Here is a 72,089-nt window from a genome sequence, read left to right on the forward strand (position 1 = left end):
GTTGATTGATTTGTGGATTCTAATTCGTCCAGATCAATTAATGTTTCCAAATCCTCGATAGCTACTGCCGTTTTACCTGATGAACTTGATTTGGGTTTTTCTTTAGGTGGATTCAAGATGAAGAATTTCTTCAATCGAATCTTCCTCATGTATTTAAAGAAATCTATTCTAGTTTCCATATAGTCATAGCCTGAATATTATAATGATAATATATATATATATATTCAATGAAAAAACTTTGTTAAAGGGATGTTATGATTAAGTTGCACTAATAAAAACCTATGAAATGCAATGAACAAACTTTGTTAAAGGGAAGTTATGGTTACAAGTAAAACAGAAAATCCTCACAAATTCGCCAGTGATGGTAAGCTAAGCAACCATAACTCGCGCCACCACCGTGCACTGGTAAGACTAACACCGAGGACATCAAAGATGGCATCACAAATGATATTGATGGCATCACTGATGACATTACATATCTGGGCCACTTTCTTTTATTTCACTGACATATCTAGACCAGGTGGTTTTGTTCACTATCAGTCAGAATATTAAAATTCAAAAGGTGCTATATATCTAGACATTAACCTTGTCATATGTTCTTAATGTAATTGCCTTAGGGTTTGGTCTCAGCTCATGGTACACATATATCGGGCAATAATCAGGCCTCAAAAACACAATTCATTTGTATACATGACGATAAAATGTAATGTTATTAATATTTTCTGGTGATGCCAGTTCTTTCTTCCTTACTTTAGTTTCCCTGTATGTGCCTCTGATTTGTATGCATGGTGGGTCTTCAGATGTTTTCATATGTTGTGTTTGTACTAGCACAAGTGTGTAGTAAGTCTTGAATTGTTAGCTAGTTATTACATGTTTAACATTACTCAAAACTCTGATAAGGTAGCATTCATTGTTTTACTATCCAAAATTACAAGATTATAAATATTGTACCTCAATGGTGCATGGTGCAGCCATTGACTATGTTTATGTATGATTAGGTTCCTGTATTAACAACAACACTCCATAACAATGTTGTTTAGATGAGTGCATTCTTTAATAGATGAAATAGTTCATGATAGGTCTCCCGATCACCCCTGACATCTTGTTACCAACATTATAAACACAACCCCTTGTAGGGACTTTTCATCAAAATTAATTTCACATGTGATGTCATCATTGATGACATCAATGACATTTGTGATGTCATCTATGATGTCATGGGCGTTAGTCTTAGCAGTGCACGGTGGTGGTGTGAGTTATGGTTGCTTAGCTTACCATAACTGGAGAATTTCTGAGGTATTTTGGTTTTTCGGTTTTACTTGTAACCATAACGTCCCTTTAACAAAGTGTTTTCATTAAATTCCATATGCTACCTTGCAAGCCATAAAAGGCTGCTGATCCATATCTTTCCAAGAAAACAGTACTCTGTATAAACTGCAACACACTACTCTGCAGGGGAAACACTGCCCCTACCGTAGCTTTAGCGCACACCCAACATCTTCCCCTGTCCACTGCCCCTGAATGTCTGTGATTGGTGCCCCTTCCCTCATTTCCCTTCCCCATGTAACTTCCTGGCCTCTCCTGCAAAAAAAAAATACAAAATCAAAAAACACCTAAAAATGGTTCCTTTTTAAACCACCTTTCACAGTTAAAAAATAGAAATAAAAATAATAAGCTTATAGACTCCATCTACTTTGCATTTTTCAATAAAGTAGTTAAACTCAATACGATTCTCCAACATTTCCATTAGCATTTTGTACTATGCTAATGGAAATAATGGACAATTGTATAATAGAGAAAAAGAAAAAAGCACAGAAACAATTTTCTGTCCCAAATACGTTTCTCTAGCATACAATAAGGACCATAATCAATGGATTTGCATGACTTTCCACAATCCCCTTTCCAGGTCATGTATCATTAAAAGACCCATATGGCATGTGCAGACCATTGCACAGGACAGCCCTTCTACCTTTTTTACTGTTATGTTTGTAACACTCCAACATTGCCTGCTTTCAAACAATCACACATCAATTCAGCAATCACTTTTAAAAACTCTACATATAACCCTATCAACATATTAAACTTCCACACACCAACTGCCACTTAACAATGCTGCTATAAATGCACATATGCATTGTCCAGTAAGACAAGTGCATGAATGGAAACGAGAGTACGGATTGTCAAGTGCTGACAGGATCCCGGAAGTAAAGTTCCAAGGAATGCCAAGGTGGGTGGGCACTGGCTAACTGCTGGGGCAGAGGAGCCCCAACGGTGGGGTACATAACTGCCAGGTGGTAGACCCGCAAGGGCGATGCTGAAGGGGGGAGAGGTGTACTAGTGTCAACTAGATATAGGGCCTGGAACCTATGAGGTTTGTGAGGGACCAGGCCACCAGTCTCAGTACCAGGGTTGTCAGTTAGCAGAGAAGAGATTAAGTGAAGCAGGAATGCAAAAGCACATTTTTCAGAAGTTTCCAAAACCTAAGGAAGTCCAGCTCAAGTCTCAGAGGAACAAGAAGGCTTTTCCAAAGAGAGGCACTGGCTAAAGAGAGAGGCTTGCCTCCCGCACACTGTTTCAAAAAGCACTTGAGAAGCAGAGAATTGGAGTTCGAGGAGCAGATGGTTTTAGCAGGGGGGTGTTTAGGGGGACAAAGTTGGAGATACCGTAAATTGGAGATAGCGTAGTCCCAAGTCCCAGAAAGCCTTGTCAATAATACAGAGAATCTTTATTATCATCCTTGCAGCCACCAGGAGCCAATCTGTGCATTTTAGGGTGCAGCGATACGATCCCTGGGCTTCAGGCCAAGGATAAGTCTTGCAGCCCTATTCTGGATTAGCGGAAGGGGGTGTAAACAACAAAGGGGGAGCTTGAGGAAGTGGCTGTTGCAGTAACCCAGCCTACAGAGAACCAAGGCTCTAGAAACGTTGGACTTCTAGGGGAAGGCGAGAAACAGCATAATGGCTGTAAGGAGGTCAAGCTGAAAGTGGGCCTTTTTACAAGCTCCAAAATAGGAGAGAGAGCACTTAAAGATGACCCCAAGGTTTTTGGCCTCACAGGATTGTGGAGTAGACGGCCCATAGAAAGCGGCTAGAGGGTAGGAGGAAAACAGGGCTCAGGTGTCGCAATAAGTAGGATCTCCTTCTTACTGGCATTGAGACAGAGATTATTAGCCACACACAAGGCCTGGATGGTGATCAAACAATCAGGGATAAAAAAAACAAAAAGAGAAGAAATTAGTTGAGGAAAGTTTCAAGGAAAGCTTTGTGTCATTAACATAACACTGGAAATGAGAAAAGAAGAAGGACATCAGGTGAGCCAGATGGAAGAGATAGATATTGAATACCCGCAATGATAAGATAGAACCCTGGAGTATGTTGCACCTATAGACTGAGGTGGTGCAGTAGAAATGGTGCAGTTGCAGCTGGGAAGGGTGGTTAGTAAGGAAAACCGGTCAGCCAGTCCAGTGCAGTGCCCGGTCCATAAACGTATCATGTAACCGTTTAATGAGGATAGAACGGTTGACCATGTCAAGGGCGGAGGAGAGATCAAGGAGCACTATCCTCAATTGTACTACGATGATAAATACCATATACACTTCAATTATAGTATTCCATCATATTACACATATGGAATACTCCCCCTATTGTACCTATAATAACTATACACATATTAAAATACTGTATGTGGCAAGTGGCCAGATTCTTGGGGGCATGCCCTATGGCCATGCCGCCAAGGTTATGGCCACTGGCCACAACCACCACAATAGTATTAAACAATATAACAAGTATGTACAATACACCCTGAAATAACAAGACTCACCCTTACCCCCGCCCCAGTACCAATCCCAATAACTTCCGCAGACAGAATAATTAACAGCAGACACGCAGCACCTGCACAGCTTTTCTTCACCTATAAAAAAAATTCCTTATCACATTTTTCTACTCCCTCAGCCTTTCCAGGCCCTCTTTCAGGCACCAGATAACCCAAAATCTTGTTTACAGTTTGTTTTCTACTTTGCTGTCCACGGACAACGGCCGTTGTCCGCAGATCCAATATGATGAACGTATAAAAAAATATGATGCACCTCACATTTTTGAACATTCAATCAGCGTGCATCTTTGATGTCCGCGGACACCAAGCCACCCTCTGATTAGTCCAGAGATGTCCGTGGACTGCGAATGAAGAAATAAGTCTGTGCACCGGACCCAGATAACATGAATGTGTGTTGATCTACATTTTGGCCATATGTTTAAATAACTACTGGATGGATTTATACCAAATTTACAGAAGCACGCTTTCAGAACCAAGCCGCCGCTCCTGGCGCCAATTTTATGAAACTCTGTCCAGCTGTTTGGGCTGTAGACGCAAACAAAAATAGATTTCCATTGCGTCTATGAGGATTTCCACACACTTTGAGACCCCCCTTATAACTTTGCCCTTCCACCCCTGTCAGAACCTCACAAAATCATATACTTTTTGGGGAAAGTTTGGTGACGATTCGTTGAGGGGGGAAAAGTTATAAGCTGCCCGAAAAAAGGGCTCTTCCTATGAGTTGAACAATTTAACCATAACTGCACAGCAACTACGCAGGCCATGTAGTATGTATATATATATATATATATATATATATATATATATATATATATATATACACCTTTGTATAGGATTTTTATGCTGCTATATTGCTATTTGCACATTACCCATTGGGGTTAGCTATTGCGATTTTGCACATGCACTTTATGCATCTCTATATGCGGTGTATGCAATAAACAGCCCATAATGCATTAAAGCACTTGCACTTTCATCACATAGACTATCAACAATATGATGTATGATAATTTCTAGTATATGTCACAAGCTATATTGACATATAGCTTTTTGCAATTCATTCACAAATTGCATGAATAATATTAGCAAACTAGCCAGGATTGCGACTAGTGAACACTATGTAATACATTGGTATATTGTCTGCGTGTTTTTTGACATTAGAAAAACGTGTTTTAGACTAATAAATAAACACGTTACACGCAGTACTACACATACATATATACCTAATTTGATACACACTTAAAATCACACATTCGCCCGAAAAAACAATACATTAAAAAACGTAACATGCGCAATAGGAGGACACTTCTTGAAGTTTATGTGTGGTTTACATGTTGAGAAAAGCGATATATCGCCAGCCAATTGGATTTGCCTAACAAATGTATTGCATGCAATTCAATGTTTTTAACGTAACCCACTGTGGGTTTAAACACTTTCAAACATGGCGGATTTCGTGTGAAAAAATGGCTACCATTGTTCTGGACTATCTATCCTTGTATACCATAGAGAATATACGGGTTTAAATGGACTTCTTTTGTTTCTGCACCCTCATCGTGATCAAGCGGCTAGCTTTGCCGCGAAATGCCTCGTTGTCCGCATTTTTCTCTTGTCCATGACATTTCATTAAAGAACATTTTGGACGTTTGGATGACTGCTGGTCTCTTTGCTACTCTGGCTCCAGTGTGGAATCACCACATGGGTTCATTTTCTGGAGTGCACTCCGACAGCCTTATACTGTGGTACAAGGCTATTTTACATATATATATATATATTCAGTGAAAAAACTTTGTTAAAGGGACGTTATGGTTCCAAGTAAAACCGGAAAACCCTTGAAATTCGCCAGTTATGGTAAGCTAAGCAACCATAACTCGCGCCACCACCGTGCACTGCTAAGACTAACACCCAGGACATCAAAGATGACATCACAAATGTCATTGATGACATCACTGATGGCATCACATGTCTGGCTCACTATTTTTTCTTTTGCTGACATATCTAGGCCACATGGTTTTCTTCAGTAACAGTCAGAAACTAAGAATTTTATTTTATTTGTAGACATATCCTTCTAGTAGGTTCTTACAGTAATTCCCTTAGAGTACAGTCACATCATATGAAACATATACATATGGGAAAACACAAGCTTGAAAGACAGCAATCCTTTTTGTGCATAAAGATAATCACTCGACTTATGAGCACTTTCTGATAGTTCTGTTGTTTTTTTTATGGCTGTACTTTCCCTGTATATGGTCATATCTGTATACATTGTACTCACACTACTTTCCTTAGGGTCCAATCACATCAAGTGATACATATACATAGGGTAAATAGCAGCTTTGAAACAGAGCAATCATTTATTTGCATGAAACTAATCAGTTAAGTTATGAATTATTTCTGCTACTACTTGTGCTTTTTTGCTAACTTCACTTTCCCTGTATATACCCATATTGGTATGTGTTCTTGTGTCTTTGTGTTTTGTATATAGTAATGCAATTATGTAATACATGGGTTTTATTAGCTACTTATTACATATTTCACAGTACACAAATATCTATTAAGAAAACAATTATTTCATTATTCAACATATTAACATTACAAATATCATACCTTCATCTTGTACGCTGCACACTATGTTATGTTTCTGTATGAGTAGCTTAGTATACTAGATAGAACCCCATAATAGGATGCTATTTATATCAATGCATCATTCAATGCACTTATTAGGGTATATTTCTTGCAATGATTCTTGACTCTTTTTTTGCAACATAATAAGAATCCCTTTTACACATATTTCATGAGAAGTACATACACATGTGATGTCATCAATGACATTTGTGATGTCATCTTTGAGGTGCTGGGTGTTAGTCTTAGCAGTGCACGGTGGTGGCGCGAGTTATGGTTGCTTAGCTTACCATAACTGGCGAATTTCAAGGGTTTTTCGGTTTTACTTGGAACCATAACGTCCCTTTAACAAAGTTTTTTCACAGAATTTCATAGGTTTTTAGTAGCGCAACTTAACCATAACGTCCCTTTAACACAGTTTTTTTCACTGAATTTCATAGGTTTTTAGTAGCGCAACTTAACCATAACGTCCCTTTAACAAAGTTTTTTCACTGAATTTCATAGTTTTTTAGTAGCACAACTTAACAATAATGACTTTGACTTTATTTACATGTCATATGGAACTGACTAGATCTCTTCTTATGAACATGATGTCCGCAAACTTATTTAATGTTCGCGGACATGTTCGGAGAACAGTACCACTACCTAAAAACTGTGGGGGGGGGTATGTTTGATTGTTATATCATAATATAGGAACATTTAACAAATTCAAAAAGCAGCACACAAACACATTATATATAGTAATACATGAGAAATGTAACCCATATATGTAACACACTAACCATTCATTTAAATACAATATGTTCTGAAATGGAATATACCACAAGAAGATAAATTGGCTTCCAACATAATTACCTCACAGACACAACAGAACTGAGAACAAGACCAGACTCACTGAATACATAGGACTTATCTTACCAGAAATAGTAAGTGTACTTCATTTTACTCATATATTTATAAACTTTCTGTATTAGATTAAAAAATATGTTATCTTTTTTTTTTCTCACAGAAATGTCTAGTACTCTGGAATGGCTAGAGGACAATTTCCCACATGAAGAAATGTCACAAGATAGTGAAACTAATGGTAAACACTTTATAATATAAACCATTTATTTATTATTTTTTTATATACATTTAACATATATATTATTTTTTTGTACAGAGCATACCAAAATAGAAAAAACTTCAGAAAACCCTGTTATGGATAACAGTCTTCACAATATAGAAGAAAAAATGGATGTATTGTTGGCTAATTTTAAGAATTTAAAAACTTTTGTAGAAAATCATTTCAAACCAAAAACCTCATACCATTGCCCCACATGTACTTGTCCCTCCTCACCATATGCCAGTCAATTATCCCCAAACCCTCTCCATAATCCAAAATGTTTTGATGAGATTTCCATCCCTTCTTCACCTAATACCAATCATGTTGAAACCCCAAATTCTCCTGTTTTTGTTTCTGTTTCTGCCTCATCTTCTCTGTCATAAATTATTAATATATGTTAAATAAAGTTTAATTTTTATATTGTATTGTGAATAGTTTCCGTTTTTTTTTTAAAAAAAAAAAACGGAAAAAATAAAAGTGTCCGCGGACAGTGCGAGTGTTCTGAAATGTTCGTACATAAACGAAAATGGAGGTGTCCTGAAGAACACCACACCTGTTGGTACTGTTCGCTAGCAAGTTGAAACTGTTCTAAGAACACACGTGGTGTCCTGAAATGTTCGTAAAGAAACAAAAATTAAAGTGTTCTAAAGAACACTATATCTGTCCGTAATGTTCGCTATCAACTTAAAATTGTCCTAAGAACACAATTGGTGTCCTGAAATGTTCGTAAATAAACGAAAATGATGTGTCCTGAACAACAGTACAACTGTTCGTAGTGTTCGCTAGCAACATGAAACTGTACTAAGAACACACGAGGTGTCCTGAATTGTTCGTAAACAAACAAAAATTAAAGTGTCCTAAAGAACACTATACCTGTCCGGTACTGTTCGCTAGCAAGTTCAAACTGTTCTAAGAACGCTATTGGTGTCCTGAAATGTTCGTACGTAAACGAAAATGGAGGTGTCCTGAAGAACACTATACCTCTTCGTAGTGTTCGCTACCCAATTGAAACTGTTCTAAGAACACAATTGGTGTCCTGAAATGTTCGTACATAAACTAAATTACACGTGTCCTGAAGAACACTATATCTGTCCTTACTGTTCGCTACCAAGTTTAAACTGTTCTAAGAACACACGTGGTGTCCTGAAATGTTCGTTTCACGTGTGACGCACTTTTAATTACTTCAGAACCCGAACAGTGTCCGTAGGACATCAATGCGCATGCGCTAACCAATCTCTGTGCACTTGGTGTCCTGCGGACAGGCGCTTCCTTCGCGGACTAGTTCGCGAATGGATCATATGACCGCGCCCACGCTCATCGTGTGTCCTGAAATGCGGACACTGTTTGTGTCCCCGAACAATTTAAAAGTACATTTTCAGTTAATCCATAATATTTTTCAATAAAATCTCACCATGGCACAAGTCCCACATAGCAATCTTGAGTTTCTATATACCTTTTGAAACTTTCCGATCCTTTTTTTGTGTTCGATCTGTCCGCGGACAGTGCGCATGTCCGCGAACCGCGCACAAGCACCCCTATAAAAGACCACGCCCAAGAGCTTATTCCCATTGTGTTTCTGGCTATTCTTCAGAACACAGTGATTTTTGCTGCCACCTGCAGACTACACCATCATCGAGATGGCATCCTTGGCTGCTGAACTGCCACTTGGTGCTGCACCTGCTTCAGCACCACCCCCACCCCCTCCACCACCACCACCTCCCCAAGGGCCTGAAGAGGGGAACAGGAGTGAGGATGCGGAGGAGGAAGAAGAGGATGATGAGAATGAGGTAGAGGAAAACCCTACTACCCGCACTAGGCGTGAGTCTTGGGTGTGGCGGTTATTTACCATTCATGGTAATGTTCCTAAGGCTCGTGCGAACCGTGTTACCTGCAATGAGTGCAAAATGATACTCAGTCGCGGGAAGCACGGTAAGTACAGCTTTGGGACCACTACTATGAAGCGACACCTGAGGTCATTTCACTCTGGGGCTATTCGCAGGGTTGTACCTTGCGAAGAACGTAGCAGGTTGATTTCCTCTACTTCATCCTCTGTTTCTGATCCTGTCACCACAAGGACCACCTCTGTGGGACAGAGTCTTCCTCAAGCTGCCTCACAGGCCATACAGAATGCTGATGACCCTTACCTTTCGAGGGTCACAGTTGTATGTATGTACTGTGACACAGTACTCTGCAGGGGGGAGCGACTTCGGAGTGCTTTTGAGACTATCGTCTCAGAGCACGAGAAGACCTGCTCACTACCCAAATAAAACCCACTCTACATCTTCCTCTCTCAGCTCGCCCTTTCTTATCCCTGTGGTTGGTGTCCCCCCCTTTACCCTCCTTTACCCTCCTCTCCTAGTGTGTCGTGTCTGAAAAACCAAAAAAAAAACAAAATTACAAAAATCAAAAAAAAATAAGGCTCTTTTCAGAGCCGCCTTTCCCAGTTAAAAAATAGAAGTGAAAATAAATGAAGCAGGGCTCTTTGTATTTTTTAGAAGTCCGCGGACAGTTCGCGGACATTAAAAAAATTGGGTTTCTACTCCATCACAAACATTGTAATTTTCTCTGGAAAGAAGTGGTGGCTCTGAAAAGAGCCTTTGGGTGGTGTTTGTAAGTCAAAAATTGTAAATGCTTAACATCTACTTCAAAATCGTTGTTGTAATTCCAAAAAAGGTCGCAATGCATTTTGTACATTTCTCCGAAAAATCTGATTGCCAGCATAAGTAAGATGGACTCCATCTCTGCGAAAAATGTATGTACTACAAAACATAATATTTTCATTGTGAAAAGAAGACATGCCAAAATATCTTAGAAAGGCACAAACAGCCTTATTAACATTGCGCCTTGCTTTTTCCATTTGTGGACCAAATGAAGAAGAACGAAGCCACATTTGTCTCTGCGCAATCCGTGAAAATATCACTTGAGAATTAGGAAACATGTCGATAACCTTCCTAAGTCCTTCTTTCATAGCAAATTGCAAAAAAATTCCAGTCACATGTCCTAAACTGTTCCCTCCACAATGAATTACAATTATGTCTGGATGTTGCTCTGTCTCCAAAGTAGCACAGAGAGGTAGCAAGTCCAACCACTTCATTCCACGTACTCCATGCCAGTGTACTTCCAAATGTGGGAATCCAAGATCTACAGCTACTCCACAGCTTTCTGCATGCACCTTCAACCAATGTATCCACAAATCTCCTAAAATCCAAACAATCTGTTTTCTGAAACACACAGCCATAGCTATCTTTTGTTCTCTCAGCAAAAAGAGTATCTGAGAAAATCTCTCCTGGCACAACACACCCACCAAACTTTCCTGACCAATCCCTTTCAGTGCTTATTCTCATTTGCATGACTTCTGAACCCAAAAATCCCCGGATGTAACTCTCGATGTCCGCGAACTACCGCCATGTCCGCGGACATATCGTAACATGAACAGCCCTTCTACCATTTCCACTACACTCTCTCTGCCATTCCCTCATTGGATGTACCTCAAAAATCACATGACCATGCACCAATCACTTTCAAGACCTCTACATCTAACTGCATCATCATAGATCAGCACTGCAAATGTACTCTGAATCTCTCTGAGTACAAGTGTCATATCATTGGCAAGCACCATCTACCAGAAATAATGTAGAAGTCTTCAAGATTTCTACTTGCAGCTCCATGCATATCCATATGCATGAACACAAACTTCATGTATGCATATTTTCTGTATAGTAGATGAACACATTTTCAAACAGACTTTTACCTTGTAAAATCTGTAAAATTAATTTACTGTACTTTTTTCAATTTCCTAAAATCAACTATCACTTATAAACCTTTATACTATTTACTTTCTTTATAGACACATACTCAAATCATGTTAAACTAACATTTTTTAAATGAAATATATAGACTACATATATTCAAACAAAATTGCATGCAAACACAATCTATATTTAAACCTTTATAAAAATACTTATACAATTTCATATTTTTTGTTTTTATTTATTTATTTACTTAATTACTTTAAAATTAGACATGCCATTGAGGCGCTATTATCTAGAACAGTTTACTTACAGAAATAGTGGTATTCACTAATATATTATAAATTTCACAAGACATAGTAAAGATATTTTTTTTTGCTACAGTTAGTCATTCAATACAATTTGTTCATTAAGAACATATCATAGGTACTGAACTGATGCAATGTATCTTATGTAAATAAATTAGTTTAATGGTTTTACAGAAGGCACTGAGGATTTCAATTAAAAAAATCAATATCTAAATTAATAACAGTGCTATATACAAACAAAGTTACTAATTTGAACCTTTTACAATTGCAGAGAAGACCAGTTTCCTGAAAAGAAGCAGCCGAATTCGAAGAAGAAAGAAAAACTAAGAAGTTACCTATTAATTTTAAAAAAAAAGTAAGTAAAATATCACCATAATATTTGTATTATTAATCAAATATACTATAACATTAATACGAGCTATTTTGGTTTCTAAAAATAGAGATTTTGTACCATTTTGTCCAAAAATTTCAAACAGCGATTTACATCCAGAATGGCCCACAAATTTCTATTTTTGGACACACAAATTACCCAACTGAACCACTACAATTTTCATATTATAAAACAAACAACTGTTTTAATTGTATACATTAGATTTACTATTTGTACTTTTCCACACCACCAGCTTACTTTTTTTTTGTCATCTGAACCCCAGTTTAGTAACACATAAATTCAAGAATACCTATCCCTACTAGTTTTAGTTCCCAATGCACAATCGCACACCATTACATACATCTTTATCATCTTACTCAAACACTCATGCACACAGCACACATACATTCCAGAACACCCCAACCCATATCTTCTTAATTTTTTTCAACAGACCCTAAAGAATGCCTACCAAAAGTCAAGTCCGTAGAAAGCAACGCAAAAGTAGAGCAAATGAAAATAAAGGTGTCCAACATAAGCATCCATCTCTAGCAGAATTTGTAAAAAAAAGTTGAAACAAAACAGCTAATACAATCATTTAGTGAAACACAAGAAGTTTCAAGTGCAACAACTTCGCTTCCTCTATCAAAATGTAAAACAAACCAAAAAACAATTAACAGAAAATCAGCTATCAGTACAGATAAAACTACTTCTTCAAATTTTAATATAGTGCAAAGTAAGCATACCAAGAAAAGTATTTTAGCCAAAATATACCGTCACAAAGTCCTTCAAAATCTTATAAAAACAGGAGAGAAATCAGGTTCAAAGCTTAAAACCTATCGTAGGAAATTAATCTTAGAAGCATTGATGGACAGTGCAATTCTTCTCAAAAAAAATATATTTATTTTACTGTTAAACAAAATGAAACCACTAACAAAACTAATAACTAAATTACAAAAAAGACTTCTCAATAAGCGAAATGTCAACAGAAAGAACTTCTTAAGTATCTGCAGGGGTGAATGGAATCACACTACGAGCACAGAACCATATTTTAATGAATAAGCGTACAAACAAAAGCAAACAAATACAATTGCCATAAATAGCAGTGGTCGAGGTTATGAAAAAGTGAATAATACCATAATGGAACAAGAAGTACTCCTTACAAAAATATACCCTGAAAACTTAGAATTACCCCTCCATTCAACTGAATCAGAACGTCTAGTGTACAAATGGCCATGCACGTCAATGTGTAACATTCCCAAACAATGTTTCAAATCTTTACGCCAATTCCTCAATAAATATGTAAAAAGCAAAGACAAAATCAAAATTAAATTACTGCAAAATATAGATACCTGTCGAGTGCGCAAGTACACAGGACTACAAGGACATTCATTGGCCTGCATTACAGGACCTACTTGTAAAACCACTTTCCATGATATCAAAAGGATATCAACACATCATTCAACTATAAGAAATCTAGTCTATAAACTGTACTATGCTAAAAGTCCTGCTTTAGCACTGGCAAAGTTAAATAACATCCTTCTACATGGTACAGCAAAAGACCTACTTGAAGAAATTCACTATATCCAGAAAAAATATTTTGGAAGTGAAAGCCATTTACAGAATGAAATAGCTTTAAACCAAATAAGCAACAATTCTACACATGGCAACCTTTTGCTAAACACATACAAAAAAGAAATACTAAAATTTAAAAGTACATCAGTTGAAGTACCAAACCATGTATGTGTATGTTGCCGTAGAATATTTTATAAAAGAAACACAAAAACTGTGGACCTATCATACAAAATAGAAGACAATGAAGATTCTAAATGGTTTGAATTAGCTCTCTACCTTGTAGCAGAAAACAAATATGAAATAACTGAGCCCTTAATACTTTGCAGTTATTGCACTACAAAACTTGACAACAACCAAACTCCTTCACGTTCTATCACAAATAATTTGGAAGTATACCCAGTACCAAAACCTCTACAACAACTTAATTTATATGAGAGCATCATAATTCAAACAGTACACCCATTTCAAGCAATGATACGCCTTCAACCAAAAACAGCAAAATTACCTCCCTCTGAATTGGTAAAAGGCATTCGTGGAAAAGTAGTTTATTTACCATTTAATCTAAAAGAAAATGTGCATACTCTAGGAGTGCAACGTCCAATGCAGCAATCTTTAATTATATTAGTAAATGGAGTACCTACAAAAGACAAAAAAATATGGAAACAGCTGGTAGATTTATATAAAGGTAGACAAGCCTTCCAATATCTTAAAGAGAATAATGAATATTACAAAGAAATTAATATTGAAGAAAACTTGAAAGATACAAATGAAATAATACAAGAAACACAAGAAACTGGTCAATTTGAGCTACTAGATCCTGCTACAATATCAAATACTTTAGACCATTATACAATTCATCCTTTGCACTGTAATGACACCGTACAAGATGTACTGGAAACTTACCAAATGCGTCAAACAAAAGGATCGCCAATCAGTATATGGAAAAAAGTATAGAAGCACGTGCTTTTCCTCTACTCTTTCCTACTGGCAAAGGAGGAAGGTATGATGATAGACCTATTCAAATATCAGCTTCAGAATACCGCTCATTACGGATGTATTATGAAGATCCCAGATTTAGACAAAATGTGGAATACATATTCCACCTACTCTTTGAAAGTGAACTAGCAACTTTATGTTACGGAGTTGCACACATATTAAAATCAGGATCACACTTTCAAAATATGACAGCTACACAATTATTAGAGAAAGTGAAACAAAAGGATGAGGTTTTACAATCAAATATTACAAATCTATTAGCAAATATGTGTGGTACTAAAGAGTACTGGTTTCGACGTCATGGAGATGTACGTTGTATGATCAGAAACCTTGGCCCACCCACTTGGTTTGTTACATTAAGTTGAGCAGAATATGCATGTGAAGATTTACATGATTTCCTACGCATATCAAATAAAAACAAAACAAACATAGATATTCTAACACCTGGAGAACTTCATTGCTATGCTACATTTTATTTGTAATAAAACTGTTCCTCCCCTTGGAGAAGTGCAACACTTCTTTTGGAGAAAAGAATACCAAGCCAGAGGAGCACCACATATCCACATGCTTTTATGGATTAAAGATGCTCCTAAATTTGGTCAAGACAGTGATGCCACTGTTTTACAGTTTATTGAAAAATATGTCACTTGTGAAATTCCATCAGAAGCCACAAATAGTGATCTTCATGCACAAATTTTACAATTTCAAAGACACAAATGTGGAAAATATTGTCGTCGCAAATACAAAAAACAAAGGCAAATACTACACCAAATGCCGATTTGGTTTCCCTAGACCAGTTACAAATACAGGTCAAGTAAACAACCTCATGTCTTCAGTTAGACATAGTGTTAAAGGTAAGTCACCTAAAAATACATATTACATAAAAAGAAAAGAAGAAGAAAAATATATCAATGATTATAATGCAATCATTGCCCACTTATGGAATGCAAACATAGATGTGCAGTACATTGCAGACAATTCTACTGCAGTTGCACGATATGTCACAGCATACTTAACTAAAGCAGACCAAGACCTCTGGAATGACCTGTCATCAGATAAAACAGTATCTCAGAAATTATACAGCTTGGGCATAAAAATGCTCACCCATAGAGAATGTGGATCTTATGAAGCAGCTGATCGTTTAACTGGTACTTCATTGTATGGTAAATCTGAAAATATAGTATGGCTAAGTCTTGGTCCAGCTAAATCTAGAAAAAGAGTTCTAAAATCATATGAAGATATAGAAACAATAGCCAAACAGGATCCCAACAGCCAAGACATTTTTAAAAAACAATTTATTGGACACATACTACCCAAACAGAAGTAATACTTTGGAAAACGTGTCTATACCAAATAGCCCAAAACTACACATACAAAAATAATATGAAACCTGATGAAAAAAAAGGTAAATATAGATTGACAGACTGTGAACGCAGCTTAGTTAAACTCACTAAACAAAATTTAATTAATCATATCAAATTGTCATTGAAGACTCCTCAACATAAAGAAGTATATTACATGTCCCTGCTACAACTCTTCAAACCATGGAGAAAAGAAGAGCAATTACTAGATAACTATACACTATAACTGATGTAAACTTTACACAGTACAAAACAATGTTGCACAATGAACAGCAACATGAAGAAGAACTCCAAGCCCAACTAGATAAGGATACTCCTGACAGTAGTCAACCTTCTGTAACAGGAAGCCAAAAACCACTGGGAGAACCACTAATAACAAATGAGGCAGAATTAGCTATGATAGAAGTAGAAAACACCATGGGGCCGATTCATGGAACAAACGTGCGCCAAAAATCTTCGTGCAAGCAGGCACAAGCAGGCGCAAGCGCAAAAAAGCAGGCGCATGCGCACGCGTGCGATTTGTGGAAGTCCCTGGGCGTGTTTACCTCGGGATGTGCGCCAAACCCGTGCATGGCGCACAAGTCACTGCAACATCCCGAAAGGCGTGCGCGATGCGCACAGTGAAAGCGCACAACCTCGGCGCATACACCAGAAAGTGGGCGGGACACGGGGCGTAACGCACGGAATGGGGAACAACGCACGAAAATAAGGGCGTAACTGGGGATGTACTGCAGGGAAGCAGACGGAACGCCCACACGCACTCGAACCACACGTATTCATGGAATCGAATAGGGCAAAGCCACGCACAGCCAAAGACACACACAAGCTGAAACACGTCCGCTACACGAAGGCAGGCGGTAGAGTCCCAGCGCATCACAAAAGTGGCAACATACAGCAATTGGGCCTGTGCGAGCGGGGCACGTGTATTGCGGGGGTGCGCGGGAAGTGACACACGCGATCGAGCGGGGTACGTGTATTTCGGGGGTGCGCGGGAAGTTACACATGCGATCGAGCGGGGTACGTGTATTTCGGGGGTGCGCGGGAAGTTACACACGCGATCGAGCGGGGTACGTGTACATCGGGGGTGCGCGGGAAGTTACACACGCGATCGAGCGGGGTACATGTACTTCGGGGGCGCGCGGGAAGCTACACACGCGATTGAGCGGGGTACGTGTATTTCGGAGGTGCGCGGGAAGTTACACACGCTATTGAGTGGGGTATGTGTATTTCGGGGGTGCGCGGGAAGTTACACACGTGATTGAGCGAGGTACGTGTATTTGGGGGTGCGCGGGAAGTTACACACGCGATTGAGCGGGGTACGTGTATTTCGGGGGTGCGCAGGAAGTTACACACGCGATTGAGCGGGGTACGTGTATTTCGGGGGTGCGCGGGAAGTTACACACGCGATTGAGCGGGGTATGTGTATTTCGGGGGTACGTGTATTTCGGGGGTGCGCAGGAAGTTACACACGCGATCACATCAGGGTACGTGTATTTCGGAGGTGCACGGGAAGTTACACACGCAATCTCATCAGGGTACGTGTATTTCAGGGTGCGGGGGAAGTATCACACGCAACGTCAGCAGGGTACGTGTATTCCAGTGGTGCGCAGGAAGTTCCACACGCAATTCCATCAGGGTACGTGTATTACAGGGGTGCGCGGGAAGTTCCACACGCATTCTCATCAGGGTACGTGTATTACAGGGGTGCGCGGGGAGCACCACATGTGAATTGCACTTGTGGGTCCTCCCAGGTGTTCCCTCTACACCCTCCACGGCCCCTGCAGGTGGCTCACACCACAGGGGCCTACCCTGCATATGTCCTGCAGGTACCCCATCCACCATGGCCATGCCCCCCAGCCAACCCACATGTCAACTTGCACCACTGCCCACCAACGCATGTCCCCCTGCACCCCCAGCCACCAGGGGCAACCTCCACCAGGCCCCCACCCATGTCTCCCACCACCCCAGCAGTGCAGGGGCACCTTCCACCAGGCCCCCACCCATGTCTCCCACCACCCCCACCCCCCAGCAGTGCAGGGGCACCCTCCACCAGGCCCCCACCCATGTCTCCCACCACCCCCACCCCCCAGCCACCAGGGGCAGCCTCCACCAGGCCCCCACCCATGTCTCCCACCACCCCCACCCCCCCAGCACTGTGGGGCACCTGCCAACAGGCCCCCACCCATGTCCAACTCATGTTCCCCACCACCCCCACCCCCCAGCACTGTGGGGTACCTGCCAGCAGGCCCCCCACCCATGTCTCCCAGCACCCCCACCCCCAGCAGTGCAGGGGCACCCACCACCAGGCCCCCACCCATGTCTCCCAGCACCCCCACCCCCCGGCCACCAGGGGCAGCCTCCAACAGGCCCCCTCCCATGTCTCCCACCACCCAAACCCCCCAGCAGTGCAGGGGCACCCACCACCAGGCCCCCACCCATGTCTCCCAGCACCCCCACCCCCCAGCCACCAGGGGCAGCCTCCACCAGGCCCCCACCCATGTCTCCCACCACCCCCACCCCCCCAGCAGTGCAGGGGCAGCCTCCACCAGGCCCCCACCCATGTCTCCCAGCACCCCCACCCCCCAGCCACCAGGGGCAGCCTCCACCAGACCCCCACCCATGTCTCCCACCACCCCCACCCCCCCAGCAGTGCAGGGGCAGCCTCCACCAGGCCCCCACCCATGTCTCCCACCACCCCCACCCCCCAGCCACCAGGGGCACCCTCCACCAGGCCCCCACCCATGTCTCCCACCACCCCCACCCCCCCAGCAGTGCAGGGGCAGCCTCCACCAGGCCCCCACCCATGTCTCCCACAACCCACACCCCCGAGCCACCAGGGGCACCCTCCACCAGGCCCCCACCCATGTCTCCCACCACCCCCACCCCCAGCAGTGCAGGGGCAGCCTCCACCAGGCCCCCACCCATGTCTCCCAGCACCCCCACCCCCCAGCACTGTGGGGCACCTGCCAGCAGGCCCCCACCCATGTCCAACTCATGTTCCCCACCACCCCCACCCCCCAGCACTGTGGGGCACCTGCCAGCAGGCCCCCACCCATGTCTCCCAGCACCCCCACCCCCCAGCAGTGCAGGGGCACCCACCACCGGGCCCCCACCCATGTCTCCCAGCACCCCCGTCCCCCAGCCACCAGGGGCAGCCTCCACCAGGCCCCCACCCATGTCTCCCACCACCCCCACCCCCCAGCCACCAGGGGCACCCTTCACTAGGCCCCCACCCATGTCTCCCACCACCCCCACCCCCCACAAGTGCAGGGGCAGCCTCCACCAGGCCCCAACCCATGTCTCCCACCACCCACACCCCCCAGCCACCAGGGGCGCCCTCCACCAGGCCCCCACCCATGTCTCCCACCACCCCCACCCCCCAGCACTGTGGGGCACCTGCCAGCAGGCCCCCACCCATGTCCAACTCATGTTCCCCACCACCCGCACCCCCCAGCAGTGTGGGGCACCTGCCAGCAGGCACCCACCCATGTCTTCCAGAACCCCCACCCCACAGCCACCAGAGGCAGCCTCCACCAGGCCCCCACCCATGTCTCCCAGCACCCCCACCCCCCAGCCACCAGGGGCAGCCTCCACCAGGCCCCCACCCATGACTCCCACCACCCCACCCCCCAGCAGTGCAGGGGCAGTCTCCACCAGGCCCCCACCCATGTCTCCCAGCACTCCCACCCCCAGCCACCAGGGGCAGCCTCCACCAGGCCCCCACCCATGTCCCCCACCACCCCCACCCCCCCAGCAGTGCAGGGGCAGCCTCCACCAGACCCCCACCCATGTCTCCCACCACCCCCACCCCCAGCCACCAGGGGCACCTCTACCAGGCCCCCATCCATGTCTCCCACCACCCCCACCCCCCCAGCAGTGCAGGGGCAGCCTCCACCAGGCCCCCACCCATGTCTCCCACCACCCCACACCCCCCACCCACCAGGGGCACCCTCCACCAGGCCCCCACCCATTTCTCCCACCACCCCCACCCCCCAGCAGTGCAGGGGTAGCCTCCACCAGGCCCCCACCCATGTCTCCCACCACCCCCACCCCCCAGCACTGTGGGGCACCTGCCAGCAGGCCCCCACCCATGTCCAACTCATGTTCCCCACCACCCAGACCCCCCAGCACTGTGGGGCACCTGCCAGCAGGCCCCCACCCATGTCTCCCAGCACCCCCACCCCCCAGCAGTGCAGGGGCACCCACCACCAGGCCCCCACCCATGTCTCCCAGCACCCCCACCCCTCAGCCACCAGGGGCAGCCTCCACCAGGCCCCCACCCATGTCTCCCACCACCCCCACCCCCAGCCACCAGGGGCACCCTCCACCAGGCCTCCACCCATGTCTCCCACCACCCCCACCCCCCCAGCAGTGCAGGGGCAGCCTCCACCAGGCCCCCACCCATGTCTTCCACCACCCACACCCCCCAGCCACCAGGGGCACCCTCCACCAGGCCCCCACCCATGTCTCCCACCCCCCACCCCTCAGCAGTGCAGGGGCAGCCTCCACCAGGCCCTCACCCATGTCTCCCACCACCCCCACCCCCCAGCACTGTGGGGCACCTGCCAGCAGGCCCCCACACATGTCCAACTCATGTTCCCCACCACCCCCACCCCTCAGCACTGTGGGGCACCTGCCAGCAGGCCCCCACCCATGTCTCCCAGCACCCCCACCCCTCAGCAGTGCAGGGGCACCCACCACCAGGCCCCCACCCATGTCTCCCAGCACCCCCACCCCCAGCCACCAGGGGCAGCCTCCACCAGGCCCCCACCCATGTCTCCCAGCACCCCCAGCCACAAGGGGCAGCCTCCACCAGGCCCCCACCCATGTCTCCCACCACCCCCACCGCCCCCAGCAGTGCAGGGGCAGCCTCCACCAGGCTCCCACCCATGTCTCCCAGCACCCGCACCCCCCAGCCACCAGGGGCAGCCTCCACCAGGCCCCCACCCATGTCTCCCACCACCCCCACCCCCCAGCAGTGCAGGGGCAGCCTCCACCAGGCCCCCACCCATGTCTCCCAGGACCCCCAGCCACCAGGGGCAGCCTCCACCAGCCCCCCACCCATGTCTCCCACCACCCCCACCCCCACAGCAGTGCAGGGGCAGCCTCCACCAGGCCCCCACCCATGTCTCCCAGCACCCCCACCCCCCAGCCACCAGGGGCACCCTCCACCAGGCCCCCACCCATGTCTCCCACCCCCCCACCCCCCCACCCCCCTAGCAGTGCAGGGGCAGCCTCCACCAGGCCCCCGCTCATGTCTCCCACCACCCACACCCCCCAGCCACCAGGGGCACCCTCCACCAGGCCCCCACCCATGTCTCCCACCACCCCACCCCCCCAGCAGTGCAGGGCAGCCTCCACCAGGCCCAAACCCATGTCTCCCACCACCCCCCAGCACTGTGGGGCACCTGCCAGCAGGCCCACACCCATGTCCAACTCATGTTCCCCACCACCCCCACCCCCCAGCACTGTGGGGCACCTGCTAGCAGGCCCACACCCATGTCCAACTCATGTTCCCCACCACCCCCACCCCCCAGCACTGTGGGGCACCTGCCAGCAGGCCCACACCCATGTCCAACTCATGTTCCCCACCACCCCCACCCCCCAGCACTGTGGGGCACCTGCCAGCAGGCCCCCACCCATGTCCAACTCATGTTCCCCACCACCCCCACCCCCCAACACTGTGGGGCACCTGCCAGCAGGCCCCCACCCAACATGTCATCACAATCTAGATCCCTGGTCCCTATAGTCAGCCTCCAAATGCAAAACACCCACCCGAGTATTGCATCCACCCACACATAATTTGCAATTACATCACAGAACACCAATGGCAAGTTCCGAAACAAACACATTTCCCTCACATACACCCAATGGGTGTCAGTGAATCTCAAAACCCATATCATGAAATGCATGAAACCAATGAGATACCACACATTGAAGTTCACCAAAAAAAATATGTATTAAAGGAAACATAAATAGAATCAAAAATGAAGAAACAAAAATGTGAATGTACAAAAATTAAAAGAAGCATGTCCGTGAAAAAAAGCAAAACCAAAAATAAAATTCCAAAGTAATGGTGTCCAAAGTCAATGTCCACAAAACAAAATCCAATGGGAAATAAAAAAGAAAGCCATTGCTCCATGGTTAAAATGTGAAAATACAATCCAACAGTGAACTATGTACATGGGAACAAGCCAGGGTCCATTATCCCAACAAAAGAAAGGAAACCTATCTAACTACACTAACTAATAAAATAAACTATATACAAAAATGTGGCCAATGTCCGAAAGGTCCAAATAAAATAAAAACAAAAATGAAACCTAACACTACCTACATAACTATGTACAAGGGCAGCGGGCTAGTTTCACGGCTCACTTGTGGATGTCCCGGGCCAGGGCATCATCGAACTCCTGCTCAATGTCCCGGAGGCGGTCCTCCTCCATGGCCCGAGGGTCCGCAGAGCCGTCGACGTGTCCACCTCCAAACCCCTGCGGATTGCCTCGAGGCACTCGGCCCGCCTCAGGGCCCTCCGCATGGAGTTCTCCGCCCTGACCATTGTGAGCCATGCCTCTTCCGCCCGCTGCTGCTCCGCATCTATGGCGTGGCCCAACCGCTGCCACACGGAAGACACTCTCTGTCCTGGGTCCTCCTGCCCTCCAGCCGATGCCTGCCCCTCCGATTTTGAAGGCCCCGAGCCTTCATGGCTCCCACCACGTTGCTGCTGCTGCTGTGCCTCTGCCCGTGCACTGCCTCCTGCTGCCTGCACATCCTCCGCCGGCTGGGGTGCAGTCGTAGATGTGGCCACCCCTGCTGGACGTCTGACTCCCGACTGTGGCAGGGATGCCTCCTCCACCAGCCTGGCCGCACCGTCAGAGGCAGCTCCACAGGGCACCCAGGTGACTGATGGGTGGGAAGATGGCACGGAGGACGACTGGCGTGTAGGGGGTCCAGTTGAGGAGGGGGTTGTAGCAAGCCCCATCAGACGGAGGAATCCGGCCTGGGTGACCTGTCCCAGCAGGCTGACATGGTCAACGAGCCATTCGAGATGACGTGCAGTCTCCTCATGAGAAGACTGCAGGTCACGTCGCATGGCCCGTTGACGCAACGCCACACCAGTCAGGACAGGCTCAACCCGATAGCCACGTCCGCAGGCAGAGGAAGGCCAGTTGACGTGAGCTCATCCCCTGCCTGAAAACGGGTCTGGACGTAGGCATCCCTGCTGGTGCAAGATGATGCAGGGACAGGATCAGGGACATGATTGCACACAGGCACCTCCGTGGCAGCCTGTGCTGCCTCCTGTCCCTGGTCCTGCACTGCACCACTAGCACCAGTGGGATCCCCACCTCCAGACCCTGTCTCTGGTGCTTGCATGGCCCCCTCCTCCACCAAACCCCCCACCAACCTGGATGACTCCGTGCCATTTTCCCCTGTTGGGCCTTGTGGGGTCCCAGCTGCCCCTTCTGCTGCCGAGGAGTCCAACTCCAACCTCCGCCTCTTGGACCTCCCCCCGGCAGCTGCAGCCTGGGACGCGGCACCGGACTCCTCACTCCCCGACGAGATGACAACATGGGAGGGGAGCCGGGCCTTGCGTCTCCGGCTGGCGGTGGGATCCCTGCCGCTGTGCTCCACAGCACCTTCTCCGCCCTCTTCATCAGTTGACGCTGCAGACAGGGAAAAACAAAACACAGGCATCAGGGCACTGTACAATGGACACATACACACATGACAGTTGTACATGAGTGGCAATGGCAAACCTCAGACATGTCATCACAATCCCCAACACACATGTCATTTCAACTCGCACACATGAGCCATACCACAGCCATATCGCAACTGCCAGCACCATCCATACACATACAACAGCATGAGCAGCCAAAGGTGAGCCAGACATCACATGCAACACAGGAAGTGCACCACACATGTACACACACCATCACACTTGCATGCATGTGTACACCTCTGCCAAGTACACCTCTGCCAAGTGTCTCAGTGTTCAGACGGGCATCCATGTCACATCTGCCAATCAGGCTTCCACATACCGCTGTCACATGCATCCATGTTGCATCACTGTTGCACCCTTGTCAAATACACACACATGCACATGTACACAGTGCTGATACATGCAGCCGAAAACAACATACATGCGTGACATCACGGACATGTCTACTTACATACACATTCATCCAAACATGTGTGCCCACACAACTGCATTTGGCATGCAAGCCTACACACACAAGCACCATCCATGTCTCACACATTCCAGCCCTCGCATGTGTTAGACCCACGGCCTTGTACACCCCCACCCATACTCGACCCCATACAAACAGATGTGCAACCTGCACACTACTGAAAAATCACCACACGCACTGCTCACAATCAGGATGCATGTACACTTACCGCTCGACTCCAGACGGGTCTGCCTCTCAAGGACCTGGACGTGGAGCGCTGGGGATATGCGTTCCAGGACCCTCATCTGTTCTTCCGACAAGTGACCCCGGCGCCCCTTGGCATCCACTGCCTTCAAGAGGCGCCGGGCCTTGTTCAGGGTCCTGGACCTGAAGTCCTCCCAGCGCTTCTTGACATGTTGTAAGTCGCGGACTGCCACCCCCTCCGCGTTGATGGCAGTCACAATGTCAGTCCAGATCCAGGTCCGTCCTTCCTTGTCGGCGCGGGAACTTCCGAAGAGGGCATCATACTGCCCCAGGACTTGCTCCACCAGGACACCAACTTCGGTGGCACTGAAGCTGGTGCCCCTCTGCCTCTCTGGCCGGGGGTTGTCAGTGGTCTCAGATGGTGTTTGCCCCAACATGACAACCCCAGAGGCAGGAGTGGGTGGGCAATTAGGTTCTGGGGCTGAGCTGTGGAGCGATGGAATCCCAGTCGGGAGTCTTCGGTTCCAGCAGGGGTGATCACAGCAACAGCACCCCTGGCTGATGTGCAGGCAGCAAATGGCAGGGCACGTGGGCAGCAGGCAGTCAGGCAGCAGCAGATGGCAGGTGGGAGTGTGCTCGGGGCTCTGGGGGGCAGTAGTTCGGCCTTCTGGGCAGGAGCGTGGTCTTCCGTGTGCTTACACGTGGCCAGCTTGATACGGAGTGATTTGGCACGTGAAAAATCTGCACGTCAGCGTGTAATTCGAGGAAAGGCCCTTAGCGCGTAAGCGCGTCTGCACGCATACGCATTTTCATTGGACAGAAGGCCCCTCAAGCGCAAGCGCCCCTGTGACATGACGCGTACAGACGTGCATGGGCATTTCAGCGCGCGTGAAAAACTGCACGTCCGCGTGCAGTACGAGGAAAGGGCCCATGCGCGTAAGTGACGTGACGCGTGCGTGCGTTTCCCTCAGCACGGGTTAAAGGTGAGTGGGCCCAGCAGTTCGCTGTACGTGCCTTTCGTGGAAACCGACGTGTGTTGCTGCTTCCTGTTGTTTTGCGCGTCATCACAACTTCACAGCTATCAAGGACGTATCTCTTCTTTTGGCGGGGGTATTGGCTACGCGTGTTTTTCTGCATCGCACTAGTCAGACGGTGAGTCGCACACGCTCTTTTTCCCACTGCGGGTGCCCCTGTGTATCGCACCCATTTTCGATGTCATAGTAGCCTGCGTGTCCCACGCGAACGCGTTATTCGTGTTACTGTGTGCCACCGCGTACTGCGGGAGGTTGAATCCATGCACGTAGGCTGCAGGGTTGCGTGCACGGTTTTACTGCAGTTTTGGGGTGCCTGAGCGTTGCGTGACCCGTCACCACATCACCGGGGTCACATACAGCCTTGCAGGTGCAGGGGGGCTGTTAACATCTTGCTTCCCACCCCCTTCACCCCAATTGCCCAGGTCAATTGTGGCGTACACCTCCCATTGGCACCACTCCATCTGTGCCAGCACTACTACATCTGTGCCATGGTTGGGAGGCCACCAAAGGTGAGGGGCGCCTCAGCTGGGCGTCCTCCTCGTGGCGGGTGTGGTCGGGGACGTGGCCGTGGTGACCAGGGAGTAGGGGGACTCCAGGGTGTCCAGGGCAGCCACAGAGGGGGAAGAGGCAGGGGTGCGCCACTTGAGCACAATGTTGTGCCATGTGTCGGTGCAGCCATGCCACCACCCCCTGTGGTTCCGGGGGATGCAGCTCCTGTATCTGGCACTGGCACCCGTACGACCCGGCAGTCCGTTCCATCGACTGCCACGGGCCCAAGAGTAGTGGTAGCTGCAGGTGCAGCTGTGGACACTGCCACCCAGGCTCAGGGTCTGCCAGCGCAGGCTGCGTTGGCACTTGAAGAGCCCTTGGTAGATCTCCAACAGGCCAGGGGGGAAACCATAGGGGCACGCCGGGCTGCTCAGACCACGACACGTGTCCCTGGAGCAGTCATGTCATCTGCTGCCCCGAACAGCTGGGTGTTGACAAGTGCAGGGGCAGATGCACCCAACAGCACCCCGGTTGTGAGTCTGCCAACCAGGACCGTTGCGGTCAATGACCCTGCCACAGCTGATGTTGCTGCGCAGGGTCCATTAGTGGGCAGCCAGCTGCCACTGACACAAGTCAGGCCTTTGGTCATCCCTCCACCTGCCACTCCATTGGCTCAATCCACCGAACCCACTGGCCATACTGGTCAGGGCGGCATTAGCCAGCCAGGGTCTGCGCCACAGTCCAAGAGGAGGAAGGTTGCACCTGCAGCACAGGCTGGGACCCCACACACAGCCACGACCTCCTGCACGTCGAGGAAGAAGCCTTTCTGTAAGCAGGAACTGGACTTCCTCGTGGACTACGTGTGGGGCCACAGCCGTAACATGCTAGTGGGTGCCAATAGTCAGACTACGGCTGCCCAACGTGACACCCACTGGAAGCATGTTGCGGAACATGTCGGGTTCATTCGGCCATGAGGTGCGCACGGCGCAGGAGTGCAAAAAGAGTTGGAATTACATCAAGCGCAGCACTAATGCTAAGCGTGCCTCAAATTACAACTTGACTCTGGTGACTGGCGGTGGGCCTGCACCAGAGGAGGAAGAACTCACTCCGCATGAGGCTCTCGTTGCGGAGTTCATACCACCTGAATTGGTCGAAGGAGTGGGAGAGATGCTGGACTTTGATGCCCAGTCCAGTGAGTGTTGATGCGTGTTTGTTGAGGACGTGTGTGTTTCACTTGTGGGATGTGTTGTGCATGATTGCTGCTACATGTGACGTGTACATGGTTCTGATGTGTAAGTAATGCAATGCTTCCGTCATGCATGTCTCCTCTGCCTGCATGCGGGACTCCATGTGGGCATGCTCCCTTGCCCCTCCTCCGCCACTCTGCACCCCAGTTCCACCTTTGCACTGGTCTGCTTCAATCTTGCCAATGTGTAGTTTCTTGTTCAGGTGTCCTGTGTAGATGCTAACTTCCAGCGTAGAAATTGCCAGACATATGCTGTGTGGTACAGCCTTAGTACTCGATGCAGGGTATCTCACTTGTACTGTGCATGGGTCAGATGTCCCGCAGGGACATGAGTGCCCATTCATGCTCCATGTGCATTGCACGCATGCCCCTATGTGTCCTTGACTGGATGATCACTGTAATATGAGTCCTTGGTTACATACATTGCCTGCCATCTCATCGGCCTCCCCATGTCAACTGTGGCTCAGTCCTGCGTTGCACACATGTTTAGGCTCTGACAATCTGTGTGGCTCACAGGCCTCAGCCTGTTCAATGGCCAATGACTCTGTCAACTCTTGTTGTGTCTTCTTCACACGTGGGCGGCCTCCAGAGTTTTCATCATGTGTCCTGCCCACTGTCCCAGCATCATTTGCAGTGTTGTAATTTGAATCACATTAAGCTGTTGATGCCAGTCAACACTGCCTGTCATAGGTGTATGGTCAGCCTTTTGATACCATGCTAGGCATCCCTGCTTTGGTACTGGGGTGGAGGGGTGCTTGGCTTCTAGACATGGTACACATTGAATGCACAATGCACGTGATGTGTGAATTTGACATTGCACTGCCTTCACATTTCCTGGCACACACCATGGAGTGCTTGTACATGTAGGTAGTGAGTGGCGTACACATTTTCTGCCCTGCATAGACCCACTTCCATGGAAACTGCCACCTTTCAACAGGTCTGATCACAGAAGCTATTCAAAGTAGACCCAGCATGCATGCCAGGTCATATGTTGTGTGTCACATGTCTGCCGGATGCCTTTTCTGTCGGTGTGTGTCGTGTGCTTCTGACATGTGTAGTGAACTTTTTTTCTCTCTATTTTTCAGGTGATGATGCAATGGAGGCGAAGGATGGTGTTGTCATGCCAGACACAGGGTTGGTAACACCACATCAACCCGGCACTAGTGGGGGTCGTGGGGTGGTAGGCCACGAAAACCCCCAAGTGCTGTAGTCCATCTTGTCTCTGGCTGCTTATGAGTCCAGCCTTGATGACGACTCTGACGTCCATGTTGAGTTGGATGAGCATCAAGTCCATGTGTCAGGGGTGAGTGATTCTGATGTGGACACTCCTCTGTCTGCGACACCTGCACTGAGGGATCAGACAGTCTTGGTTCCTCCGCCCGTGGTGGATCGGGACGCAGGGTCACCCTCCACACCAGTCACTGATGTGCCTGGGACATCACGTCAACGGCGGCATGTAGTCGTGCAGCCGCAGGCAGTGCCAACACAGCGAGGACCCCTGGTCCTTGGGTCCCGCAGGGGTCAAGCCCGGCAACGCGGTCGCCGCGCTTAACCGCTGTATACTGAGTGGGAGCAAGACATGACTGCCAATTCTGAACGGCAGGGGGCAGCAATGGAGAACATCGCTGAGAGCATGGAGCGTGTAGCCCGATCTGTGCTCCCCCCTGCTAGGCAGGTGCTTCTCCAGCAGCAGGCGGCACAGTCCACGGCCCGCTCGCTCAGGCTGGGCATGGCGGCCTCAGACAGGGCAAGCCAGGCTGAAATGTTGTCTCTGCGTCAAGCAATTGCTGCTCACGCAGAGGCGCACATGGATGCCCTGAGGGAGGAGTATGCTTCCCTCAGATCCACTCTGAGTGTCCTTATGATGTCCCAGAGGCAGCAGGCAGAGGAGAGGTTTGCACAGCTTGAGCATACCATCTCGGCTGAGCTACAGGCTTGCCGGGAGGTGCCGCGGTTGTCCAGCCAGGCCTTGCAGGAGGAACCCCGTGTTACATGTGCTACCTTGCAAGAGGAAGCACGTGTATCACGTGAGGTTCTGCATGTAGACCTATGTCACATCGCCACACAGAACCAGGCTCACCCGTCCGGCAGACTTGCTGCCGACGAGGGGCAAGCTGCGGCTAGGCGTGGCCAGGCTACTGTGCCACGTCCTCCTTTACAGGATGAGCCAGACTCGGACGACCATCTATCTCCCAAATAGGTCGGGCTGTGTAGGCGTTGAGCCCATGGAGGTTTTTTTTTGGCTCAGCATCATCGCATGCGGATGTTGAGCAGCACCCTGCACCTCCCCCCTCCTGGGTGCCTCCCCTCCCCCCCGGGTCGTATGTGGCCATTTTTGATTTTTCTTTTAGTTTAGTTAGTTAAGTTTCTGTTTGATAGTTAGTTTAAATAGGTAATGTAGGTTTTCCATTGTTAGTGTAATTAGTTAATAGTTGATTTAGTTTAAAATTGCTAGTCCATTGTGCTTTCATGTGACGGTGCGGTGCTTTGTGGCTTTTGAAGGCATCCACTGTCTGTTCCAGCTGGGCCCTTCATGGTTGTCTTGTGTATGTGTTTGCTGCTTGGGGTCCTTGACTCACATTTGCCACTCCTGCCTCCCTTATCCATGGGCTCGCAAGGATGGTTCGGTGTTACAGAATATTACACAAGGGCTTTGGACTGTCATATCTGTGGCATGTCTGGTGCTGTGTGACTTGTGTTGACACCCCTAGTGGGGATGATTTAGGTGTTATTGTCCACTGTTCACCTTTTGCTAGATGGGGTGTGTCATGATTAATGTGTACATTGATTGCTATGCATTGTGTAGTATGTTTCATATCTTTCCTGTACACGTGCTTGTTGCAATTCATGCTGTAGATAGTGTTCCACACTTTGGATGTGAAAGACGGACTGATGGTGTGATTTGTGATGTGACTCTCTGACATGGTCAAGTAATGAGATGCCTGATGAGACACACACAGATGACTTTGAAGCATTAATCATGTGTTTCATGCCCTTTCTGCAGAGCACCTTTGCCAGCAGACATGGCCCATTGGACGACGGAATTCTGGACCCGTTTGTTGGTGCCCACATGCACATGTGTGCACAAGCAGAGGCACAGTGATTGCAGACCCACATCCTAGAACTGCTGACATGTTCCAAGGAACTCCAGGCAAGGTGAGCATCACAGGGGGGCCACGACACAGCAAAGCTTGCACCAGGCGAGTTGCACATGCAGGCTTAGTCACAGCACTGAGGGTGAGCTTAGACGAATATTGGTGTTGAAGCACACAATGCAGCTCAGATGTGTTTGTGGACTGATGGCTCTTGATAGTAGGGTTGTCTGGGACACATGCAGGGGCAGTGGCACATACCCTCCGGTACACCAAGGTCCATTGAGGCACTTGTATCAACCATGTAGCCTTCCGAGACATGGAAAGGGCAGCTCACAGGGACATACAGCAAGGGACATACTCGGGTGCAGTGCATGTCTTTTCCATGTACTTTATGATAAATGCACTGCCAACTTTGTTTCGGTCATGGTGGTACGCAACTTGCTCTGTAGTCATGGCTTGCTATATGGGTCTGCCTGCTTACCCAGGGAACATTGCATGTTGTGTGAATTGTGACACATTGGTGTTCCATTTGCCACGCACCCGCCAGCGGCTGACTTACTGCATTGACTGTGTATGACCCGTCACAGGGGTGATGTTATATATGGGTACGAAGCATCGACCCCAGATTGTCTGTTTGTAGAGTAGTTTGTTGCTATGGGGCATGTTTGGTGTTGTGTTTTTGTGTAATTGGCACGTACAGGTTGTTGACTGTGGCTCTCTTTGCAGCATTGCAGTGCTCCTGTAACCGGACCTGAGAGTGCGCAGGCAGGAGGCCAGCACTCAAAACCAGAGCTAAGTGTCTTGTTGTTTTTCTTTCGAACTGCTCTGCATAGGCTTGCTGGGGAGTGTACTGATGCATGGATGTATGTGTGGTTCAATTTGGTATGTTTTTTGCTCCCTAATCACCCGTGATCCTATGCAATTTTGAAACCTGTACCCTCTACCCGGTGTTCCTGCTTCCCGTACCTATCCAAGCAACGTTCCCTGACCCTCTTTCCCCGCTGGGGTTGCGGATGCCTGTGTAAGCCCCAAACTTGCAGGCGCCAAAACCCTAGAGGGGGTGGTTGGTTCGTACCACTCCTAAGCCTGGACTACAGAAGGCCATGACAATGATGTCCAAGTTTGTTTGGATTGTGTATGTGTTCATGCAGGTTGTACATTTTCGTGCATTCCCTAGTTTCATGTGTCATTCCTCCTCCCCTCTCCTGCCACTCATTCCAGTCATCCAGTGTGTCTACACCTGTCCCGACTGCATATCCCTGAACCTCCTTCCCCACCAGGGTCTCAGGGGCCTGTGTGAGTTTGACCTTGCAGGCACCCGGGACATGGTGGGGGTGGTTGTTTCGTGACACTCCGGCGCCTGTACAGGGGACCTGTGACAGTACACATCCATTCATGGTGCATCATCCTATGTCATGTACCACACATGTCTCACATCCTGTTGTGACATTGTTTTGCTGTGCTACCTTGGTTGTTGCATCATTGTGGTAGTACTTGGCCTTTGTGAGGTACTGCTACGTCAAGTCATCTACTGGAGGGTGTTCGGGTTCGTTTTTATGCCTTGGATTTTGTGATTTTGGAAATGAGTGTGGATTCTGAGGGTTCAGGCATATTTTTACACACAAGGTCGGAGATGGTGACGAAGGGTAAAGGTGATCCTGTGGCCAGGTGGAATTGAGGGTTGGAGGCTCCATGACCCAGGTGCAGTTGTTCAGTGGGTCATGGTCATTTGTGAGGGAGGGGGGGTTGTTGTTGATAGTTGCCTTGCCCTGCAGTGTGATGGCAACTCTGACATTGTAATGGTGGTATCCTATGTACATGTTGTGTTCTGCTGATCAATGCCTGTTCATGTGTTGTGTTTTCCTTTCAGGTGCGAGGGGATAGTTGTGGTTTGACATGCTGGGGTGTACACATGGTGAACGTTCGCATGTGATGTGTAGGGAACACTGATGGTCACTTGAGTGCACATGCATATGTGGAGTGCATGTCCTTGCAGAACCACACACTTGCACTCTGATGCACTATATGTACTCCCACCCTTGCATATCCACGTGTACACTGTTTGCCTTCTGGTGCCCACTGTGTCCCTGCAGCATATGTTCTGTGACAGATTATGGATCCAGTACATGCCTAATTTGATGTTTGATGTGGTCTGTCACTTAGATGTGATGCTCAGGGTGTGCATCACACACAATGGCTGTTCACTATGCTGTGCGCTGAGCAGTGTGATGCAGGAGTAGGACACTGCACACATGAGCTGCAGTGTTGATTTTGCAATGCATAATGTGCATGTAGACAGGCATTCATTGTTATGCTATGACTGTTGTAATGCATTTGAAAATGACTTATTTTGGGTGGGAGATTTTGTTGGTCTGTCATTTCATCCGATTCCGGGTCAGGCATCATTGTCCGATGCCACTGTACATTTAGGACATGGCAATGTGTACCTTATCGTTACTGTGTTGGTGTATGGGTATTGCTTGCCATGTCATGTTGATGTTTGGGAGGGTTTGAGTGACATGACAGTGATGGCCATGGCCTGTTTTGCAGGTGTGTGTGATGCACACCTTGCATGTCAGGGTCATCCGCTTCTCAGAGCAACTAGCTGGGGATAGATTTCTCTCCGCGGTAGGGCCCTCCCCCTGGAACAGACTTCCTGCCTGACTTGAACTTGAGGGGAACCATCTCCAGTTCTGGAAGCACCTCAAGACCTTCCTCTTTGCTTCTGCTTACTCTCTGCCTCTCCCTTGCAAAATTCTTCACTGGAACTGCACAGGAGCTGCAACTGGGCCACTCTCACCGACCTCGGTCCCTGGCCCAGCCACTCTCCACTTGCACTTTCTCCCTGGCAACCCCTGCACTGCAGTACTGTCTCTCTATCCCTACAGCCCTCCCTTCCCAGCACTTGTCTGCACTTACCTTTGCAGTTGCCACCAGCCGACCTATGTATTATTTTTTTGGGCTACTTCCCCTGTACTGGACTCCCCCCCCACCCTTCCCCTTGCACTTTTCCCTTCCCCCTACCCCTGCACTTGCACGATCTCAATGACACCTGGCCTAGTAGTACCGTTGTCTGTCTTCCCTTGTTCCCCCCTCCCTGCCTCATTGCGCCTTGAAATACTTGTGTATGGGCACGTTACAATGCCATGTCATGTCATATGTCATATGTGTGCCTTTTGGTCACACAGGATAGCTTGTGTTTAAGTAGCTAGGGATGCAGACGATGTGGCACTTCCATGGCAACTATCTCAGGGTGGTAGGGTTGTGACAGTTGACTGTCTCTTTGTCATCATCGATTGTCACCTAGTATGTGCCAGGCCTGTGTGCACTCCGCAGGGGTGGGAGTTTAGGTGAAAAATGTAGCCACAATCTGGGTCCGGGCTTCCTCGCCACGTGCCCTGTCCCCTCCCATGGGCAGCGCCTGTGCCTGTGGTTGGGGATGTGGGGGCACAACCATGTCCACCGGGACGCCCTGCCGTGTTGCAACATTGTGCAGGACACATGCTGCCACAATGATCCTGCACACTACTGGTGGTGCATAGAGTAGTTGCCCACCAGAGCGGTCAAGGGAGCGGAAACGTGACTTGAGCACTCCGAATGTGCGCTCCACTATGCCCCTGGTTGCAATATGGGCGGCGTTGTATCTTACCTGGGGTGGTGTGGTGGGGTTCCGGATTGGCGTCATCATGTGGTTGCTCAGAGGGTAGACACTGTCCCCTGGGGAGGTGATAATAGTTGAGATTATTAGGGTTTGGATATTTGTCTGTGTGTGACTTGCATGCATGTGCAAGGGCATCTGTACTGACCTAGGAGCCATGTGTCACCATGCTGCCCAGCTTCCAGGGCCCGGCTCAGGGCGGACATTCTGTATATGAAACTGTCATGGGTGGAGCCAGGGTAGTTTGCATAGACAGGTGATGATTCCCTTTGCATCACATACCACCTGTACATTGATGGAATGCCAGTGCTTGCGGTTTCAGTAGATGTGCTCAGTGGCCCTAGGTGGACGTAGGGCCACATGGGTGCAATCTATGGGACCGAGGACTTTGGGGAAGTGTGCCACCCTGAAAAAATCCAGGACAACGGCCTGCCTTTCTGCGGGTGTTCTGGGCATGTTTATGTGCCTGCGGACTGAGGAGCGCGCTGTCATGATTGCCATTACCTGGTGTAGGCAGCGTGACTGCGTGGCCTGTGAGACCTCCCCCACTATGGCAGTGGTCCGCTGAAATGACACAGTGGCCAAAAAATGCAGGACATAGATCAGCTTCTCCAAGGGGCTCAATGCTTGGGAGCAAAGGGTGGGGGATGTGAGGTCATCTTCCCACTCCCTGACCAGGTCTAGGATGATATGGGGTGGAAACCTATACCTGACGTAGACCTGGTCGTCAGGCATCCCAAAAAGGCTTGTCCGTGGTGCGAAAATGCGTGCCCTGGCTATTCTCCTCCTCCTGCGGTGTCCCACGATCAATGCAGCGACAAATGGGGCATTCATCGTAGCTGTATATACGCGTTTGTTGTTTGCGCGCACTTTTATGCTGTGCGCGGGGACGCCTCCGCCTGCCTTCGTGTGGGCGGAACCGTTGACGCCTGTGCACGTCTTTTGCCGTGCGCGGGTTTCCCGTATTCGGATATGTGGTAAGACTGTACGTCCGAGTGTCATCGCGTGTGATCGGAGGGGAGTGAGCGTATACACGATTGGCCTGGGTACGTGTGTTTCGGGGTGCGCGGGAAGTTCCACACGCGATTAGCCTGGGTGCGTGTGTTCTGGGCTGCCGGGAACTTTCACACGCGATTCGTGGAAATCCACGTGTGTTCTGTCATCACGTGCAATGAGGGAAACACCCACGCGCATCACAACACAGACGTGCTCACGCGTTAAGGGCCTTTGGTCCAATGAAATTGCATATGCGTGCTGCCGTGCATACGCGCTAAGGGCCTTTGCTCGAATTACACGCTGACGTGCAGATTTTTCACGTGCCAAATCACTCCGTATCAAACTGGCCACGCGTAAGCACACGGAAGACTACGCTCCTGCCCAGAAGGCCGAACTACTGCCCCCCAGAGCCCCGAGCACGCTCCCACCTGCCATCTGCTGCTGCCTGACTGCCTGCACATCAGCCAGGGGTGCTGTTGCTGTGACCACCCCTGCTGGAACCGAAGACTCCCGACTGGGATTCCATCGCTCCACAGCCCAGCCCCAGGACCCAGTTGCCCACCCACTCCTGCCTCTGGGGTTGTCATGTCGGGGCAAACGCCATCTGAGACCACTGACAACCCCCGGCCAGAGAGGTAGAGGGGCACCAGCTTCAGTGCCACCAAAGTTGGTGTCCTGGTGGAGCAAGTCCTGGGGCAGTATGATGCCCTCTTCGGAAGTTCCCGCGCCGACAAGGAAGGACAGACTCGGATCTGGACTGACATCGTGACTGCCATCAACGCGGAGGGGGTGGCAGTCCGCGACTTACAACATGTCAAGAAGCGCTGGGAGGACTTCAGGTCCAGGACCCTGAACAAGGCCCGGCGCCTCTTAAAGGCAGCGGATGCCAAGGGGCGCCGGGGCCACTTGTCGGAAGAACAGATGAGTGTCCTGGAACGCATATCCCCAGCGCTCCATATCCAGGTCCTTGAGAGGCAGACCCGTCTGGAGTCGAGCGGTAAGTGTACATGCATCCTGATTGTGAGCAGTGCGTGTGGTGATTTTTCAGTAGTGTGCAGGTTGCACATCTGTTTGTATGGGGTCGAGTATCGGTGGGGGTGTACAGGGCCGTGGGGCTAACACATGCGAGGGCTGGAATGTGTGAGACATGGATGGTGCTTGTGTGTGTAGGCTTGCATGCCAAATGCAGTTGTGTGGGCACACATGTTTGGATGAATGTGTATGTAAGTAGACATGTCCGTGATGTCACGCATGTATGTTGTTTTCGGCTGCATGTATCAGCACTGTGTACATGTGCATGTGTGTGTATTTGACAAGGGTGCAACAGTGATGCAACATGGATGCATGTGACAGCGGTATGTGGAAGCCTGATTGGCAGATGTGACATGGATGCCCGTCTGAACACTGCGACACTTGGCAGAGGTGTACACATGGATGCAAGTGTGGTGGTGTGTGTACATGTGTGGTGCACTTCCTGTGTTGCATGTGATGTCTGGCTCACCTTTGGCTGCTCATGCTGTTGTATGTGTATGGATGGTGCTGGCAGTTGCGATATGGCTGTGGTATGGCTCATGTGTGCGAGTTGAAAAGACATGTGTGTTGGGGATTGTGATGACATGTCTGAGGTTTGCCAATGCCACTCATGTACAACTGTCATGTGTGTATGTGTCCATTGTACAGTGCCCTGATGCCTGTGTTTTGTTTCTCCCTGTCTGCAGTGTCAACTGATGAAGAGGGCGGAGAAGGTGCTGTGGAGCACAGCGGCGGGGATCCCACCGCCAGCCGGAGACGCAAGGCCCGGCTCCCCTCCCATGTTGACATCTCGTCGGGGAGTGAGGAGTCCGGTGCCGCGTCCCAGGCCGCAGCTGCCGGGGGAAGGTCCAAGAGGCTGAGGTTGGAGTTGGACTCCTCGGCAGCAGAAGGGGCAGCTGGGACCCCACAGGGCCCAACAGGGGAAGATGGCACGGAGTCATCCAGGTTGGTGGGGGGTTTGGTGGAGGAGGAGGCCGTGCAAGCACCAGAGACAGGTTCTGGAGGTGGGGATCCCACTGGTGCTAGTGGTGCAGTGCAGGACCAGGGACAGGAGGCAGCACAGGCCGCCACGGAGGTGCCTGTGTGCAATCCTGTCCCTGATCCTGTCCCTGCATCATCTTGCACCAGCAGGGATGCCTACGTCCAGACCCGTTTTCAGGCAGGGGATGAGCTCACGTCAACAGGCCTTCCTCTGCCTGCGGACGTGGCTATCGGGGTCCGGGTTGAGCCTGTCCTGGCTTGTGTGGCGTTGCGTCAACGGGCCATGCGAGGTGACCTGCAGTCATTTCATGAGGAGACTGCACATCATCTCGAATGGCTCGTTGACCACGTCAGCCTGCTGGGACAGGTCACCCAGGCTGGATTCCTCCGTCTGATGGGGCTTGCTACGACCCCCTCCTCAACTGGACCCCCTACGCGCCAGTCGTCCTCCGTGCCATCTTCCCACCCATCAGTCACCTGGGTGCCCTGTGGAGCTGCCTCTGACGGTGCGGCCAGGCTGGTGGAGGAGGCATCCCTGCCACAGTCGGGAGTCGGACGTCCAGCAGGGGTGGCCACATCTACGAATGCACCCCAGCCGGCGGAGGATGTGCAGGCAGCAGGAGGCAGTGCACGGGCAGAGGCACAGCAGCAGCAGCAACGTGGTGGGAGCCATGAAGGCTTGGGGCCTTCAACATCGGAGGGGCAGGCATCGGCCAGAGGGCAGGAGGACCCAGGACAGAGAGTGTCTTCCGTGTGGCAGCGGTTGGGCCACGCCATAGATGCGGAGCGGCAGCGGGCGGAAGAGGCACGGCTCACAATGGTCAGGGCGGAGAACTCCATGCGGAGGGCCCTGAGGCGGGCCGAGTGCCTCGAGGCAATCCTCAGGGGTTTGGAGGTGGACACTTCGACGGCCCTGCGGACCCTCGGGGCCATGGAGGAGGACCGCCTCCGGGACATTGAGCAGGAATTCGATGATGCCCTGGCCCGGGACATCCACAAGTGAGCCGTGAAACTAGCCCGCTGCCCTTGTACATATTTATGTAGGTAGTGTTAGGTTTCATTTTTGTTTTGATTTTATTTGGACCTTTCGGACATTGGCCACATTTTTGTATGTAGTTTATTTTATTAGTTAGTGTAGTTAGATAGGTTTCCTTTCTTTTGTTGGGATAATGGACCCTGGCTTGTTCCCATGTACATAGTTCACTGTTGGATTGTATTTTTTTTTCACATTTTAACCATGGAGCAATGGCTTTCTTTTTTATTTCCCATTGGATTTTGTTTTGTGGACATTGACTTTGGACACCATTACTTTGGAATTTTATTTTTGGTTTTGCTTTTTTTCACGGACATGCTTCTTTTAATTTTTGTACATTCACATTTCTGTTTCTTCATTTTTGATTCTATTTATGTTTCCTTTAACACATATTTTTTTTGGTGAACTTCAATGTGTGGTATCTCATTGGTTTCATGCATTTCATGATATGGGTTTTGAGATTCACTGACACCCATTGGGTGTATGTGAGGGAAATGTGTTTGTTTCGGAACTTGCAATTGGTGTTCTGTGATGTAATTGCAAATTATGAGTGGGTGGATGCAATACTCGGGTGGGTGTTATGCATTTGGAGGCTGACCATAGGGACCAGGGATCTAGATTGTGATGACATGTTGGCTGGGGAACATGAGTTGCACATGGGTGGGGTCCTGCTGGCAGGTGCCCCACAGTGCTGGGGGGTGGGGGTGGTGGGGAACATGAGTTGGACATGGGTGGGGGCCTGCTGGCAGGTGCCCCACAGTGCTGCGGGGTGGGGGGGTGGGGAACATGAGTTGGACATGGGTGTGGGCCTGCTGGCAGGTGCCCCACAGTGCTGGGGGGTGGGGGTGGTGGGGAACATGAGTTGGACATGGGTGTGGGCCTGCTGGCAGGTGCCCCACAGTGCTGGGGGTGGGGGTGGTGGGAGACATGGGTGGGGGCCTGGTGGTGGGTGCCCCTGCACTGCTGGGGGCTGGGGGTGCTGGGAGACATGGGTGGGGGCCTGCTGGCAGGTGCCCCACAGTGCTGGGGGGTGGGGGTGGTGGGGAACATGAGTTGGACATGGGTGGGGGCCTGCTGGCAGGTGCCCCACAGTGCTGGGGCGTGGGGGTGGTGGGAGACATGGGTGGGGGCCTGGTGGAGGCTGCCCCTGCACTGCTGGGGGGTGTGGGTGGTGGGAGACATGGGTGGGGGCCTGGTGGAGGCTGCCCCTGGTGGCTGGGGGGTGGGGGTGCTGGGAGACATGGGTGGGGGCCTGGTGGAGGCTGCCCCTGCACTGCTGGGGGGGTGGGGGTGGTGGGAGACATGGGTGGGGACCTGGTGGAGGCTGCCCCTGGTGGCTGGGGGGTGGGGGTGGTGGGAGACATGGGTGGGGGCCTGGTGGAGGCTGCCCCTGCACTGCTGGGGGGGTGGGTGTGGTGGGAGACATGGGTGGGGGCCTGGTGGAGGCTGCCCCTGGTGGCTGGGGAGTGGGGGTGCTGGGAGACATGGGTGGGGGCCTGGTGGAGGCTGCCCCTGGTGGCTGGGGGGTGGGGGTGCTGGGAGACATGGGTGTGGGCCTGGTGGTGGGTGCCCCTGGTGGCTGGGGGGTGGGGGTGGTGGGAGACATGGGTGGAGGCCTGGTGGAGGCTGCCCCTGGTGGCTGGGGGGTGGGGGTGCTGGGAGACATGGGTGGGGGCCTGGTGGTGGGTGCCCCTGCACTGCTGGGGGGTGGGGGTGCTGGGAGACATGGGTGGGGGCCTGCTGGCAGGTGCCCCACAGTGCTGGGGGGTGGGGATGGTGGGGAACATGAGTTGGACATGGGTGGGGGCCTGGTGGCAGGTGCCCCACAGTGCTGGGGGGTGGGGGTGGTGGGAGACATGGGTGGGGGCCTGGTGGAGGCTGCCCCTGCACTGCTGAGGGGGTGGGGTGGTGGGAAACATGGGTGGGGGCCTGGTGGTGGGTGCCCCTGCACTGCTGGGGGGTGGGGGTGGTGGGAGACATGGGTGGGGGCCTGGTGGAGGCTGCCCCTGGTGGCTGGGGGTGGGGGTGGGGGTGCTGAGAGACATGGGTGGGGCCTGGTGGATGCTGCCCCTGCACTGCTGGGGGGTGGGGGTGCTGGGAGACATGTGTGGTGGCCTGGTGGAGGCTGCCCCTGGTGGCTGGGGGGGTGGGGGTGCTGGGAGACATGGGTGGGGGCCTGGTGGTGGGTGCCCCTGCACTGCTGGGGGTGGGGGTGCTGGGAGACATGGGTGGGGGCCTGCTGGCAGGTGCCCCACAGTGCTGGGGGGTGGGGGTGGTGGGAGACATGGGTGGGGGCCTGGTGGAGGCTGCCCCTGGTGGCTGGGGGGTGGGGGTGCTGGGAGACATGGGTGGGGGCCTGGTGGAGGCTGCCCCTGGTGGCTGGGGGGTGGGGGTGCTGGGAGACACGGGTGGGGGCCTGGTGGAGGCTGCCCCTGGTGGCTGGCGGGTGGGGGTGCTGGGAGACATGGGTGGGGGCCTGGTGGTGGGTGCCCCTGCACTGCTGGGGGGTGGGGGTGCTGGGAGACATGGGTGGGGGCCTGCTGGCAGGTGCCCCACAGTGCTGGGGGGTGGGGGTGGTGGGGAACATGAGTTGCACATGGGTGGGGGCCTGCTGGCAGGTTCCCCACAGTGCTGGGGGGTGGGGGGGTGGGGAACATGAGTTCGACATTGGTGTGGGCCTGCTGGCAGGTGCCCCACAGTGCTGGGGGGTGGGGTGGTGGGAGACGTGGGTGGGGGCCTGGTGGAGGGTGCCCCACAGTGCTGGGGGGGTGGGGGTGGTGGGAGACATGGGTGGGGTCCTGGTGGAGGGTGCCCCACAGTGCTGGGGGGTGGGGGTGGTGGGAGACATGGGTGGGGGCCTGGTGGAGGGTGCCCCTGCACTGCTGAGGGGTGGGGGTGGTGGGAGTCATGGGTGGGGGCCTGCTGGCAGGTGTGGCCCACAGTGCTGGGGGGTGGGGGTGGTGGGAGACATGAGTTGGACATGGGTGGGGGCCTGCTGGCAGGTGCCCCACAGTGCTGGGGGGTGGGGGTGGTGGGAGACATGGGTGGGGGCCTGCTGGCAGGTGCCCCACAGTGCTGGGGGGTGGGGGTGGTGGGAGACATGGGTGGGGGCCTGCTGGCAGGTGTGGCCCACAGTGCTGGGGGGTGGGGGTGGTGGGAGACATGAGTTGGACATGGGTGGGGCCCTGCTGGCAGGTGCCCCACAGTGCTGGGGGGTGGGGGTGGTGGGAGACATGGGTGGGGGCCTGGTGGAGGGTGCCCCTGCACTGCTGGGGGGTGGGGGTGCTGGGAGACATGGGTGGGGGCCTGGTGGAGGGTGCCCCTGGTGGCTGGGGGTGCAGGGGGACATGCGTTGGTGGGCAGTAGTGCAAGTTGACATGTGGGTTGGCTAGGGGTCATGGCCATGGTGGATGGTGTGCATGCAGGACATGTGCAGGGTAGGCCCCTGTGGTGTGAGCCACCTGCAGGGGCCGTGGAGGGTGTAGAGGGAACACCTGGGAGGACCCACACGTGCAATTCACGTGTGCTGCTCCCCGCGCACACCTGTAATACACGTACCCTGATGGAATCGCGTGTGGAACTTCCCGCGCACCCCTGAAATGCGCTTACCCTGCTCGCACGGGCCCAATCACGTGTGGAACTTCCCGCGCACCCCTGAAATACACGTACCCTGATGGAATCGCGTGTGGAACTTCCAGCGCACCCCTGGAATACACGTACCCTGCTGATGTTGCGTGTGAAACTTCCCCCGCACCACGAAATACACGTACCCTGATGAAATCGCGTGTGGAACTTCCCGCGCACCCCTGAAATACACGTGCCCTGCTGATGTCGCGTGTGAAACTTCCCCCGCACCCCAAAATACACGTACCATGATGAAATCGCGTGTGGAAATTCCTGCGCACCCCTGAAATACACGTACCCTGCTGCAATCGCGTGTGGCACTTCCCGCGCACCCCTGAGATACGCGTACCGTGCTCGCATGGGCCCAATCGCGTGTGGAATTTCCCGCGCACCCCTGAAATACACGTACCCTGCTGAAATCGCGTGTGGCACTTCCCGCGCACCCCTGAGATACGCGTACCCTGCTCGCACGGGCCCAATCGCGTGTGGAAATTCCCGCGCACCCCTGAAATACATGTACCCTGCTGAGATCGCGTGTCAAACTTGCCCCTGCACCCCGAAATACACGTACCCTGCTGAAATCGCGTGTGGCACTTCCCGCGCACCCCTGAGATACGCGTACCCTGCGGAAATCGCATGTGGAACTTCCCGCGCACCCCTGAAATACGCATACCCTGCTCGCACGGGGCCAATCGCGTGAGATACTTCCCGCGCACCCCAGTGATACACGTAGCCCGCTTGCCGTGCTGGTACAGGGTTAGCGCAGCCCTTTGCGCTGGATTGGGTATATTGATGGCTTTTCCCTGCGCGAGAGGCGTTCTTGGGGGCGTAACTGGCGCTGCTGCAGGGTCGCTGCGCCACTGTGCGCCACGGCTGGTTTTGGTGGCTGGAATCCATGAATACGCTGTGCGCGGAAATGGATTTTAGCACACGCGGCTGGCGCAGGGATTCGCACGCGCACACTGTGCGCCAGCCGCGTTCGCCACTTGTGCGCTGAATTCTGTGAATTACCCCCATGTGTCAGTATGAAGATAAGGAAGACTTAACTATACTACAATCAAAACTAAACAATGAGCAAAGTAGCATTTTTCAAGAAGTAACAAAACAAATTGCACATGGTGTAAAACATGAAAATAAAGAATGTTCCTGCCATAATTATAAACCTATACTACTGTACGCCAGTGGTGAAGCTGGTTCTGGCAAAACATTCCTAATCAAAATCATTAGTAAGTTCCTTCAACAATTGACAAACAACAAACTGTCAGCTGTTGTCACTGCCCCCACAGGTTTAGCTGCCTACAACATAGGTGGTGTTACATTACACCGATTACTACTATTACCAGTAGAACACCAGAACAAATTAGACTATTACAAACTTTCTGCAGAAGCTGCAATGGAATTACGCAGAGTATTGAAACAAATGAAAATGCTACTAATAGATGAAGTGAGCATGGTCTCCAACCTGATGTTAGCTTTGATTCACCTCAGATTACAAGAAGTACTCAAAACAGACTATGAAGAGCTCTTTGCAGGAAAACACATTATTGTTTTTGGAGATCTACTTCAATTAACACCAGTAAAAGGTGAACCTATTTTTAAAACATTAGGGCACAAACTCTGCCGTAAAACTGTTGGCAGCATTGGAAATGTCAACCTTTGGCAACATTTCCAATACAGAGAATTAACAGAAAACATGCGCCAATCTGCAGATCTAACTTATGCCAACATTTTAAAAAGTTTGAGAGTTGGTATACTTTCTAAAGAAGCAGAAGCAACATTGAAAACCCGGCACATTAATGCACTTTATGGCGATAATGCATGTGCTACAGATGTTATGGAACAATTAGCCCACAAAAATGTCAGTTGTATGGCCTTAATGCCAACTCTTGCAAGCTGTCTCAAATTCAATGAAATAATGTTAAGTAAAGAAATGCAACCAATAATGGAAATTAGCGCCACAGGCAAACTAGATGTACATGGTATGACACTACCCATGTGTGACCAAGCCACAACAAGACTAAATAATTTAGAAAAATCAATCTCAAACACAGCAGCCTTAGAAAAGATGTTAAAATTATCCTTAAATTGCAGAGTAATGCTTAAACGTAACCTTGACGTGGACCAAGGACTAGTTAATGGAGCACTGGGTACAGTTGTTAGCTTTCAAACATACCCACGTGACAACAAAATTCAGTTTGTCAATATACTCTTTAACAAACTTTCAGAAGTAAAACGGATAGGACGCTCAACAGCTAGATTCCTTCTCTTCAAAGATATGTATGTACGCAGAGAACAATTTTCTCTAACTCTTGCATACGCAGTCACGATTCATAAATCACAAGGTCTTACCCTAGACAAAGGATTGATAGATATTGGTAACACAGGCCCTCATTACGACCCTGGCGGAAAGCGACTGACCGGAGCGCCACAGCGTAAATAGCGTTTCCGCCATTGCACGAAGGAGCAAAGTGCGGCCCATTCCGACCCATCGGGCACGAGCACCACGGCATGGCGGAAGTGCAAAGTCCGCGATGGCGGAAATGACCCCAAAACGGCCCACACCGCCGCCGTACGTCGCCCCAGGTACAATACCGCCACCCCTCTTAGCGGTCACCGCAGTGTGCGCCTACCGGAAAGTACGGTGGCCGGAAATATACGGAAACGGAAGTTAAAACATGGGCCCGGAACGGGAAACAACCCGGCGTACACCTATAAATACACTAAAACCACACAACCACTAAAATCACTACCCTGAAACACACCCCAACCCGTCAACCACCCTAGCGAAACCACGAATAATGGGAAAAGCAGCGAAGAAAGCGTGCAACCGCAAGCGGCAGGTCCACTTCTCCCGTGAGGAACTCACCGTGCTAACAGAGACCCTCCAGGAGAATGCTGCCGTCGTCTTCAGCACGCAAATGACCAGGACGGCACTTGTAAACAAGAAGGCCATATGGGCTCTGGTGGCACAGCGGGTAAGTGCGGTGGGGACCGCACCCCGCACCCCACAGCAATGCCGCAAGCGATGGGACGACCTGCGGATACGCGTCCGCAGCATACTCTCTGCCAACCGCAACATTGCCACAGCCACCGGGGGAGGTCCTGAATCACCCATCAAGTTGACCCCCTGGGAAGAAATCTGTGCCTCCACCATCGGAATGGAGAGCATAGAGGGAGTCGGAGGGATGGAGAAAGGAGTGCAGACATCCGAAGATACAGGTAGGTGGGCCAGGAAAAACAATGCCAAATCCACACAGTCCATCCATGTGAAGTACCATGCGTCCACATAGTGCAACAGAAACACATGTCCAGGAGAACGTCCACACACATCGGCCTGATAGCGCACGTTAAAACCCACAATAAATACATAAATAATTAAAAACCCCCAATACACGCACTACACGTGCAGCAGGCACACCCTAACTGCAGGCTGCCAAACAACTGCACCCTCACTCCACACACAAATCAAAGCACCTCCAAGGGCCCGGCCCAAATCACCCTCAGGTACCACCCCAATGCATGTGATACAATGCCATTCCAATTCCCACAGACCCACCAATAACCCTCGCCCTCCTCTACTCCACCACAGGGTCCGATCCAAACGACGAGCTACAGGACACCCCTACCAGCACACCTGCAAAGAGGGCCAAGACCAACGGCCAGAGACCCTCCACCTCAGCTGCACGCATCAAGACACGCCAGCAGCACAAATCAGGTGGCAGCACAGAGGAGGGAACATCAACAGGCACCCCAGCAGCCAGCATGCCCACAACACCACCACCACAGGTCCCCCCAATGGATGCCACAGAAGGCACTGCCTCCGGTGGCAGCAGCACCATAGGTGACACCCCATTGATGGCAGCATGCTCCGACACAGAAAACGGGGATGCCGAAGTCAGATCCATCCATGACCTGTCCCAATCCCCCTGTCTGTCCCATCCCGTACAACATGAGGATACCACGCAGGGGCACCCACAAGACGACGACTGGCCATCCCCCACAAGCCCTGTGGCAATGCAACATGAGGACAACAGCCCCTCTGTGACACCCCCGCAAATGGCCTTGGCCCAGCAGAGGCAACAGTCCCTCGACCAGTTGATCGAACAACAGCAGCAACTGGCCACGCTCCTCAAGGACCATGCTGATGAATGTGGGGGCACTAAGGCAGACATAGAAACATCAACTGAGACACTTAGGGCACAAATCGAGAGTAGCACCGAGAGCCTGAGAGTCCAAATGGAGAGAAGCACCGAGAGCCTCAGGGGGGAACTGCATGCGACGGCCAAGGACGTATGTGCCGAACTTGCCGCAGTGCGCCGTGTGCTCACTGAGCTCTCGCAAACCCTTAGGGACATGCATGGACGTGAGCAGGCAGACACATCATCCGTTGCAAGCTCCGTCCAGGGCAGCCCCCAACGTAGATCTGGAAGGAACCTGCGCTCCACAGGCAGGGGTGCCCCTGATACCCGCAGAGGGGGCTTGCAATAGCGACAGCCCACTGACAATGAGCATCTTTGGACACTGGTGTTCGGGGGGGAGGTAGGGGGGTGGAGGGGGTGTGTTGGGCTCACTTGGGTGGCGGGTCGATAGGGTGTTCAACATGACATCACATATGCCATAAAAAGTGCACGATCAACCAATGAGATGTGTGGACATTGATCTTTGTGTACTAGGCCATCATAGGCGTACAGTCCATATTGTGCATGTCCCAGACACACGCAGTGCCACGAGTCCCGTGTCCATGTATCAGCCACCAGGCGTGAGTGCTAGAAGCATACATCAATGAGATGCTGACGAATGTCACGGGCCTCCGGTGCCTCGCAGACTCCATGAGGTGCTGCCACATCCCCACCCTCATCATGACCATCATCAGGTGCTTGCAGTTCTGCGTCAGGGGGCATGGGCACATTTCTACGTACGCACATGTTGTGGAGCATGACACATGCCATCACCATCTTTGCAACCTTCTCATGGCGGTACAGGAGTGCCCCGCCAGACCTGCTGAGGCAGCGGAAACGGCCCTTCAGTAGGCCGAATGCCTGTTCTATGACTACACGGGTACGTGAGTGGGCATGGTTGTAGTCCTCCTCATGCTGGTCCCGTGGGTTCCGGACTGGTGTGAGGAGCCATCTCTTCAGTGGATATCCAGCATCACCTGTATGTGGACGAGAAACGTATGATGTGGAATGCCATTGATACGTACGCACACCCCCCCCCCCCTTCCTGCCAGGTCATTGCCAATTCACATACCCCACATCATCATGCATGTAATGAGACTCACCGAGTAGCCAGGATCTGTTCCCTGCGTGTCGCTCCATGTAGCGTGGTATTGTAGAGTTCCTCAAGACCATAGAATCATGGGTTGATCCAGGGAATCGGGCACAACAATGTGTAATGATCCTGTTGGAGTCACACACCATTTGTACATTCAGGGAATGAAATTGTTTTCGGTTGCGGTACTGGGCCTCCATGGCATGTGGAACGACCAATTCCACATGGGTGCAGTCGATGGCACCAATGCAACCCGGTATGCCGCCAAGTGCATGGAATCCCACTTTCGTGTTTGTAATTTCCTGCTCCGAGCGTGGTAGGGAGATGTAGTCGTCTGCGTGCTGCAGGAGGGCATCGAGCACTTGCAATAGTGTCCGTGAGAACAGTGGCTGAGAAATGCCATGCAACTGTCCGACTGTGTGCTGGTAGGTGCCTGTGGCCAGGAAGTGGAGTACAGACACCACCTTCAGTAGGGGTGGGATGGCGGTTGGGCTATCTATCATGCTGACAAGGTCAGCTTGTGTCATGTCCACAATGGCGGCTATGGTGTCCCGGTCCAAACGGTAGAGGGTGTGGATCTGCTCATCAGTGAGGTTGAACGGATGTGCTCGGAGGCGTGGGATTGCGGGCTGCCTGCGTGGTGGTAGTGGCTGTGCTGGTGGGCCTTGCTGGCCCTGCCTTGCCCTCCTCCTCCTCCTGCGTCTCCTCCGTGCGGCCGGTTGTAGTTGGTGTTCGTCTTCCTCTTGGAGTCGGAGCACTTGCAGTGCTATCAGGTCCCCCAGGGCCAACATCGCGAGTCCTGCCGGTAGCATTTCGGTGTGGTTGTGGGAGGAGACTGGCTGTGCAATTCATGTGTTTTCAGGCTGTATGGCCTCCACCTGTGGTGATTCATTCCACCTGTGCAAACTGCTCTCCCCTTTGGCCGAGCACGTCACGCGCACAACGCTGCAATTCGGGGAATGGTATCTTGCTATTGCTATCATGTATTTGTACCCGATGGGCGTGTTGGATTGGTTGTTATGTTCATTCGGCTATGGTCCCATTGTTTCCCATTCTATCTGTGCAGTCGCGAACAGACTTGTGAAGGGTCAGTGGAACGTAGTACTCGAGTAACGGTGGGCCCTCATGCATCACTGTACCGAGTTGCAACGACGGGCGGGGCGTCCCATTCGTGGGTGAAGGCAGTTGCCATTTTCACACACAGCCGCACTCGATGGAATAATTAGTGATTTCAAACGGCCACAGATGCCTTTTCGACGTGATGTTGCAAATGAGGAATTCGAAGGGCGGCGCTTTCGGTTATCAGCTGGCGGCGAGGAGATGCCCACAGGTCTGACTGCAAATATAACGTTCTATTGTTCAATGTCCTTGAGACAGGGCCCATGGCGAGGGAGCAATGACTGATATGAATAGTTTGGGATGCGCATTAGCTACGTGGCCGATGAGGCCGGCCGTTCCCAAATACATGTTACTTCACAACACTTGAATTACGGGCTGGGGCACTGTGGATTTTGCAGGCTGCATAACGCACAGACTCAATGGATGTTTCTAATGTCATGTGAGTAAATATTCAGGCGTTTTGATCCCGGGATGAGGGAATGATGAATGGATGCATGGGCAGGTGATTTGATACAGAGTTTGCCATGTACAGGGCTTCTTGGGATCTATCCGCCTCCCCTACGCTATGTGATGCAGGGCTGCCATAGTGGGACCATCGTCTATCTGGCCTTGTTGAGCCCTCCCTGTCTCGAGGCGCCCTCAGACACTTGTGTCCATGCACGTTGACATTCCCATCTGATGGATTCTGTTTTGACAGACGCATGCACAGGTACACTCGTTTGTGATGGTGTTTGCACCTCGATATAGATGGTTATGAGTCGCAAGTGGTTTTGGGGTGGTGATGATCCTTTTGAGTGGGCTAGCATGCATATGGCTGTGGATTTCGTGTGATCATTGAAGTGAGTTGTTGGAATGTAGTTCTGATGGCCATTCTGTTCTTTTTCTTTTCTTTTGGTTGACAGGTATCTCCTCCCCTTTTGCCACTGCCATCTGTATGCCACTCCTGCAGATGGATTTTACTCCCGACACCTGCTGCTTCGTGTTAATCGGTGGAGCAGCATTACGATCTTATGGGACGATCGCCAATGGCCCACATGCCCTTACGCAGTACTGGTGTCTCGGAGCAACATTTCGGCCTTTCAGCTGGACTAGTGCCTCCCCATTGGGACAGCCCTGCGGTTCTGTGCGCTTCCATGTTGCCTTTTCGTACGTGAATGTGGCTCTGTGTACCATGGGGGTACAGGGCGACACACAAGTAGTGGCTGGTCATTTCTTGCGGATGCAGCCCACAATGGTGATTAGTGTTTTGGAGTTCATGGCCTGATGGCTGTATGGGCTTGGTGTCTTTGATGTGCATAAATTGCTATTCTGATTTGGCCCGTGTAGCGTTTTTCTTTGCAAGTGATGTGGCATATGCCTATTTGGGGGGCGATGTATTGTGAGGGGATCTGCATTGGGTTCCAGCTTCGGGGTTTAGTTGCGTGGTACTGTACTGGGCGCGTTTGCCTACTAAGCCCGTGAGGTCAGGGATGGGGGCTGCCTATATGACTGTTTGGATGTTGTCATGCTCAGGGGCGGGGGATTGGGTTTTGTGTAACAGATGCCGGTCAGCCAGGTGGACTGGTGGAATGATGTGATTTTCGGAATGTTGCTGGGCACAGGTGCCTGTGTTTGCGTGCGTTTCTTGGTGGGGGACTGTGGTCATGTCCATTGGGATGGCTTCTGTATTCGTGCCATCTGTGACCTGCAGCTCCCATTGGCCCCTCTTGTGTTGCTTTTGTTCGTTGGCATGCATGGGTGCTTTGTACATTTCAATGGTTGCATTGTGACTTCATTGCACCTACCGGGAGTTGTACTTTGTGGGCAGGGAGAGGTGTACAGGCACTCAGTGGGGCCGTTTACGGTTGATTCGCGATGCCGTACTTCTCGCCATGGCGGAATGGTACATTCCGCCATGCCTGATGGTGTTAGGTACATGTCCGCTAGGGTCGGAATTGGCGTACCGTTGCACCATGGTGGTGTTTGCGGTTTGGCATGGCGCGCGCGCGCGTGCTTGGTGCAGTTAGCGTTGGCGTTCACTACGGTGTCGCTAATGGCTTCGTACTTTGCGGTGACGGGTCATAGTCGCACCGAGCGCTATTCGATGGCGGTATTGCATTTCCGCCATCGTTTTTCGATTTCCGCCAGGGTCGTAATGAGGGCCACAGTCTTTAAAGAAGGCATGAGCTACGTAGCACTATCACGCTTACGTACACTTGACGGTCTATTTCTAATCAACTTTGATGCAAGTAAAGTAAATGCTGATATTCCTTGCATTTTAGAATATAATAGACTTTGCTCACTATACACTCCCCATCTAAACACATATTCTGTTCCACAAAAACTAAAACGTTGTAAAAGAAAACTAAATCAAACAGAAATACAACAGGACGTCACTGCAAATCCTCCAAAGAGAGTAAAAGAAACTAATACTTCATCAAGTACCACAAACAAAAAAGAATCAATTAGAGAAAGTAAACCAGGTACTTCTTTAAAGAAGGAAGACAAACTCCAAAAAAGCAGTTAGATACAGAACTACCTGGACCATTTAAATTCTCAAATATAGTTGGTGTAAGTTGCTATGCAAATGTAGCAATGAATATTCTATTTCAATTACCACCAATTGTTGACAACATTTACTTACACAGTACAGACCCTTTGTGTTTGCAAATGTTAGTACTTCACAGAAATACAGAAAACAATCCTGACAACACATATAGTGTTTTTGGAATAAGACGACAATTGGACTACTGTGCTGGAATGGTGAAATTCACTATAAACTCACTGGAAGATCCACAAGAATTTCTAATGTACTTACTATTAGTACTGGAAAACAAAAACATACCTATAAATAAAATCTTCCAGATTTCACACATGTGGAAACATACATGCACTCTGTGCAACAATGTGACACAAGAAGAAATTCCCAATGAACGCTTCATATATATATCAATACCAAATTGTGAATCCATTCCATTTCAGCAACTTGTACAAAATGCAAACCATGGTAGATTATGCTCTACCTGCAATTCAGATAATCGCTCCACATTAGTAATACAAACACATAGTAAATACGTAATACTAATGCTTCTACGTTACAATGCAGATGGTACCAAAAACAACTGCAAGCTGACTGGATTCACACATAGTCAAATATCACTTGGTAAGAAAACCTTCACAACAATAGGTATAATCTACCACGCAGGAGCCACAACCAATTCAGGGCACTACACGGCATATATAAAAAAGAAATGTGGATGGTTTGAATGTAATGATAGTACCATTACTCTAAAGCAGAGATTACCAGCAAATCTTACAAACGCTTATTTGATGTTCTTAAAACCAAAATTTGATAAATAAACTGTATTTAAACCTTTCAGTAAATTTGTGTTAAAAAAATATAAACTGTTAGAATACTCCAAAAGCTATCTAACTGCTCAAAGATTCTACAACAACTAATCAGATAAATGAATACCACTAAATTAGACCAAAAAATACACAGTTAGAATACGCCAATTGGTATCTAACTGTCCCAAAATTATAAATTTGTGTTAAAATAATATAAACTGTTAGAATACTCCAAAAGCTATCTAACAGCTCAAAGATTCTACAACAACTAATCAGATAAATGAATACCACTAAATTAGGCCAAAAAATACACAGTTAGAATACGCCAATTGGTATCTAACTGTCCCAAAATTTAATAATATCCAAATAGATAAATCAAAACCACTAAAATATATTAAAAAAATAGACAGTTAGAATACGCCAATTGGTATCTAACTGCTCCAAAATTTTATAATATCAAAACAAATGAAGAATCTGTTACTGCTCCAAAAAAAATACAACAAAGCAAAGTATAAAGCATTAGCCAGAAACAAAAAGTGAACATTGAAAACAAACAAACTGTAGCATAACAGAAAAAGTTTTTTTTTAATCCAACATGGATTTTTTTTTTCTCCCACAGACCCAATGATTTTAGCAACAAATACAGAAACTGAGCAAATTGCACACTACTCTGATTTGTACTCTACTAAATATGAGGGTCGAAAAAAAATAAAAGTATATTGCTTATACAATGTAATAAGTCATTACAAAATACTAATACTAACATGCTATTTTCTTTTATCACAGAAATGAAGAAGAAAAACATGGACTCCCATTACTAGACCAAACAGTAAGTATACAATAATAAGGACAACCATAGCAGCATATCACATCCATAGTATCTAATACCTTTGTTCCTTACTCATTTGTTTTTCACCCAAAGTTATAAGCAAATATGAATGTGATATGCTGCGGTGGTTGTTGCCAGGGCATAGAGTCTTGGGTGCATAGCCAAATGGCCATGCACCCAAGACTCTATGCCCTGGCAACAACCACCGCAGCATATCACATCCATAGAGTCAAACATTTCAACTATGATCTATGGGAAACTTTTAATGTCCGCGAACAATGTGAGTGTTCTTAGAACACTTTGAACTTGCCAGCGAACAATACGGACACCGTTTTCAGGACACCCCCTACGAACATTTCAGAACAATGCGATAGCTCTTAGAATACTTTCAACTTAACAACGAACAATACGGACAGCGTCCTAAGGACACCCCCTACGAACATTCCAGGACACCGGGAGTGTTCTCAAAAACATCTTCAGAACACCCCCATTTTGTTTATTTGCAAACATTTCAGGACACCGCGGGTGTTCTTAGAACACATTCAACTTGACAGAGAACAATACGGACAGCGTCCTCAGGACACCCCCTACGAACACTCCCCGGACACCGCAAGTGTTCTTAGAAGCGTCTTCCGAACACCACCATCTTGTTTACTTGCGAACATTTCAGGACACCGGGAGTGTTCTTAGGACACATTCAACTTGACAGAGAACAATACGGACAGCGTCCTCAGGACACCCCCTACGAACATTCCAGGACACCGGAAGTGTTCTTAAAAGCTTCTTCAGAACACCACCATCTTGTTTACTTGCGAACATTTCAGGACACCGCGAGTGTTCTTAGGACACATTCAACTTGACAGAGAACAATACGAACAGCGTCCTCAGGACACCCCCTACGAACACTCCCCGGACACCGCGAGTGTTCTCAGAAGCATCTTCAGAACACCACCATCTTGTTTATTTGCGAACATTTCAGGACACCGCGAGTGTTCTTAGGACACATTCAACTTGACAGAGAACAATACGGACAGCGTCCTCAGGACACCCCCTACGAACACTCCCCGGACACCCCGAGTGTTCTTAGAAGCGTCTTCAGAACACCCCCATTTTGTTTATTTGCGAACATTTCAGGACACCGCGAGTGTTCTTAGGACACATTCAACTTGACAGAGAACAATACGGACAGCTTCCTCAGGACACCCCCTACGAACACTCCCCGGACACCGCGAGTGTTCTTAGAAGCGTCTTCAGAACACCCCCATTTTGTTTCTTTGCGAACATTTCAGGACACCGCGGGTGTTCTTAGAACACATTCAACTTGACAGAGAACAATACGGACAGCGTCCTCAGGACACCCCCTACGAACATTCCAGGACACCGGGAGTGTTCTTAGAAGCGTCTTCAGAACACCACCATCTTGTTTATTTGCAAACATTTCAGGACACCGCGAGTGTTCTTAGGACACATTCAACTTGACAGAGAACAATATGGACAGCGTCCTCAGGACACCCCCTACGAACACTCCCCGGACACCGCGAGTGTTCTTAGAAGCGTCTTCAGAACACCCCCATTTTGTTTATTTGCGAACATTTCAGGACACCGCGAGTGTTCTTAGGACACATTCAACTTGACAGAGAACAATACGGACAGCGTCCTCAGGACACCCCCTACGAACAATTCAAGACACCGGGAGTGTTCTCAAAAACGTCTTCAGAACACCCCCATTTTGTTTATTTGCGAACATTTCAGGACACCGCGGGTGTTCTTAGAACACATTCAACTTGACAGAGAACAATACGGACAGCGTCCTCAGGACACCCCCTACGAACATTCCAGGACACCGGGAGTGTTCTTAGAAGCGTCTTCAGAACACCACCATCTTGTTTATTTGTGAACATTTCAGGACACCGCGAGTGTTCTTAGGACACATTCAACTTGACAGAGAACAATATGGACACCGTCCTCAGGACACTCCCTACGAACACTCCCCGGACACCGCGAGTGTTCTTAGAAGCGTCTTCAGAACACCCCCATTTTGTTTATTTGCGAACATTTCAGGACACCGCGGGTGTTCTTAGAACACATTCAACTTGACAGAGAACAATACGTACAGCGTCCTCAGGACACCCCCTACGAACACTCCCCGGACACCGCGAGTGTTCTTAGAAGCGTCTTCAGAACACCCCCATTTTGTTTATTTGCGAACATTTCAGGACACCGCGGGTGTTCTTAGAACACATTCAACTTGACAGAGAACAATACGGACAGCGTCCTCAGGACACCCCCTACGAACACTCCCCGGACACCGCAAGTGTTCTTAGAAGCGTCTTCAGAACACCCCCATTTTGTTTATTTGCGAACATTTCAGGACACCGCGGGTGTTCTTAGAACACATTCAACTTGACAGAGAACAATACGGACAGCGTCCTCAGGACACCCCCTATGAACAATTCAAGACACTGGGAGTGTTCTCAAAAACGTCTTCAGAACACCCCCATTTTGTTTCTTTGCGAACATTTCAGGACACCGCGGGTGTTCTTAGAACACATTCAACTTGACAGAGAACAATACGGACAGCGTCCTCAGGACACCCCTGTTACACCTCGCCCTCGGCCGCGCCATGTTTCCAGGGTTCTGCCTCGTTGCTCTCGTACGAGCAAGAACAATCTGGGAATTTCGGGCAACACTAAAATAAGGGACAGGAAAGTGATCGCCCTTCATAAAGGGTTACGGCGCCGGCATGCGCCTTTCCTATCGCGCTGGCAGCTGCCATGGCAAATAACTGCACGAACTACAACATCCAGAAAACCTGCTACGTTGTAGTGCTCGGCGTTGAGAGGGGAGCCTCCATTTCAAACGATACGCCTCTTGTTGTTATTTATTCCACCGCGGCATACAGAACGCTGCTTCTGTTTAAAGTTACAACCGGCATACTTTCTGAAGTGCCCTCCCGGTATCTTGAATTGTGAAGTCCTTGTTTTCCCGTGTACCGACCCTGCCTGCACACGGACTCCTTATTCTGAATCCCCGATTGAACTGTTTTCTGACCACCCGTGTACCAGACCCCTTGCCTGCTTTCGGAACTCTTGGACACTGATTCTGCTGTGTTTCGTGACCGCTCGTGTACCAGACCCCTGCCTGCTTCCTGGACTCTGAGACAGTAACTACTCCGGTAAGAGAAACTCTAATTGGAACACCATTTTTCTGTGGAAATCGACTTCCTAAGTGCATCTTCTGAACGCTTTGCTGTGGTGCACCATCCCGAAACCAGTGCGACCCTCGTTCCGTTCGGGGATAGCTACCTTACTAACCTCCCTATTTTTTATTTTATACTTTCGTTGTTTTCCAGGACTCTTACTTCAATCCTATTTCCATCAGGGGTAAAGTATAGTTTTTCTTGGTTTTTCCATACTGCAGAATTATACGTTAGCCATATACTAAGACCTCTCTACTTTATAGGTTACTCCGGTTCCTTTGGCTTAAGGGGAGATTAAACCAGGTACTACTAAAGGGGAATAGTCTTGGGAATAAACCAGTTTCATTATTGGCAGATTATTTACTTGTTATCCTTTCCTTTACAGCCTGGGTTTGAGACGGTCGGTTCTCCCCGCTTTTTTGATCGATCGGTCCCCTTGTCTGTACAGTTCAGCAAGTGGTCATATCGGTTTAAAGAGCTCATTCCCTCACAGAGAGGAGGCTTGGGTAGGAGGCTCCAACCCTAGCTCCTTCAAGCAACTCTCCAGCAATAGAGGTCCGGCCTGTTTATGCACTCTCCATATCGGTGAGTAACAGAAACAGAAGCCATGGAAGAAGTTGATCCTTTAACCACCTTGGTCCGCCTGGTATCCGAACTTCGTTCTGATATGACAACTGCACATAGTGCTCTCCATCAAAGGATCGACAATTTGCAGAGTTTCCCAAGCCCCCACACCCTGGGGGTGGATACGTCTGCTGCTACGGCATCAGGTTCAACCGGTCCCATACCCTCTGCCTCTGGCTTTACGACTACCCCGGTGCTTATGTCTACTCAATTCCCACTGGCCCCCCCAGAACGATTCTCCGGGGATCCTAAACATTATCGCACGTTTATCAACCAGTGCAAGTTACATTTTCTCTGTCGGCCCACTGCTTTCCCTAATTCTACAACGAAGGCAGCCTTTGTTCTCTCTCATCTGGGGGGTACCGCAGCCGCTTGGGCTAATCCGTTACTGGAATCTAATAGTTATGTCCTATATGACTGCGATGCTCTCATCACGGCCATGAACAGAGTATTTGACACCCGCTATAAATCCCAGGCTACTGACCTGGAGTTCCTCAATCTGCGTCAAGGCACATCCTCTTTGTTTGCATACCTTACTAAATTCAATCAGTTGGCAGCTGAAACTGATTGGCCGGAGGAGAAAAAATCAGCCGTGTTTTACAAAGGGTTGTCAGAGGAATTGAAGGACGTTTTGGCCACAGTACCAGTGGTTCCAACCACTTTTGGTGAACTATTAGACCTGGTATTACAAATAGATGCTAGAAGAACCGAAAGAAGGGGTGAACGCAAATCACCAGCCCCTGTTACTCTGCAGGTGGAACAGTCTTCTCCTTCTACTTCGCTTCCCGAACCTATGCAGATCGGGGAAGTAAGAGGTCCTTTGACTTCTGCACAACGGGATTATCGCAGGACGCATAATTTATGCATGTATTGCGGATCTGCTGAACACCTTCTGAAAGATTGCCCTAAGAGACCTGTCAAAAAGCCGGGAAACGCCAGAACCCGGCGATAGACAGGGTCCCTACGCCGGGGGTGCTTTCTTTGGACTCTCATGCTGCTGTTGCTATTCCTGTTAGCCTTCCTGTGGTATTTACCACTGATGATAGTACCTTTACTTCCTTGGCGATCATTGATTCCGGGGCCACCGGGAATTATATGGATTACGATTACGCCACAAGTAAGAACGTTTCGGTTGTCTCTAAAGCCCAACCCGAGGCTGTTCGTGCTGTGGACGGTACATCCTTGGTCTCTGGCCTGGTTACACAAAACACCTCCTTAATTCATATGCAAACCAGGGAAGGACATGCTGAGTCGATCTCCTTCGATCTCATTAAAGCCCCTCAATTCCAGGTCATCTTGGGCATCCCTTGGCTGCAACATCATAATCCAGCCATCGACTGGACAAGAAAAACGGTGCAGTTCCCTTCCACTGAGTGTAACGAAAAGTGTTTCCTGGACACTAGTGTGTCCTCTGAGTCTTCTTGTCAAGCCTTGGTAGCATCTATGTCCATGATTGGAGCCATTACTAAATCTCCCGAAACCGAAATCCCTCCTGAATACAAGTCTTTCTGTGATGTGTTTGACAAGGGAGGGGCAGACCACTTGCCACCTCATAGGCCTTACGACTGCCCAATCGATTTACTGCCAGGTGCTAAGGTCCCGGCGGGTAGGGTCTATTCCCTCACGGTTCCAGAAGATAAAATATTAAAGGAGTATATTGACAAGGCATTGGCCACTGGGTTCATTAGACCTTCCAGGTCCCCTGCGGCTTCTCCGCTCTTTTTCGTTCCAAAAAAGGAGGGCGACCTCCGCCCCTGTATTGATTATCGGGCATTAAACGCGGTGACGGTAAAAAATCAATATCCCCTCCCGCTCATTTCAGTATTCTTAGATCAGCTTGGTTCTTCTGTAGTCTTTACCAAGCTGGATCTTAGGGGTGCATATAATCTCGTTCGAATGCGAAAAGGGGACGAGTGGAAGACCGCATTCAAAACACGCTACGGACTGTATGAATATCTGGTGATGCCGTTTGGTCTCTGTAATGCCCCGGCTACCTTCCAGGCATTCATGAATGATATTTTCCATGACTGTTTGGATCAGTTTGTTGTAGTATATTTGGACGATATCCTCATATATTCACCCTCCAGTGAGGAGCACACGAGGCACGTGCAAATAGTCTTGCAACGGTTGAGGGAAAACCACCTGTTTGTCAAAGCTGAAAAATGTGTCTTCAACTCCACTGAAGTGGAGTTTCTTGGCTACGACCTGACTAGTAGGGGTATAAGGATGAGTCGCTCTAAAGTCAGGGCTGTATTGGATTGGCCTGTTCCTACGTCGATTAAAGCCTTGCAATCCTTTCTGGGGTTCTCGAACTTTTATAGGCGCTTCATCCGTTCTTTTTCTTCTATATCTGCGCCATTGACGGCTTTGACCAGCTCTAAGAAATCCTATCAATGGAACCAGGAGGCACAAAGAGCCTTTGACACCCTTAAGGCAGCTTTCACTTCCGCCCCAGTGTTACAGCACCCTAATCCGTTACTCCCATTTTTGGTGGAGACCGACGCCTCTGGCTCGGCTATTGGGGCGGTTCTATCTCAAAAGTGTCCGGATTCAGGGGAAGCCCATCCGATTGCATTCTTCTCAAGAAAATTGACGCCCTATGAGCGCAATTACCCAATCACAGAAAGCGAACTCCTAGCCATAAAAGACGCCTTTTCCGAATGGCGGCACCATCTTTTGGGGGCTCGACATCAGGTCACAGTTTTTTCGGATCATCAGAGCCTTCTGGCGTTTAAATCAATGAAATGTCTTACTGCACGACAGGCTCGCTGGCATCTTTTCTTTTCTCAGTTTTATTTTACCATCACATATCGCCCGGCACGATTGAATACTTGTGCAGGCGCTTTGTCACGTATTGCCTCCCATTCTGACAACAAAACCTCTGACAAACCGCTCTTGTTACCACGTAACGTTGTTTGTGCCTGCACTCCTCAACCTAGCCTGCGGACTTTAGTTTCGGATTGGGTCTCCGAGCATAAAGAAGAATGTGAGAGACTCAATCTTGATGTGGTTCAAGGCCTACCCTACATCCAAGGACGCTTGTTTGTGCCTCCAGGACAGGCACGACTGCGTGCTCTGGCCTGGTCTCATGATTCCCTATGTGTGTCAGCAAAAGACGCTGGAGGGATTACGCCGTTGGTCCTGGTGGCCTACCATGTCAAGGGATGTGATTGACTATCTGGCATCCTGTTCTATATGTTCCCAATGCAAGGTCTCCCGCTCCAAACCTGTGGGTTTGTTACGCCCTCTCCCTGTGCCTCACAAACCATGGTACATGGTTTCCATGGACTTTATTGTGGATTTACCTCCTGTGAAAGGTTTTGACACCATCTGGGTAGTAATTGATTACTTCACCAAGATGGCGTTGTTCATTCCCTGTACAGGCCTTCCTTCTGCCCCTGTGTTGGCTTCCCTTTTTCTCCAGAACGTTTTTCGGTTCTTTGGATTGCCTGCCATCCTGGTTTCGGATCGTGGTTCTCAATTTACATCACGTTTTTGGAGGGCTTTGACTGCTTCATTGGGTATTGACGATCGGTTCAGTTCTGCTTATCATCCTCAGACGGACGGGCAAACCGAAAGGGTAAATGCCACCCTTGAACAATTTCTCCGGTGTCTCTGCCTTCGTTTCCAAGCATCCTGGTTGACGATGCTTCCCTCTGCCAAATTCGCTTACAACAATTCCATGCATACCGCCTCGGGGGTCTCCCCGTTTTTTGCCCTATACGGTTGCCATCCACGATCTTTACCGTTTGATCCTACGCTTCCCATTGATAACCCGGCGGCTCGGGACTGTGTAAGGGAATTGGTGACGACCCGTAGTACGGTTCGCTCTCATCTGCTTCTAGCTCAGGCCAGGGCAAAGAAAAATGCTGATCGTCACAGAAAACCGGCACCTACTTACAAGGTGGGCATGAAAGTTTGGTTGTCCACCCGTAGTTTGCGGATTCCTGGCAAACGCTTGTTGTTACCTAAATTCGTGGGTCCTTTTCCCATTATTGAGATCATTAATCCAGTGGCTGTACGCCTTTCTTTACCTTCCTCGTGGAATCTACATCCGGTATTCCACGTATGTCTCCTGAATCCTTGTCCACCCTCTGTTCGGCTACCCGATCGCCCTCCTCCGATTCAAGTGGATGGGGATGAGGAATACGAAGTGGCGGACATCCTGGATTTCCGTCTCCGTAGGGGGCGCCCCTTTTATTTGGTGGATTGGAAGGGTTACGGTCCCGAAGACAGGTCCTGGGAGCCCTTGTGCAATATACATTCTCCGGCTCTCTTGCGCCGTTTCCATGCACGGAGGGGGTCTGCGCCGCCTTTGGGGGTGGATGCTGTTACACCTCGCCCTCGGCCGCGCCATGTTTCCAGGGTTCTGCCTCGTTGCTCTCGTACGAGCAAGAACAATCTGGGAATTTCGGGCAACACTAAAATAAGGGACAGGAAAGTGATCGCCCTTCATAAAGGGTTACGGCGCCGGCATGCGCCTTTCCTATCGCGCTGGCAGCTGCCATGGCAAATAACTGCACGAACTACAACATCCAGAAAACCTGCTACGTTGTAGTGCTCGGCGTTGAGAGGGGAGCCTCCATTTCAAACGATACGCCTCTTGTTGTTATTTATTCCACCGCGGCATACAGAACGCTGCTTCTGTTTAAAGTTACAACCGGCATACTTTCTGAAGTGCCCTCCCGGTATCTTGAATTGTGAAGTCCTTGTTTTCCCGTGTACCGACCCTGCCTGCACACGGACTCCTTATTCTGAATCCCCGATTGAACTGTTTTCTGACCACCCGTGTACCAGACCCCTTGCCTGCTTTCGGAACTCTTGGACACTGATTCTGCTGTGTTTCGTGACCGCTCGTGTACCAGACCCCTGCCTGCTTCCTGGACTCTGAGACAGTAACTACTCCGGTAAGAGAAACTCTAATTGGAACACCATTTTTCTGTGGAAATCGACTTCCTAAGTGCATCTTCTGAACGCTTTGCTGTGGTGCACCATCCCGAAACCAGTGCGACTCTCGTTCCGTTCGGGGATAGCTACCTTACTAACCTCCCTATTTTTTATTTTATACTTTCGTTGTTTTCCAGGACTCTTACTTCAATCCTATTTCCATCAGGGGTAAAGTATAGTTTTTCTTGGTTTTTCCATACTGCAGAATTATACGTTAGCCATATACTAAGACCCCTCTACTTTATAGGTTACTCCGGTTCCTTTGGCTTAAGGGGAGATTAAACCAGGTACTACTAAAGGGGAATAGTCTTGGGAATAAACCAGTTTCATTATTGGCAGATTATTTACTTGTTATCCTTTCCTTTACAGCCTGGGTTTGAGACGGTCGGTTCTCCCCGCTTTTTTGATCGATCGGTCCCCTTGTCTGTACAGTTCAGCAAGTGGTCATATCGGTTTAAAGAGCTCATTCCCTCACAGAGAGGAGGCTTGGGTAGGAGGCTCCAACCCTAGCTCCTTCAAGCAACTCTCCAGCAATAGAGGTCCGGCCTGTTTATGCACTCTCCATATCGGTGAGTAACAACCCCCTACGAACACTCCCCGGACACCGTGAGTGTTCTTAGAACAGTTTCACTTTGCTTGCGAACAAAACGGACACATATTGAGTCCTTAGAACACCCCCCAGTCAGTTTATTTAGACCATTTCAGAACACCCGTGATGTGCGCAAACAAATCAAACACAAAAAGAACATCTAACAGAGAAAAAACACAACTTTCATCCTATCTCATACACTCCCACCCTCCCCAAACACTCCTACACACCAACACACTCTACAAAATACACATTTTGAACAAAGTTTCACCGCGCTGTCCGCGGACGTCCACGAATCCAAGATGGCGGGCGCTACCGAAAAATCTGACGCGCTTCATGCTCCACGCCGTCCAATCAGCGAACACGTTGCATATCCGCGAATATCACGCAAGACGATTGGCCAATCAGGACACTGACACAGGGAAGTGTGTCCGCGAACCGAACACAGATATCACACATTTTTTTTTACCTACTTTTTGGTCATTTTAAAAAAAAAACTACTGGACAGATTTTCACTAAATTTGCAAAAGCATGCTTTCGGGACCAAGCCGCTGCTCCTGGTCTAAATTTGGTGGAAATCCATCCAGCGGTTTGGGCTGTAGGCGCGAGCAAAAATTATTTCCCATTCAGTCTATGGGAAAAAATAAAGTTTTGGGACCCCCCCTATAACTTTGCCCCCCCTGGACGAATCCTCACCAAACTTTGCAGAAAAATCCAGAGTGACCCAAATACTTTTTTTTGCAAAGTTTGGTGAGGATCCGTCCAGGGAGAGCGAAGTTATAAGCCACCCAAAAAGTGCTCTTCCTATGGAAACAGCAACTTAACCATAACTACATGGCCACTACCGTGGCCATGTAATATATATATATATATATATATATATATATATATATATATATATATATATATATATATATATATATATATATATACAAAAAAACTTTGTTGAGGGGACGTTATGGTTAAGTTGCCCTAACAAAAAACCTGTACACTTCATTAAAAAAAAACTTTCCACCTCCCCTTTATGCTTCAAATTAAAACCGGAAAAACCTGAAATTCGACAGTTATGGTCAACTAAGCCCCCAACCCTGCCACCACCCCTGTGCACTGCTAACACTGACACCCAGACCATGAAAGATGTCATCTCACATGTCGATGATGACATCAATGACAACATCCCTTGTTCAGCCCCTTTATTTCCCTTCCCTGCCATACATATATATGTACATTCAGTAAAAAGATTTCACTAAAGGAATGTTACACTTCACAGTGCAACCAAACACCACTGCACATTCCCCCTTTATCGTAAGCTAAGCAACCATAACTCGCACCATCTACGTGCATTGCTAAGACTAACACCCAGGACATCAAAGATGACATCACAAATAAAATTGTTGACATCACTGACAATCTGCAGATCTCACTTATGCCAACATCTTGAAAAGTATTAGAGTTGGTGTATTATCGCAAGAAGCACAAGCTGTTTTGAAAAAGCGGCATATACATGCACTTTATGGCGATAGTGCATGTGCAACTGATGTTATGGGACAAATAGCGCACAAAAATGTGAATTGTATGGCCTTAATGCCAACTCTTGCAAGCTGTTTCAAATTCAATGAAACAATGTTAAAGAAAGAAATGCAAGCAATAGTAGAAATTAGTGCCACAGACAAACTAGACGTACATGGTTTGACAGTACCCATGTGTGAGCAAGCCACAACAAGACTAAATAGTTTAGAAAATTCAATCTCCAACACAGCTGGGTTGGAAAAAGTATTGAAATAATCATTAAATTGTAGAGTAATGCTTAAACGTAACCTTGACGTAGAGCAAGGGCTAGTTAATGGAGCACTAGGCACAGTTTTTGGCTTTCAATCATACCCACGTGATAGCAGCATTCAGTTTGTCAATATTCGCTTTGCAAAAGTGTCAGAAGTAAAAAGGATAGGGCGCTCAATGGCTCGATTCCTTCTCTTCAAAGACATGTATGTACGTAGAGAGCAATTTTCTCTAACTCTTGCATATGCAGTTACCATTCATAAATCCCAAGGTCTTACCCTAGAGAAAGCATTAATAGATATAGGAAAGACAGTGTTTAAGGAAGGCATGAGCTACATAGCATTATCACGCTTACGTACACTTGACGGTCTATTGCTAATAAACGTTGATTCAAGTAAAGTCAAAGCTGATATTCCTTGCATTCTAGAATACAATAGATTGTGTTCACTGTACACCCCTCATCTGAAACAATACCCTGTTCCAGATAAAGTGAAACGTGGTAAAAGAAAAGTAAATGAAACAGAAATGCAACAGAATGCAACAGGAATATTTCACAAAAAAAAGAAAAGAAGCTAAAGTTTCATCAATTGCCACAAACATAGAAGAACCTATTAGGGAATGTAAACCAGGCACATCGGCAAAGAAGCAAGAGAAAAACCGAAAAATGCACTCAGATACAGAACTTGCCTGCCCATTCAAATTTACAAAGGAAAGTGGGGTAAGTTGCTATGCAAATGTAGCAATGAATATTCTATTTCAATTGCCACCAATTGTTAACAATATTTACCTGCACAGCACAGACCAATTGTGTTTGCAAATGTAAGTGCTGCATAGAAATGCAACAAGCAATCCTGACAAAACATACATTGTTCATGGAGTAAGGCACCAATTGGACGACTGTGCTGGAATGGTGAGATTCACTATGAACTCACAAGAAGATCCACAAGAATTTCTAATGTACATACTATTAGTATTGGAAAACAAAAGCATACCTGTAAATGAAATCTTCCAAATTTCGTACATGTGGAAACATACATGCACTCTCTGTAACAAAGTGATACACGAAGAAATCCCAAATGAGCGATTTGTATATATTTCCATACCAAATTGTGAGAGCATTCCATTTCAGAAACTTGCACAAAATGCAAACCATGGCAGATTATGTAGTATTTGCAATTCAGACAATCGCTCTACCTTACTGATACAATCACATAGTGCCTACATAATAGTTATGCTTCTAAGTTATAATGCAGATGGCACCAAAAACAACTGAAAACTAACTGGATTTACACATGGCCAAGTGTCACTTGGAAAGAAAACCTTTACAACAGTAGGAATAATTTACCATGCAGGAGCTACAACCAATGCAGGTCACTACACTGCATACATTAAAAAGAAATCTGGATGGTTTGAATGTAATGATAGCACCATTACTCTAAAGCAGAGGTTGCCAGCTAACCTAACAAATGCGAATTTAATGTTCTTGAAGCCAAATTTTACGTAATAAGGTGTACTTCAAAATTGTCAACAAAGTATGTGAAAGACTACAAACAGTTAGAATACGCCCACATGTATCTAACTACCCAACAGGATGGAAGAATGACACAAATAAATGATTATCACAGATCGTTGGAAACAAATGCACAGGCAGAATACACCTAAACGTATCTAACTGTTGTTAAAAATCGGCAGAAAGGCAACAAAGAAAACATTAATGGGAAAGATAAAGGAAACAGGATATGTCAACGACACAAATGAATGAGTATCACAAATCTGTAGGAACAAATGCACAGTTAGAATACGCCTACAGGTATCTAACTACCCAACAGGATGGAAGAATGACACAAATAAATGATAATCACAGATCATTGGAAACAAATGCACAGGTAGAATATGCCTATAGGTATCTAAGTGTTGGTAAAAATTGGCAGGAAGGCAATAAAGAAAACATTCATGGGAACGATGAAGGAAACAGGATGTAACAACGACACGAATGAGTATGAAAAATCTGTAGGAACAAATGCTCAGTTATAATACGCCTACAGGTATCTAACTGTTGTTAAAAATGGGCAGGAAGGCAAAAAACATAACATTGATTAGAAAAATGAAGAAAACACTGAAAAGAAAAAAGTACATAGTTGCATAAGAAATGAAGGGTTTTTTTTAATCCGACAAGGATTTTTTTCCCCAGACCCAAGGATTAGAAAAGCAAATAGAGAAACTGAGCATAATGCACAGTACACTGGTTTGCAAACTAAATATGAGGGTCTAAAAAAAAAGTTAACTGTCTACTATGCAATGTATCAAATGTGGGAAAACTGCAAACATTAACACACCTTTTTCTTTCATCACAGAAATGGAAAAAGTGATACTTCCACCAAGTACGGTAACCAATTTTAAAAACATTTTTGGAATCTGAACAAAGTAAGGAGTAAGTATATTGGCAGGCATTTTCTACACATGGGAATCAACTCGTCTAATCTATGGTAGTAATATGCTGCAGTGTCTGTAGGCTGGCCTTTCGTCTGCGGTAAGTAACCTACCACCTACGCCTTACAACCAAGTTTCAAGGAGTACAGTTCCTATCCACAACCATCGCTGCATATGTAAAACATGGTCCATGTAAATTAGCTGCTTATAAATGTACTTTGCGGACCATCGTCGGCAGCCATGAAGTGAAGAAACTAGGGCATCAACACAACAACCACAATCTACCACACCCATATTAACTTGTAACTCCACTGCTTATGACTTCATTCTTGCGTGCATGGGCTTTAGCCATGCACCCAAGACTGCAGGGTCTCCCCACAACTACCTTGGTGATGTGTGGTTGTGGGGGTTATTCTATATGTGTGTTATCGTTAAGTACCTCTGCCCAGAGGCTTCCCTCCTAGGTGTATGTCTGTAGATCTTACATGGGATGGGTGTGCAGTGTCTTCCAACTCTAGTACATACCACTTTGTTATTGGTTGCATGGCCTTTGGCCATGCACCCAAGACTGCACGCACTCCCCACAACTTGGCAATCAAAACGCAACACTACGGGTGTGTGCATGGGTGACACATGTGGCGGTGGTTGTGGCCAGGGCCTACAGTCTTGTAAGTAAGGCCTTTGGCCGACGGCCATGCATCCAAGACTCTAGGCCCTGGCCACAACCACCGTAGCATGTGCCACCCATGGCGGCGTACTAATGAATATAATGATAACCATTAGATAAAATAATGCATTCATGGCTTGTTGTCAATTTCAATGTTCCCTAACACCACACGTGTCCTTACAAATTTAACAACTCCCCCGTGCACTGCACAGGCTGAAATACTGGCCTTATTGGACCCCTAATTTTCTGTGCGTACAAGGAGGCCACAGGACATAGATCATAAAGTAGGTTTAAGTGTACACCCAAGAGTGCAAAATCTCCCCACAACCACCTCTTTGTTCTTGGGTGCATGGCCTTCAGCCATGCACCCAACACTGAACGCACTCCCCACAACTTGCCAATGAAAATGCAATACAAGGGGTGTATGCATGGGTGCCACATGCGGCGGTGGTTGTGGCCAGGGCCTACAGTCTTGGAAGTAAGGCCTTCGGCTGATGGCCATGCATCCAAGACTGCAGACACTGGCCACAACCACTGTAGGATGTGCCAACCATGGCAGCGTGGTAATGAATATAATAATAGCCATTGGAAACAGTAATGTGCATGTCCTTACAAATCTCACAATTCCCCCGTGCACTGCACGGGCTGAAATACTGGCCTTATTGGACCCCCCATTTTCTGTGCGTACAAGGAGGCCACAGAACATACGTCATAAAGTAGGTAAAGGTGTATTATTGGGTGCATGGCCTTTGGCCCTGCACCCAAGAGTGCAGGATCTCCCCACAACTACCTCTTTGTTCTTAATTAACTCTAGGCCCTGGCCACAATCACCGTAGCATGTGCCAACCATGGGAGCGTACTAATGAATATAATAATAGCCATTGTAAACAGTAATGTATTCACAGCATGTAGGCAATTTCAATGTTCGCTAACACCACACGTGCCCTTACAAATGTAACAATTCCCCCATGCAGCGCACGGGCTCAAATACTGCCCTTATTGGACCCCTCCATTTCTGGTCGTACAAGGAGGCCATAGAACATACGTCATTAAGTAGGTATAAGAGTACTGTGCGTACAAGATGTCCATACACATTACATCATGACGACCGACCCCCAGAACAAGTGCATTAATTACCCATATGTTAAGACTGTAGCTCCTGGCCACTACCACCGTAGCATGTGCCACACATGGCGGCGTGCTAATGAATATAATGATAACCATTAGAAAAAATAATGCATTCATGGCATGTTGTCAATTTCAATGTTCCCTAACAACACACGTGTCCTTACAAATCTAACAACTCCCCCGTGCACTGCACGGGCTGAAATACTGGCCTTATTGGACCCCCCATTTTCTGTGCGTACAAGGAGGCCACAGAACATACGTCATAAAGTAGGTAAAGGTGTATTATTGGGTGCATGGCCTTTGGCCCTGCACCCAAGAGTGCAGGATCTCCCCACAACTACCTCTTTGTTCTTAATTAACTCTAGGCCCTGGCCACAATCACCGTAGCATGTGCCAACCATGGGAGCGTACTAATGAATATAATAATAGCCATTGTAAACAGTAATGTATTCACAGCATGTAGGCAATTTCAATGTTCGCTAACACCACACGTGCCCTTACAAATGTAACAATTCCCCCATGAAGAGCACGGGCTCAAATACTGCCCTTATTGGACCCCTCCTTTTCTGGTCGTACAAGGAGGCCATAGAACATACTTCATTAAGTAGGTATAAGAGTACTGTGCGTACAAGATGTCCATACACATTACATCATGACGACCGACCCCCAGAACAAGTGCATTAATTACCCATATGTTAAGACTGTAGCCCCTGGCCACTACCACCGTAGCATGTGCCACCCATGGCGGCGTGCTAATGAATATAATGATAACCATTAGAAAAAATAATGCATTCATGGCATGTTGTCAATTTCAATGTTCCCTAACACCACATGTGTCCTTACAAATCTAACAACTCCCCCGTGCACTGCACGGGCTGAAATACTGGCCTTATTGGACCCCTCATTTTCTGTGCATACAAGGAGGACACAGGACATACGGCATAAAGTAGGTTTAAGTGTACTATTGGCTGCATGGCCTTCGGCCCTGCACCCAAGAGTGCAGAATCTCCCCACAACTTGCCAATGAAAATGCAACACAAAGGGTGTATGCATGGGTGCCACATGCGGCGGTGGTTGTGGCCAGGGCCTACAGTCTTGGAAGTAAGGCCTTCGGCCTTCGGCCGACGGCCATGCATCCAAGACTCTAGACCCTGGCCACAACCACCGTAGCATGTGCCAACCATGGGAGCGTACCAATGAATATAATAATAGCCATTGGAAACAGTAATGTATTCACAGCATGTAGGCAATTTCAATGTTCCCTAGCACCACACGTGCCCTTACAAATGTAACAACTCCCCCATGCAGTGCACAGGTTCAAATACTGCCCTTATTGGACCCCTCCTTTTCTGGTCATACAAGGAGGCCATAGAACATACGTCATTAAGTAGGTATAAGAGTACTGTGCATACAAGATGTACATACACATTACATCATGACGACCAACCCCCAGAACAAGTGCATTAATTACCCATATGTTAAGACTGTAGCCCCTGGCCACTACCACCGTAGCATGTGCCACCCATGGTGGCGTGCTGATAAATATAAAAATAGCCATTGGGAGAAATAAGTTGTTCACGGCATGTTGTCAATTTCAATGTTGCCTACCTATACCTGTGTGCTTTCACGAGTTACAAATTTCCTGTCCACTACATGGACTGAAGTGTTACAAATTTCCTGCCCACTACATGGACTGAAGTGCTATCATTATTACTCCCCACATTTACTGTACGTACAAGGTGTCCATAGAAATTACATCATGACGGCCGAAGAACAAATGCATACATCACCCATTTCTTACTGTCTGAACCTTTCCCAATGCTCTGTGACACAGCAAAATAGGTAAATGAAAAAAGCATGTGTACGCTGGTTGTTGCTCCGCTTTCCGAGGATCCAAGATGTCGGGCGCATCCAAACCATCTGACGCAGAACACATCTCGCAGCAGCCAATGGGCAGAGATGTCGCGTGTACGCAGTCATGACGGCAACCCCTTAGCCAATCGGTTTCTTGTTTGTCGACCGAACAGGGAAGTGTGACCGCGGAGCGAACATAGATATCACTAATTATTTCAGACCTACTTTTTCATAATTATACATGAACATACTGCACGTATGGTGACAAAATTTACAAAAGAACGCTTTCTGGACCAAGCCCCTGTACCTGCCTCAGATTTCGTCAAAATCCGTCCAGCGGTTTCACCTGTAGCCGTACACAAAGTTTTTCCCCCATTCAATCTATGGGGAAAAAAAGATGTTTTGGGACCCCCCCTATAACTCTGCACCCCCTGGACTAATTCTCACCAAACTTTACAAAACAACTTTTTTGCAAAGTTTGGTGAGGTTTCGTCCAGGGGGAGCGGAGTTATAAGCTGCCCAAAAAGTGCTCTTCCTATGGAAACAGCAATTTAACTATATTTAACCATATTTAACCATAACTACCGTGGCCATGTAATTACACAGTAGTGGCCATGTAGTTATGGTTAAGTTGCTGTTTCCATAGAAAGAGCACTTTTTGGGTGGCTTATAACTTCACTCCCCCTGCACAAATCCTCACCAAACTTTGTAAGAAAAGTATATGGGCCACTCTGATTTTTTTTGCAAAGTATTTTGGTAATGTTTGGTCCAGGGGTGGCAAAGTTATAGGGGGGGTCCCAAAACGGTTTTTTTTCCCCATAGACTGAATGGGGGAAAACTTTGCGCACGGCGACAGGCCAAAGCGGTGGACGGATTTGCACCAAATTTGAGGCGGTGGCAGGGGCATGGGCGTGAAAGCATGCTTTTGCAAATTTTGGGACAATCCATCCTGTAGTTCCCTTAAAAACGATCAAAGTATGTCTCTGAAAATTAGAGATATCTATGTCCGCTCCGCGGTCACACTTCCCTGTTCGCTCCGTGGAGAAGATTGCAATTGGCTATTCTGTGGCGTGCTGGCCGCGACCATGTTGCGCTTTCACCGATTGATTGTGGCACAGCGTGAAGTGCGTCGTAATCTTTCTAAACGTCCACCATGTTTACTTTGTTTTCTGTTGAACGCGAACATTGGCGCTAACATACCTAAACGAAGAAGGTACCAATGCACTTGTTACACTTATGGAACACTGTTTCGAAAGCTGAGCGTTAATGAGACGTGGTAGTAGAAAGTCAAACATTGAAGTATTCTTGTTAGCACTGTCATATGGTACAGTGGGACTTGCTACTCATTGTACGAAATTAATTTACTGTGTCCATTTCACAATACATAAACAGAATTACTGTGGTCAGGCTGGCATCCTACTGTTTGAAATCTCAGCCAGCCATCTGCACTATTTCATACACACAGCCCTTCTGGACGTGTACGGCAGTAGCGTTTCCCATGAATAGCCGCTGATATGTTGTTGCAAAATGTGAATTTATTTGCATTCGGAGTGAAGGCCACTGCATTTTCTCTTTTCAACACAAGCTCAGTACGCCGCATATTTGTCGAGACCCATAAGGGTCCCTTGTTTTTTAACCTTGAGGTACAGGGAAAGAGTCGAAAGAATGTAGGGAGTAACAGTTTGAAAAACATATTGTTTGATAAGGTTATGCTTCAAAAACCTTTGCACCGACCATGAGAAATTAGTTCCCGAACAGGCAGTCTTCCACATACACTAGTGTCTGACTACAACCAATGCAATGGAGGGGCTCCACATCATGTAAGTGTATTTCTGTCGCCTATATACCGAATTGACATTATTTTTTAGTTTGTAAAAAAAAAAAATCCCTAATGATGTACAAGTTTTATGTGCCGTTGCAATTTTTTTCCTATTATGGACATTGCACATTGTCACCGTTTGTAGGGTGCCACTACATTTCCCCAAATTAAAATAATATTTAATAAAAAAGGTATGTGTTACAATTTTGTTTTTTGCACAGGTTGTGCAGTGATACACTTTTTATTTCCCCTTCCACCGCGCAGCTACTTCCAAACAAAAATTATATTATTAATAACTACGCTCCAACTTTCTATGCCGTTCGATTTATTTTTCCAATTATGGACATTGCACATTGTCGCCGTCCCTAGGGTCCCACTTCATTTCCTCCTATTGAATTCATTTTTTACTGAACATTTTATGTATTACAACTGTGGTTTATGCAAAGGTTGCGTATACATTCATCTTTTAATTCCCCTTTCGTCCGCAGATACTTCCTTCCCTATTGTGATTGTTACGGATTACAGCTCCCGAGTGACGGCTCCTTTAACCGTTAAATGCAATTGTTCATAATCGGCTGTCTGAGCATCATAATTCACTGGGATGATCGTGTGGGCCCACTGTGTCCCTACGCTGCTGTTGCTATAAGAAGTAACATTCCATCCTTTCTGGTGGTGTAGATCGTCTTGCACATCAATGTGGGAGGAAAACGACTACTGTGGCGGCAACGCTTACTTTCTGTGTGTGGAAAAAAACAAAGTGGCCTTTAACATTCTCATTGTCCAACATTCTCATTCTCGCGCCTTGAAACACTTGTGTATAGGCGCGTTACAAATGCCATATCATATCATATCATACCAAAGAGACAAACTTACTACTTCTATGGAAAAGTGAATAGTACCATCTTTTCGCACAGTTCATTGTGAAACAAAACTACTTTACTACTTGCATAGGGCTATGATTTTGCTCAGTTTATTGTGAAATAAAACTACTGGACACATTTTTAAATGTTAGTGTTTTCTTTATAAATTGACTCTCTGT

The sequence above is a fragment of the Ambystoma mexicanum genome, chromosome 2p (genome assembly GCF_040938575.1).
Source record: "Ambystoma mexicanum isolate Mex_15411 chromosome 2p, UKY_AmexF1_1, whole genome shotgun sequence".
In the NCBI taxonomy this organism is placed as follows: domain Eukaryota; kingdom Metazoa; phylum Chordata; class Amphibia; order Caudata; family Ambystomatidae; genus Ambystoma; species Ambystoma mexicanum.